A 72,089-nucleotide genomic window follows, 5' to 3' on the forward strand; every position below is an offset into this window, starting at 1 on the left:
CCCCTGTTGACAGTGAGGACGAAAAGATCATTGCCAACGGCTCTGCAATTTCATCTCTTGCTTCCCATAGAATCCTTGGATATATCCCGTCAGGCCCGGCGGACTTGTCTATCCTCAAGTTTTTCAAAATGCCCAACACATCTTCCTTCCTGACAAGTATTTCCTCGAGCTTACCAATCTGTTTCACACTGTCCTCTCCAACAATATCGCCCCTCTCATTTGTAAATACAGAAGAAAAATACTCATTCAAGACCTCTCCTATCTCTTCAGACTCAATACACAATGTCCCGCTACCGTCCTTGATCGGACCTACCCTCGCTCTAGTCATTCTCATATTTCTCACATATGTGTAAAAGGCCTTGGGGTTTTCCTTGATCCTACCCGCCAAAGATTGTTCATGCCCTCTCTTAGCTCTCCTAATCCCTTTCTTCAGTTCCCTCCTGGCTATCTTGTATCCCTCCAATGCCCTGTCTGAACCTTGTTTCCTCAGCCTTACATAAGTCACCTTTTTCCTCTCAACAAGACATCCAACCTCTCTTGTCAACCATGGTTCCCTCACTCGACCATCTCTTCCCTGCCTGACAGGGACATACATATCAAGGACACGTAGCACTTGTTCCTTGAACAAGTTCCACATTTCACTTGTGTCCTTCCCTGCCAGCCTATGTTCCCAATATATGCACTTCAATTCTTGTCTGACAACATCGTATTTACCCTTCCCCCAATTGTAAACCTTGCCCTGTTGCACGTACCTATCCCTCTCCATTACTAAAGCGAAAGTCACAGAATTGTGGTCACTATCTCCAAAATGCTCCCCCACTAACAAATCTATCACTTGCCCTGGTTCATTACCAAGTACTAAATCCAATATTGCCCCTCCTCTGGTCGGACAATCTACATACTGTGTTAGAAAAGCTTCCTGGACACACTGCACAAACACCACCCCATCCAAACTCTTTGATCTAAAGAGTTTCCACTCAATATTTGGGAAGTTAAAGTCGCCCATGACTACTACCCTATGACTTCTGCACCTTTCCAAAATCTGTTTCCCAATCTGTTCCTCCACATCTCTGTTACTATTGGGGGGCCTATAGAAAACTCCTAACAAGGTGACTGCTCCTTTCCTATTTCTGACTTCAACCCATACTACCTCAATAGGGTGATACTCCTCGAACTGCCTTTCTGCAGCTGTTATACTATCTCTAATTAATAATGCCACCCCCCACCTCTTTTACCACCCTCCCTCATCTTATTGAAACATCTATAACCAGGGACCTCCAACAACCATTTCTGCCCCTCTTCTATCCAAGTTTCCGTGATGGCCACCACATCATAGTCCCAAGTACCGATCCATGCCTTAAGTTCACCCACCTTATTCCTGATGCTTCTTGCGTTGAAGTATACACACTTCAACCCATCTCCGTGCCTGCAAATACTCTCCTTTGTCAGTGTTCCCTTCCCCACTGCCTCATTACATGCTTTGGCGTCCTGAATATCGGCTACCTTAGTTGCTGGACTACAAATCCGGTTCCCATTCCCCTGTCAAATTAGTTTAAAATTTGGTGAGAGATTTGGTGAGTCGACTCGCTCCATGACAGCTGAGTCATGTGACATAGGCCTCTGGTTTGTGAAGTGCCTTGCTGAACATCAAAGTCTCAGTCTGACTTTTTTACCATCGGCCCAGCAGCGTCACAGACCAGTAGCCCTGGTTCTATCTACAATGCTTCCGCTAGAAATTCTGTACCAGCGCCTACAAGGCTGATTCATCTCTGGCTGCCTATCTCATCAGAAAAATGAAATATTCAACACTGGTTTTCAACTCACCGACCTCCATGAAGGAATATCTCATTTGACTTTGATTCTGGGCTCTGGAAATGATGTAAAATGATATTTATATTATCTCTGGTCACTACACTGTAAATCTTTTTTGCCGCTAGCCCTCTTTTACTGTATGAAAGGAAAGGAGGCCATGTTGCAAACCACCCCTCCCATTTGTTGTGATGATGAATGGGAGGCGGGATTCTCAGAACCCCCGCCAGGTCGGAGAATCCCCGGGGGGGGCGGCGTGAATCCCGCCCCGCTGCCCCGACGCCGGCTGCCGTATTCTCAGGCGCCGGTTTTCGGGCGGGGGTGGGGATTCATGCCACGCCGGTCGGGGGCCGTTGGCAGTGGCCCCCCGGCAATTCTCCGGGCCCCGATGGGCCGAGCGGCCATCTGTTTTGGGCTTGTCCCGCCGGCGGGGGTTATGCATGGTCCCACACAGCGGGGCCTGGCATGTAAGTCGGCTGGGGCAGTGCTCAGGGGGGCGCGGGGATATCCGACCCCGGGGGGCCCCCACGGTGGCTTGGCCTGCAATCGGGGCCCACCGATCTGCGGGCGGGCCAGTGCCATGAGGGCACTCCATCTCTCTGCACCGGCCCCTGTAGGGCTCCGCCATGGCCGGCGCGGAGAAGAAAACCCCCGTACATACGCCAGAACACACCGACGGTTCCACGCATGCGCAAGATCACGCCAACCCTTTGGTGCATGCGCGGACTTGCGCAGTCCCTTCGGCGCCAGCTGGAGCGGCGCCAACCCCTCCGCCGTCCACCTAGCCCCTTAGAAAGATGAGAATTCCTCACCTTGGGGGCCCGTTGACGCCGGAGTGGTTGGCGCCAGTCTTCCCGCCGGCGTGGGGACTTAGTCCACGGAAAGGAGAATCCCGCCTAGGGTGTCTCATTAGCAGTGAGGGGTGGAAGTCCAACCGGCAGGCAGTCTAGCCCACCCGCAGGGGGGGTGGGGGGGTCGCTGTCATGGAGCGAGTCGACTTCCACCCGAATTCGCTTCTGGGGGGGAAGGGCAAACCGCCTGGCCCCGTTCAATATGCAGCCCCATGTGTGTAATTGAGAAATCGAGCAAAGCCATAGTACTGCATGTACAACAAATGGCATAAAGTAGGAAGAAAGACAGAGCTTGGAATCGTAGAGCGGTACAGCACAGAAATAGGCCATTTGGTCCAACAAGCCTGTCCCGGTCATTTCGAAAAACAATCCCGTTACACTCCAACTCTTTTCCCGCAAAGCTGCAATCTTTTTCTCCAAAACCCTTTCGAGAAGCTGCTACTGAATATGTACTTACCACACAATCAGGCAGTGCAGTGCACATTCCAACCACTTATGTTAAGAAAAGGTTTTCCCCATGTTGCCTCTGTCTCTGATTCTGTTGCCAGTAACCTTTAACCTGCGCTCATGGTTATCGACCATGCTGCCATTGGAAACAGTTTTCCTCTATTTACTCTATCTGAACACTTCATGATTCTAAACACTTTTTAAATATCTCCTCCTCACCTTTCCTGCTCTACCTTTGTAGCACTACAGTCGTATGCTTCACTCTGTGTCTGTGTATTTACATTGTGTATTTATCGGCTGTCCTATGTTTTTTCCTGGATGGAATGGTCTGCCTGGACTGTACGCAGAACAATACCTTTCACTGTACCTCGGTACATTGACAGTAAATCTAAATCTAAAACCTAATTCCTAAGGAGAACAATCCCAACTTCTCCAGTCCATCCATGTAACTGCAATCCCTCATCCCTGGAACATTACTCGTGAATCTCTTCTGTCCCCTCACAAAACTGTAGAACCATATAAAAGCACAGAAGCTGGCCATTGGGCCCACCTTGTTCATGCCAGCCCGAGGGCACCTAGTCCACCTTCTTTCACCTGGCCCCTAGCCCTGCAGCTGACTGCACTTAAGCAGATTCAGGTACTTTTTAAAAGAGTTTAGGGTCTCCGCCTCTACCATCCACCCCGGCAGCGAATTCCAGACTCCCACTACCCTCCTAATAAAACACATCTGCCTCATGTCCCCTCTACACTTTCTGCCACTTATCTTGAATCTATGCCGTCCGGTCCTAGAATTCTCTACCAAGGGAAACACTTTTATCCTGTCCACTCCATCACTTCCCCTCATCATCCTTCCCATCTTTTTTTACCTTCATTGCCCAGCATTGGACATGATTTTCCATCAAACTAGAAAATTGGAATGGATTGTAAGGCTGTTGGAATGAACTGAAAAGTTAAGAATAATAAACAAACTGACAGGGATTCAGCTGCACTGAGGACTTGTGACTTGAAGGCAGGATGAAACAGGTACTTTGATAAGCAAAGTGGAGACGGGCAGTCTGAGGACATGCCCTCGATCATATCCATGCCTAGATGCAAAGTAGGGCTCTCTCAGAGCTGTGGTGCACATAAGGAAGCAGAAGTCTGTCTGTGTCAGACCCCGTAAGTTCCACTCTAAACAAGAAGACCGGTTCCCAAAAGAAAATTACAGGTCCTCTGTGATAATTATCTGCTGGATTTGGGTCATAATGTTAAAACCTATGGGATGTTATTGTGGGGATGGAGTTTAGGAAAGTAGATGAACTTAGATTGGTGAGGGGGGGTAATTTAAGCATACTGTCTGGGTAACCATTATTGTAGGTAATTGTAAATGCTGTTCTTTACTGTTGCCTTGCATGTTTAATAGTTTAATAAACATTTTGTTGTTTGAATAATTTACAAGACTAATCTCTTTTTTCACTTGATTTCATCTTTTTTCTCACATTTTTACAAAAACACAAGAATAGATCATTAAGAAGCGGCATTTCAAGTTTTCCTTCTGAGATTTGGGATGTTCTCGCATTGAACATCTGCAGGGTTCATAACAACATTTCTACAGTGCCTCTCATGGCCTCAGGATGGCCTGGAGCACTTTCCCACCAATCCCCCTACAACGAAACCAGCACCTGTAGCAGCTCCAATGCCTATTATTTTAAAACAGTATACGCATATAGTTACATTTATACCTATCAGCTGTATGTATCTTTGCATATTTGAGAATAAGAAATATGCTGCGGCAGTAAAATATAAATAAAGAACAATGCAGGTATACCAGAATCAAATTCCAAGAGATACATGTCGACCAAAGAGCAGAAAAAAGTCATTCGCCTTTACCTTGACGATCCTTTTGAATAACTTGAGTTCTCACCAGGCAGAACATTACATGGGTGAAGCTGGCTCGCTGCCATCCCCCCGTACCCTCCTGTATCCCCCACATAATAAGAAGACATGCCCAGTCGATCTCAGAACCAGGTAAGTCCAAGGTTTCGGACTCCTGCTGGGCAGGAGGGGAGAGAAGTGCTGGTTCTCTATTTAATGGAGCAGGTAGGTCGGAAGAAAAGGGGGCTTCTATCTTAGGTGGGCCTCCCATTCCTAATCTGCAAAGGGCAGGCCCTGAAAATAGTACCCTCCCGGCCCTTTGAAAGTTTATTTTTTAAATAGGCTATACACTCCCACCCGACTGCCCACACTATCCATTTTATTTATCCGTGGCATGGGCAGTTTAATATTGAGGCCAATTGGCCTGCTAACAAACCCAATTAGCCCTTGATTTCATTTTTAAATATGGCCTGCACCCCCCCTCCACCCCCTACAATGGCAGAGAACTCGAGGGTGGGTGGGCCGGTGTCCTACCTTTTGTGCCTCTCCCATTGAAAAGACAGCTAGTGGGCGTGTATAAAATCCAGCCCACAATTACATCTCCATTCTGCCATTCAAATTCTCATTCTCACAGGTTCCTCCCACCTAACCAGAAACTGTGTTCTGCTATAGTAGGCAGCTACAATACTTCAAGTCAAACTGTAAACAGTCAAAACTACTGAGGTGCTTAAGTACAAGCTTTAACCCACAAACACTTACAGATGAATGATGTATCTGCTGGGTGAACATGATATAGAAGAGTATGTGGAGCATTTGGCCTGATGAAATGGTGCAGAATGAATGCCAATAGTAAGGGTGCTATTCATCGATTGGCTGTGGTTGTTCAAAGCGGTCTGCCACCTTATCTTGCCGCCCGCACTTGATGTGCAGTGATGCCTCTTCAAGCTATATTCCCATTTATCTCTCTCTGACAGAAATGCCGCTGATGCTCTGTCGACCAAAGTTAATACCCGGGTGGCGGGCAGCACGGTGGCGCGTGGGTTAGCCCTGCTGCCTCACGGTGCTGAGGTCCCAGGTTTGATTCTGGCTCTGGGTCACTGTCCGTGTGGAGTTTGCAAATTCTCCCCGTGTTTGTGTGTGTCTCGCCCCTACAACCCAAAGATGTGCAGGCTAGATGGATTGGCCACTCTAAATTGCCCCTTAATTGGAAAAAATTAATTGGGTACTCTAATTTTTAAAAATAAATAAATAACCAGGTGGCACGGCAGCACAGTGGTTAGCACTGTTGCTTCACAGCATCAGGGTCCCAGGTTCGATTCCCGGCTTGGGTCACTGTCTGTGCAGAGTCTGCACGTTCTCTGCATGTCTGCGTGGGTTTCCTCCAGGTGCTCCGCTTTCCTCCCACAAATCCCGAAAGACGTGCTTGTCAGGTGAATTGGACATTCTAAATTCTCCCTCCGTGTACCCGAACAGGTGCTGGAATGTGGCGACTAGGGGATTTTCACAGTAACTTCATTGCAATGTTAATGTCAGCCTACTTGCGACAATAAAGATTATTTTAAAAAACCTTACCTACCTTTGGTACAATGTTACAAAGGAATAGATTGTCTTGGTTGCCGAGTCTGTCTCGTTTTTAAGGGGCTGGATTCTCGGGTCCTCCCGCCGCGTGTTTCTCGGTGGCACGCCGTTCGCTGGCTGTGGGATTCTATACTCCCGCCGCTTGAAAGTGGGATTTTCCATTGAAGCCACCCCACGCTGCCGGGAAACCCACAGGCGGGCGGGGTGCGCCATCGGCAGGAAAAGTGAATCGCAATTGCTGGGGAATTGCGGCTAAGGCTTGTGAATTATTTCCCTATGTTTATTCAGCTGTAAACAACCTTCCTTGTCAGATATCCAATACATAAGCTACCGCACAACATCAAATTGCTTATTATCTTTATGCAAGAGATTGTCATCTTTTCATCAGAAATACTGCGCAGAAGTCACTTGTCTCGTATCTAGTTTATCTAATGCACTGGGAGGAATCAGTAAATAGTTCCCGCAGTAACTCCCAAGAGAAATAAATCACGCTGAACTCCCTTCACTTGGTGGATAAGCAGAATTAACAATCTGAATACAACATTCTGGTGATTCTCTGGTTAATCAAGACAGTCATGCAATTGTTAAAGAAAAACCAATATTATAGTAGCTGTTATATATATTATGCAGTTGTTTACCTGGGCCTCACTCATTGATTCCTTTCCCTAATGCACCACTCAGAATTTAATTTCAAACTCTCTATAGTGCACTATAGATTTCTATTTTAGCACATTTTGAAAATGAGGCACCAGACTGCACTTTACTCTAAATCTGTCATCATGTCTTTACAAGAAGCATCAGCAGTTCTTCGCTCTCAGGTAATCAGAATGCCAATATGCCACAATATTTTGAGAGGTTAATCCAAACAATGGACATTATAAGCTTGCTAGAATCAAACTTAACTAGGCAGCCAAGTAATTAATATAGCCCTGCTGAGCATTCAGATATGACAGAGCATTGGGCAATTACATTATGTTACTTTATTTAAACTCTCTTGCCCCATATTTTAACTCGCATCCGAATCATGTTTGCTCACCAGCTTTGTGCTCTGTTTTCTACATGGGTTTCTAGTCAGGCAACACCTCCATTTTAAAATTCTCATTCTTGTCTGCAAATCCTTTCAAGGCTTTGCCCTGCATATCTGACATTCTGACAGATCTTTGCATTCCTCCAATTCCCGCCTCGAGTACAACTCTGATGTTAATCACTCCGGCTCTGGTGACCATGTCTTTGGTTGCCGGAACCTTGTGCTCTGGAATTTCCTCCCGAAACGTTACCACCTCACCTTCCTCACCTCCTTTAAGGGTAGGGGGCTGGATACTCTGTTTTTGGGACCATGTCCCCACGCCTTCGTAAAAACGGTGGAGTTTCACGCCAAAACAAATCACGTGAAAAGGCCCCATATTCAAGGCCCTGCAGGGGGCCAGCAGGGACCCAGCATGTTTCTAGCAGCTTTTGCTGCAGATGTGGACCCCCCGCACTTCAGGATCTGAGGCTGCACAAGCGCACGGTGGCGGCCTCCAGCGGACTCAGACCGCGGAGCTGGACCCTAAAACTAAAGCCCCCAAACGGCCACACGACCGACCCTGTCCGCCCGCACAAATATGTCCCGGCCACCTATGAGGCCCCCCCCGCCCTCCGATCCGCCCGCCCCCGACCAGGGCGGCCGCGGACTGAGTCCACAGCTGCCACAAGAGTATCCCGATCGGCTGGACCACATTAGATCCACGCCGTCGGGACTTTGGATGGTTGGGGGCTTTGATTGGCAGAGCGGGCCTCTGGCAATGGCTCCAGGTATTGGGGAACGTGCGCCGGTTCTCATTTCGTGCGCCGAAACGGGTTCTCCGCCCCGGCGCTGGCCGCGATTTCGGCGTTGGGGTGCAGAGAATCCAGCCCAGGTTCATTAAAGCCTACCTCTTTGACCAAACTTGTGGTGACTTGTGAAAATGTATTATTTATGTAACTTGGTGTCAAATTTCATTCCGATAGTGCTTCTGTTGATTGCTTTGGGATAACATCATTACATTAAAAATGCAGTAAAAATACAAGTTATTGCTGCTATCGAAACAACCCTTCAATTTCTGGACTTTTAAGCACCGGGCTTCTGCACTATTTAATCTGCAACATTTTGGAGAGGCTAACAGTGTGGGAAATCATACCTGATATTAACAAAATGTCCCACCTTAAGTATTGCTTTACCTGTGGGTGGCAATGCACCTTTGAGGGTGAGATGGCAGTCACTGGGCTAGTAATCCAGATGCCCAGGCTCGTGCTCTGGGGATGGATATAAATCCCACCATGGCAGCTGATGCAATTTAAATTAAATAATAAAATCTGGAAATGAAAGCCGCCTCGGTAACGGTGACCGTGAAACTGTCAGCAATTGTAAAATCCCCATCTAGTTCACAAGCGTCGCTTAGAGAAGAAGGCAATCTGCCAGGATTATCTGGTCTGGCCCACATGTGACTCCAGGCCCACAGCAATGTGGCTGACTCTTAACTGCCCTCCAAAAAGGCCGAGCAAGCCACTCAGTTCAAGGGTAATTATGGACGGGCAACAAATGCTGGCCTTGCCAGTGACACACGCACTCCATTAAGTAGGACTTTGATGTGCAGAAAGTGGCTCAGGTATTCTCTCCAATAGTGACAATGGGCTGAATCTCACCGCCCGGTTGCAGTGGTGAGACGGGCTGGGCAGTTTGGAAACATCCCACTGGCAGGAGGGGTCGGAGCATACCACCCAACACTTCAAAAGCAAACAATTGGCCTGAAACTCTTTGGGACACCCTGGGGGCACAAAAGGCCCCATATGTATGTGCGGAGGAGGCAGCACGAGTGGAGTGTACCATACTGTTTGAGTCTGGAATCCTTTGCTACTTACTGCACAATTCATTCCCATAGAGATGTAATGCAGCTTAATGTAGAACAGAGTCCATAATTGAGAACTTCATCACTGTACCTCTTCTCCACCTTCGAGCAATCCCTCAATATTGATTCCTTTTTGACTTCCCACATACTTAACATCCAAGTGAATCGAAGATTACCACTTGGTCGGGAGTGAGTCAGTAACTGTAAAGGCATGGGTTTATCATATGCAAACGGAGAACAGGAACATGTTTGGGGCGATTGTTTTCTCCCTGCTCAAACACTCCCAATCCTATTTTCCAGCGAAACAGCCAGAGGGGAGGAGTACACAGAGAATTGTTGTGATCTGGAATGCGCAGGCGTTGGAATCAGATTCAACTACAATTTCCAAAAGGGAATTGAAAAGAAAAAAATTGCGGGTCTATGCGGAAAGAGGAGGGGGCGGTAAGGCTAATTAGGAAGCTCATTAAGGCCTCGGCGCAGGGAGGGGAGCCAAAATGCCTCCTCCTGCACTGCGTGATTTAATTTGAATGCAAGGAATTATCACATGGAATGCACCTCTGTCAGGCAACGTTGAAAGCAGCAGCCAACAGAGTATTTTGTAAAGGGCAGTGAATAAATACTTGGCAGAAGAAATGATGGGGAAGGTCAGGGTAATAGGACAAAATGGATCGCTCTTTTCGAGAGGCTGTCACAATAACCTGAATGACTTCCTCCAATGTTGCAAGATTCTCACTTGATGGGCGTTAAACTGAAAGATGGGCGGATTATCTATTGTGTTTGGTTCCACAGGCTGGAGAGTGTCCATTCCCCCTTCTCCTCAGAATAACCCCTCACCACTGAGACTGTGGCTTCAGGTGTGACTCCAGAGGTTTCAGGAGACTTGGGGGAGACACAAATAAGCCTGTGTTTTGATTCAGTGACTGGCACGAAACACCGGACAGGAGGAAATTCGACCAGGGCATGAGGAGAGTCCTCCTGCTTTTCTCTAAAACACTGCCATGGAACGGAAATTTCCGGTCCTGCTGTGGCCTGTTCCCTGCAGAAGAGTCGGATCTCCACTGGCTTGCGGCAGGATTTTCTGTCCCGCCAACGTTTCCAGTGCTTTGCGTGGCCCCGCTGTCCCGCCACTAGGAAACCCGCTATAGGGGGGGTCACCTTCAGTGGGTGACCTTCAGTGGCAGAGTGGTAATGTCACTGGGCTAGTAATCTAGAAGCCCAGGCTAATTCCCTGGTGTCCAAATCTCACCACACCAGCTGTTAGAATTTAAACTCAATGAATAAAATCTGGAAATGAACGCTGGTCTCTCTATCAATGATTGTTCTGAAAACCCATCTGGTTACTGATACCCCTTAAGGAAAGAAATACCATGTCCTTATCCTGCCTGGCCTCCATTTGGTCCCAGACCCACAACAATGTGGTTGACTCTTAACTTCCATCTGAAATGGCCAAGCAAGCCAGTCAGCTCAAGGGCAATAGGAGAAGGGGCAGCAAAAATTGGGGCATCCACCTCCCACGAAGGGATAAAGAAGGAAACAGCAGAAAGTTTTCATCTGACAGCTCTGTACTGAGGGAGCGCTCTGCGGGATTCTCTGTCGGCGGGATCCTCCCCACGCCCCACGCCCGTGCGTTTCCCAATGGGAAACACCATTGGCCGGCTGCGGGAAGGGAGAATCCCTCCACCGGCGACGGCGTTCCACTTCCGGTCCTGCTGAAGGTGGCGCCCCCTCGCCGTGGCGGGGAGGGCGAGCCACGCAAAACATCGTAAATATCGGCACGGCCGGAAGGTTCTGCCTCCGCCGGCGGAAAGCACGTCACAGGAGGACTGGAAAATTGCGCTCTATGGCACTGTTTTAGAGAAAGGCGAGGGAACTCTCCATCGGTCCTGATCGAGTTTCTCCTGTCCAATGTTTCAGGCCAAACTTTGAACCAAAACACAGATTTTTCTGTGTCAATGAGCTGTCAGCAAGGAAAGAAGAGTCTGTACTAAACATTGCAATGGATAACCGCAAGGGATGACCATTTAAGAAGTTGATTTCTAATTTATTGCTCTCTCACACCTACCGTAGCATTGTATCCCGATACACATTGAAAATTCATAAAAGGAATCAATCTCTAACTGATCGATCATGCAGTAACACATGGAATCGGATATTTCAAGAAATCAATGCCTCTACTTTTAACAACATAGGAACAGAAGGACGCCACTCTGTCCCTCATACCCGTTCCACCATTAAATTAGATCACAGCTGATTTATATGTTCACTACATACTTACCTAACTTATCTCCATATACCCTAATACCCTTCCCTAACACTCTTCCCTGATACCTTTCCCGAATGTCCTTCAATAACAACAATCTACCAATCTCAGTTTGGAAATTTTAAACTGAATCTAAGCTTCAATGGCTCTTTGGCAGAGAGAATTTCAGATTCCCATTCCCCTTTGTGTGAAGAAGTCCCTCCTGCCGTAAGCAAGTGGCCCCGCTCTAATTTTAAATTTTGTTCCCTTGCTCTGGACAACTGTTCAGTAAACAAAAAACTTCCAGCAATTTAGAAGCTTTGTATAGGTGGAAGGCACCCATTTTGTCCTTTGTGATCGTTTAACTCAACAAATGAGTTGTCAGAATTAACACAATTTAAGAAAAACTCACCATATATGAAATCCTACTGCAGCTGTACTGAATGCATGCGTTATCTAAATTCGATTTTAGATTTCAATTTGATTCCTATCCTTCTGCAAATGGCATGGGTTGCAAGTTTCCTGGATCCATCCCTTTTTGTGCAACAACAACTTGAATTAATGTAGCCTCTTTAATGTTTTTTTTAAATTTAGAGTAACCAAGTCTTTTTTTCCAATTAAGGGGCAATTTAGCGTGGTCAGTCCACCGACCCTGCACATCGTTGGGTTGTGGGGGCGAAACCCACACAAACACGGGGAGAATGTGCAAACTCCACATGGACAGTGACCCAGAGCCGGGATCGAACCTGCGTCCTCGGCGCTGTGAGACAGCAGTGCTAACCACTACGCCATCGTGCTGCCCTTCGCTCCTTTAATGTTCTAAAACATTTAAAGGTGTGTTGCCAGGAATGTAATGTTAAAAATGGCAGTGAGCCCACGTAAGGAGATATTATGGCAGCTGGCCATAAAACCTGGATAAAGGATGTTTAAAGGGGGAAGGAGACGGAGCCAGACAGAGAGGAGATTCCAGAGCTTAGGACTCAAGGCAGCTGAAGGCATTGTCAATTAAAATTGGAGATGTTCAAGAGGCTAGAATTGTAGAGGTGCTGTGAATTCAGAGGACTGTGGGGCTGGAGGAGATTACAGAGATAGGGAAGAGTGTAACCATGGAGGGATTTGAAAACAAAGATGAGAATTTTTAAATTGAGGTGCTGCTTAGCTGGAAACCAACATGGGTCAACAAGCATGGTGTGATGGGAAATTAGGACTTTGTGTGAGTAATAACATGGGCATCAGAGTTTTGGGTGACCCCACATTGACCTGCCAGCTCCATGTTACTCCAAGTCTGATGCCAACCTTGGTTGAACACTTTGACCTCTAAAGATCCCTCGGGCAGCACGGTAGCATAGTGGTTAGCATAATTGCTTCACAGCTCCAGGGTCCCAGGTTCAATTCCCGGCTTGGGTCACTGTCTGTGCAGAGTCTGCATGCTCTCCCCGTGTGTGCGTGGGTTCCCTCCGGGTGCTCCGGTTTCCTCCCACATTCCAAAGATATGCAGGTTAGGTGGATTGGCCATGCTAAATTGCCCTTAGTGTCCAAAATTGCCCTTAGTGTTGGGTGGGGTTACTGGGTTATGGGGATAGGGCGGAGGTGTGGGCTTGTGTAGGATGCTCTTTCCAAGAGCTGGTGCAGACTCGATGGGCCGAATGGCCTCCTTCTGCACTGTAAATTCCATGATTCTAAGATTGTGAATTGACTTCCAAACCAGGGACCATGCACAAAATCTGAGAGTTTGCGGCACTGTCACATTCCGGGTGAGATATTTAAACTCAAGTGGATGTTAAAGATCCCAGGGCATGCTATTCAAGGACATCAAAGGTGTCCTTGACAACATTTAGTCCTTAATCAAATAAACTCCAATGAAAAAGAATTATCTGGTCATTGTCACTTTGCTGTTAATGCAGGTTTGCACATTGCATAATGTTCCAATTAACCTTTGTTTCAACAGGACTGTAAAAAAACATCAAGCAGGAATGCAGTGCCACTATAAAGGTGTTCAGTCAGCTCCACCAACTATTCTGTTCTACCTTCAAACCTATCTGTCTATCTATCTAACACTCATTCTTTCAAAACTAGATTTGTGCTGCACTCCCTCGGGAATTTCAAACCTTCCCCTCGTCACTATCAACTGGAAAAGAGCAGCTTTATATTCAATGCATTAATCTATATTTCTCATCAGCGTGGATTAAATATGCTGGCCAGGTCATTGGCTAGCTGCCCAGAGTAAATCTCAGTGTCAATAACGCAAACAAGCCCAATCATCATTACAAGGAATTCATTGCCCAGCCTACTGGTCTTCACATCTATTTTAGAGCTTTCTCGAATGGCCAATGATGAGATGTGTCCCTCTGCCTCCCTCTCCAAGTTCACAAGTCGTTCCTGTTGGAAAAACTTTGAGATACAAGGCAGGAGCAGGATTTTTCACGAGCAGCTTCTGCGGGCTGTTTAGCACAGGGCTAAATCGCTGGCTTTGAAAGCAGACCAAGGCAGGCCAGCAGCACCGTTCAATTCCCGTACCAGCCTCCCCGAACAGGCACCGGAATGTGGCGACTTGGGGCTTTTCACAGTAACTTAATTTGAAGCCTACTTGTGACAATAAGCAATTTTCATTTCATTTCAGTAAATAGCAGCAATAGTGTTCAATGGAGACACAAGCAGCCTCATCTTTTGACTGTCTCGGGGCCACTCTGCACCAAAACATATCAGGAAGCGATAGAACAATTTTTGGTTCTGGTCATAAGCCACATCAGCAATGCTTCACGGTGTAAAATGCAACTTATTGAGATAGTAGAAGCTGGTATTCCAGCCTGCCATTATCTGCTACACTTGACTGACAGTGTGAACAGGCAGACCGAGATTGCAGACAACACACTTCTCACAGGAAAGAAAATCAGAGTTCCAAATCTATCAGTGATGCTCTTAAACCAACCTCTCAGAGATGTTGTATAAGAGCAGCCTGGAATAGGGTGGTGAGGCAGTTATCTTAGCTACTTTCACTGTTCGTCGATATTATATAACTAGAAACCACGGAAACCAAACTGAGAACAAAAAAAAACACATTTACAAAACAGGAATAAAATATTCTCTGCTTCTACAATTCCGTTTGGTACATATTATTTTCACAGACTGTGAAAATGAGTAAAAAGGTATGGTTTCTAAATCTAAAAAAGGTATTCTCTGAGTCGAATGTCATTATTGCACTGCATTACAACAGTGATTACAATTGAAAAGTCCGTCATTAGCTGTGAAGCACTTTGCAACATACTGGGGTGGTGAAAAACTCTATATAAATTCAAGTCTTCCTTATTCTGATCTTTTGTATATAAAATTCGCAATTGAAGGATTTCTGAATATTGAAGTACCCCCACATTACGTATGATTACAAGGCAACATCCAAGGAGACTCACAGTGTTTATGTGAGGTCTGAAAAATGTACATGGGGTTTCATTTTGGCCACAGACACCCAAAGATTAATGAGGTCGAGGTCAGGCTTTGATAATAATGCACAATTGAGTTCTTCAGTTATCACGTGAGGAATGACCAACCCCATGTAAAAGTGAACACTGATGTCAATAGCTAAAAACAGATGATTCTACCGTCAGCACATTGCTGATTGCGGTACCGAGTTGTGCACTATTTAACTGCTGCATGCCCTAAATTACAAATGACTACACTTCAAAATTACTCCATCAGCTGTAAAAAAAACTTTAGGACATCCTAAGACGTTGAAAGGCACTATAGAAATGCAAGTCCTTTCTTTCAGGCATTTACAGTTTAAATAGGTTTATCTGACTTAATGATATATCTGATTTATAATGTCAGTACCAGGACTATTTTAATAATTGATCAAATACCTGATATGAACTCTGGTTACTTTCAATAGTAAACTGTTTATGTTTGGACACACTGTAGAATATTTAGGGCAGTGACTCTCTTTACAAAACCTCCCACATACCAAAAAATGTTACGTTTTGTACCAACAAATAACTACCAGTGCGTGCATATGACTGAGGTTCTGCAGTTAATTGCAAACAATAATACCCATTGGGAATATCACTCTGAATATTCAATTGGAATTTTTAACTGCTGAAAACTGTTAATTAGTGCATCCAATAAATATCTTATTCTAATGTACTGAATTGTTAAATACTTTTTTAAATTTTGACTATTGTCGCAAAACTGACCTAAATAAAATGGACATCACTTGTCTTGTTTTGTTCATTCAGAGGATGTGGGCATCATTGGCAAGGCCATCTAATTTTTTTTTACAATTGTTTTTTTAAGTTTAGAGTATCCAATTATATTTTTTCTAATTAAGGGGCAATTTAGCGTGGCCAATCCAGCTAACCTGCACATCTTTAGGTTGTGGGGTGAAACTCACGCAGACATGAGCAGAATATGCAAACACCACAGGGACAGTGACCCAGGGCCGTGATTCAAACCCGGGTCCTCAACGCCGCAGGCAGCACTGCTTACCCCTGTGCCATGTGCTGCCTGGCAAGGCCATCACAAACGGCCCTTCCAAACGTGGTGGTGAACTGCCTTATAACAATAATCTTTTTTATTGTCACACGTAGGCTTACTTTAACACTGCAATGAAGTTACTGTGAAAATCACCTGGTAGCCACATTCAGGCGCATGTTCGGGTACACTGAGAGAGAATTCAGAATGTCCAATTCACCTAACTTGTGGGACTTGTGGGAGGAAACCGGAGCACCCAGAGGAAACCCATGCAGATACAGGGAGAACGTGCACACTCCGCACAGACAGTGACCCAAGCGGGAATCGAACCTGGGACCCTGATGCCATGAAGCAACAGTGCTAACCACTGAGCTACTGTGCCTTCTTTAATAGAGCTGAGCAGCTTGCTAGGCCACTTCAGGAGGAAGTTAAGGGCTAGCCACATTTCTGTCGATCTGGAGTTACATACAGGCCAGACCAGGTAAGACAGCAGATTTGCTCCCCTAAAGGACTGTATTGAACCAGATGGGTTTTTGGACAATAAACTGGTACTTTCAAAGTCAATGGTACTGAAGCGAACCTTTTAATTTCCTGACTTAATTAACTAATTGAGTAGATATAAGAGCAGCACATGCAGGTCAGGCAGCATGCGGGGAGAGAAACAGAGTGAACATTTCAAGTCAATGACCTTATAGCAGTGCAAAGGAGAGATTGTGCAAGGGAAAAGATTGTGGAGAGGGGAGGAGGAACAAAAGGAAATGTCTGTAACAGGGTGGAGGGCAGGGGAAAAAAAATAATAAAAAGTTTTATGATTAAAAAAGAAAGGAAAGGTATTGGGTGAAGTATAGGAACAAAAGATGTGTCCAGATGAGGCGTGAATGGCAGGATAGCAGCTGGCAGAATGCAAAGTGAAGGAATAGAGGAACATCAGGGGGAAAAAAAAAGTGAAACAAAATGGAGGCAGATTCCATGTGTGAAAATTATTGGACTCAATGTGGAGTGCAGAAATTTGGAGAGTACTGATCCTCGAGCTTGTGTTGAACTTCTTTGGAATATTACAGCAGCAGGCCAAGGACAGAAAGGTCGGAGTTGAAGCATGTTAGAGAATTAAAATGAGAGGCGACAGAACGCTCAGAGTCAGGCTTGGGGTTCGGTTTTGCTGCTTTCTTTATCCCTCATCTTTCTTTATTCCTTCACTTTGCATTTGGTTGGCTGCAATCCCGCCATTCACACCTCATCTGGACATATCTCTACTTCACCTATCACCATGGCTTCTGTCCTTTTTTTAAACCACAAAACCATTTGCCATCCAATTTCTCCTGCGCTTCACCCTATTGCAGACCTTCCCTTTCGACCACAAGAATTAGGAGCCATTCGGCCCTTCCAACCTGCTCGGCCATTCAGTCAGATCATGGGTGGTCTGACTAATTGTATTGTTCCTCCTCCTCCCCTCTCTGCCCTTTCATTCGCCCAAAACCTATGGCACCTCTATCTTTCCTCAGCTCTGATGGAAGATCATTGGCCTGAAACGTTAACTATTGTTTCTCAGTTGCTGCTTGACCTTCAATTCCCAATTCTCCAGCGGTCTGGTCAGGTTTGAACACACGTGTCCAGATCATGACTCCAGTCGCATGCACGACCCACAATTAGCTCAGGGTCAAGGAACCCAGAACTAATAGCTTTACACCCAATAGCTTAAGGAAAAGTGAATAGAAACTTACCTGGAAGTTGAATCATTGTTGAAGTTAGTTTTATGATTCAGTCCCACTAGCAAATCTATACCAAGGCATGGGTTTTGTGTCTCCCACTCTGGTGAGATATCAGGCTCTTCCTGCGCCCAGCTGGTAACTAAAAGGACTACAGAGCGTTATGCTGAGTACAAGCAGTTGTATTTGATGGAATTTAAAACACTTCACGCCTCGAGGTGGCTGTGGGATTGCAACATCGCAGTAACTGCATCGACAGGATGTTTCCTCAGGGCTGACAGTCAGCATTCAACAGGGGGATTGGCAATTAATAATGGGGGGGGGGGGGGGGGGGGAGGGGGGTGGCTGGCGTATTAACAAAATAAAAATGGCACTTGTCATGTACACTCCAGTACACACAACTCTAAATTACACGTGTTGGATTTTAATATGATACAGATACAGCCACTTGAAAAAGGTCCAACTCCCACATTACCACGCCGATGGATGGCCGGCGATTAGAAACGCTGCTAAATCTCACAGTGCAAAAAGCACCTCCTAAAACTTCCCCCCCCCCCCCCAAAAAAAAAATGTCCAGCGACCAGTGTTGGCGTTAACGTCCTCCGCCTCAAAAAAAGAGAAAGATCTTCCCTGCTATATACTGGACATATATAGCTCGATCGGAGACAAAATATAATCAGCAGGTCTTTGGAAATTTAAACCACGGAACTTATACATTATAAACAAATTGCTAACATCACTAATAAGCTGAAAGTAAAACAGGAGATGCTGTATTTGTGTTTCGAGGTGGGTAATTGTTGAAGCAACATAGCTGAGTGCCATGTCCAATAATTATACATGAGGATCTTCAGCAGACAAATCAATAGGATATTGGGCAATCCCTGTAGGTTCAGTTTGAGTCAGGTTACACATTGTAGAATAAGTCCTATTCGAATAAACCATCCTGTAATCTGTTTAGTGGTTAAGATCCAGTTTTTTTTGTGTGTAATTCTACAGCTGGCTGATGACAGTCTGTTTGTCCAACACTTCGAGGTAGTCTGGCTCTGTCTGAAACTTGCCTGGCAGGGAGGGGGTCTCGCTTCTGGGCTGCTTCCTCGGCGTGCCGTACAAAGCGGTCTTGTTGAGCCTGTCCTGCTCCCTGAGCTTGGCCTGCTGCGACGGGGCAAAGTGGCGCTTGGGCAAAGTGCAGAAAGTGTAATGGGCGTTGATGGCGCCGGGCAGCGCCTTGGGCCGCTCGGCTAGGTTCTGGTAGAGCAGCTCGGCGTGGCGGCTGGGCAGGGGCGGGTGTTGTTCGAGCAGCTCCACCGTGCTGATGGAGTAGGTGCGGGTGGACAGCCCACTCGCCTTCTTCCCCTCCAGCCCGCCGCTGTAACCCGCATCGTGCAAGCCCCGGTAGAAAGCCACCTGCTCGCCCTCCCTCTGCACGTAGATGGGGTTCTTGCACATCTGGCCCACCGGGTGGGCGATGTAGTTGTAGACGTGAGCCTCCGCCTTCTCTGCCGGCTCGCTGCTGTAGGAACCGTACTGCAACTGGTAAGAGTTCAGGTCCAGGTTATTGGGGGCTCCCCCGCCGCCGTTCCCTCCGCTGGGGCCACTTTGGCCAGCCTTGCGCCTCTTCAGGACGAAAACGAAAAGGCCCGCTCCGAAACACACGCTGAGGATGAAGACCACCAACAGCCCCAGGATCAGCACCGAGAGGGGGACAGCGCTCGCCTGGGCTAACTCTGCACCGGCAGTGCCGCCCTCCACTAAATTGGAGTTGTGGGTGCTGGCCAGGGGGGTGGTGGCCACCAGGTCAGAGTATCCGGGGCACATCTCCCGCTTTGGGAGGGACCTCAGAGTCCTCCCCGCGAAGCTGGCCGGCGATTCACAAGCCACCTCGTTGATGAGCACCCCAGCCCGGGACTGCTCGATCCAGCTCTTGAGAGGCACAATGCTGCAGCCGCAATCCCAGGGATTCTCCTGAAGATCGATCTGCACCGAGGCGGGGAGCTGGTCCAACACACCCCTCACTGGCAAGCGAGAGAAGTGATTGTTCCTCAGGTTGAGCCTGGTCAGGTTGGTACCCTCAAACACATTGTTGGGCAGGGCAGTGAGCAGGTTATTGTTGAGGTACAGGAGACTGAGCCTGCCCAGGGACTGGAAGGTGTACTGCAGAATCTCCTTAATCACGTTGGACTCCAGGTACAGGTACTGCAATCTCTGCAACCCCACAAAGAGAGCTGGTGACAACCTCTCAATGTGATTGCCATTGAGATAAAGGCGGCGCAGGTGACTGAGGTTGCGAAAAGCCCCTTCCTGAATGACAGAAATCCGATTATTCCCCAAGTGCAGCAGTTCTAAGCCCCTGTAGTCCCTCAGGTCCTCCACCTGCACAATGTGCAGCAGATTGCCCGTAAGGTAGAGTTTCTTTGGGTTGGAGGGTCTGGGGTGCAGCTCCGTAATGTTCCTGATCCTTCTCTCGTGACAGTGCACATTGAGGGCATTGTCCGAGTTCTGCACACTGCAGGAGCAGACGTTGGGGCAGAAAGCCTGCAGTGGGGACCTGGTCTGATAGACCATGATGGGGCCGAAGATCTGCCGAGGGTTGGGGGCAGGGGTGGGTCGGGTGCGGTTCCTGGAGTGGCGGCCAGCTTTGCTGCCTCTGGAGGTGGGGTTGGCCGGAGGCAGGGACGCGCTCTCGGTGGAGGCCACCTTGGATGGCCGCACGTCCCTCAGGTTCGAGTCGCCGGCGCTTTTCCGGGGGCACATGTCTTGTTTGTTCAGCTGGGTGACATCCTTGCCGTGCAGGCGGAAGGGGGTCTCACACACCATGTCACTGACTATGTAGGAGATGGTATCGAGCCAGCCTTTCAGGGCAACCAGGTCACAGGTACAATTCCAAGGGTTCTCCTCCAGTTGAATCTCCATGATGCCCCCGATGTGCTCCAGGACCCCGGAGAAGGGCAGCTTCTTCAGCCGGTTGCCCCTCAGGTCCAGGTGGGTGAGCAGCACGAAGCGGAAGACGTTGTTGGGGAGACTGGGCAGCAGGTTGTCGTTCAGGATCAGAACCTTTAACTTGTGCAGCTTGCTGAAGGTGCCCGCCTCGATGCTGGCGATGTAGTTGTAATCCGCTTGCAGATACTCCAAGCTCTCCAGCCCCAGGAAGGTGTCCTCCCTCAACACTTCCAGCTTGTTGTTGTTCAGGTGGAGACTCTTCAGCGCAGCCAGGCCGTGGAAAGCGCCGTTGCGGATGTCTTGCAGCCCGTTGCTCCCCAGGTGCAGGGTGACCGTGTTGGTAAAGTTACTGAAGCCATTGGGGGGCAACTTGCTGAGGGAGTTGCCGTTGAGGAACAGCTGGTAGAGGCGGCTGTGCGGCGGCTGCAGCCAGCTAACCTTGGTGAAGCCTTTGTTCTGGCAATCAATATTCAGCACATTTTCCTTCTCCTCGCAAGCACACCGATTCCTGCAGATGTCTTTGGCGGTTTTCCGGCTTTCCGGGGGGCTCTTGGAGCAGCGGGCAGCCAGGGCGAACACACTCACTACTAGGGCGCACTTCAGCATCTTCACATCGGCCAGACCCCCCCACCCCCCCGACACTAAGTGTTGGGGTAAAGTTCCATCAGCTCAGATTGAAAGGGGAGCTTGTCAGGGGCAGCAGGCGAGGCAAATCCTTGCAGCTGACGCTGAATTAACTGGAGCTAGCAAAATAAAAGTAGCCACATCCTTCCCTTGATCGGGGCGAGAGGAGAAACGATGTGAAAGTCGGCAGTGCTGGCAGTCTGGCTGCAGAAGAACTCTGTCTCTGTCTCTCTCCCCTCCCCGAGGAGGCAAATGCTTCGCAGCCGGCTTGTCAGAAGTGAATTAAACAGCAGGGCAGACTGCATAAGATGGTCTTACTCACTCAGAGAGAGAGAGAGAGAGAGAGGCTTATCCGCTGGCAACATTCCGACACACCGGCTGCACTGTGACATTCCCACTCCGCCTGACACTGGAATGGGAGAGAGCTCCCGGTGAATGTGCCTGGAACCCTGGCACTTGGAGCAGTTTGCCTGCAGAATGAGGCGAGATAGACTGGGGGGTGGGGGGGAGGGGGTGCTGGGACTGATCTCTCTCTCTCTCTGTCTCTGTGTCGGTGGAGAGTTTGGGTCGAAATCTCCTCCTTCAATGAGCTGCCAGTGGCCACGTCAGCGCCGCTTGTGGAGCTGAGTGCGATGGGACGCGCTCCGCACTGGAGGCTATCTGCATGTTGCATTGGGAGAGGCGAAAACATCCCAGAACACACACGCACCCACTCGGCCCGGCACCCTGCAAACCCGCATTGCATCCTCTCGCCCCGGTGCACCTTCTCATGGCTATTCTGCCCCCCGCCCCCGGCTGCGGACGCTTCAAATGGAGGAATGTTTGGACAGAGAGAGCTGAAATGGACAGAAATGTATCACTGGTCAACTTGCCCTCAGAGGCAGCGCGTTTGGACGGATTCCTGTGAAAGGGGGACAGGGGGAGAGCAGTCAAACCCAAATTGGCCAGGGGACTGATGGGTTCTCTGTCTCCCTCCTGCCCTCACTCCCTCCTTCCCCCCTTCCCTCCCTCCCTCCGCCGCGCACACACCCCATTCGCCCCCCACTCGTCCCCGCAGCAACTCCCGCTCAGCAATGCCAATTGAACGAATTTCTTCCAGCCGTTTAGCTCGGCGATTAAACCAAAAGAAGGAACGGGACCTGGCGGAGAGGCTGAAATTACTCCTGGGTGGCAGCGTGCAGCTGGGGTGCACGGTTCCTGCTCAGGTTGGCAAGTCTGCACACCTCCCCCCCCCCCCCCCCCCCCACACACACACTCTCTCCTCCCTCTCTCACATCCTCCCTTGGACGGAGGCACATCTTTGTCCAACTTGCTGGTGGACAGGCCGCCAGGGATTTGGGAACCGGGTTAAAATTCCGCCCCCCCCCCCCCCACCGGGGGATCTATGGGGGCTGCAACTTGGAGCTGGAAGTTGACGGTGGGCACAGGCGGCGGTTATGCCCTGCTGGGGCAGAGCGCTGAGCAACCTCCCTGTAACCAGAACAATGCAGGGGATTGTAACGTTAACCATCTTGTAATGGTTCTTATTTCAGGTTGTGTGTGTGTGGGGTGGTGGGGGGGTGGTGGAGGCCAGTCCTCATAAACACTCAAAGATGACACTCGTCCCCAAACGTGGGCAAGTTGGGCGCAGCCACAAGAGACTCCACCGAATGCGAGCTGAGCAGTTCTGAGTCTCACTCAGCTGACATGTTCCAATATGTCAGCTTGTCATTCTATCATTGCCCTCAAGGCCAACACCAGGCTCTGCGTGTGAGTTTGATGTTGAGTTCTGCACTCCTCCTGAAACACCTCGGAATAGAATCATAGCATCCCGACAGTGCAGAAGGAGGCCATTCGGCCCGTCGAGTCACCACTGACCCTCTGAAAGAGCATCCTATCTGAAAGAGCGCCCACCCATCCCTGTAACCCCACCTCGGAGCAATTTATCATGGCCAATCCACCTAACCCACACATCTTTGAACTGTGAGAGGAAACCGGGGCGCCCGGAGGAAACCCACGCAGACACGGGGAGGACATAGAACATAGAACATAGAAAATACAGCACAGAACAGGTCCTTCGGCCTGTTCATACAAACATACAAACTCCACACAGACAGTCACCCGAGGTCAGATTCGAACCGGGTCTCTGGCGCTGTGAGACTCTGGAGAAAATCTCCCCATTGCCAACATAATAATGGAAACAATTCATCACTTGCAAAACTCAATGCACAGCGATTCATCTCTATCAGTCAGATTGACTGAAGGAATGCTTTCCAAATGAATAATTAACGCATTAGTGCTGTCTCTAATGTATGTCTCCAGACACATGGGCCAATATGTATCCTTCAGCCAACATGGCTGAAATGGATTGGTCAACATCACATTGTGGTATGGACCTTATTGAGCACAAATTAACTGTTGTTAGACTACACTATAGACTACTTCTCAATTCACTATCCACTGATGCTTTGGAATTTCCTGAGGTTATGAAATATGTTTGTTATGACCTGGTTAAGGACCAGCAACTTTGTGTTTAAAATAGATGAAGTTTCAAATCGCAAGAGCTTACTAAGAGAATAAAATCACAAAGATTCAACAGCTTTTAACAAGCAAAATAAATGTTATTGCACAAAGTCACCTATCTTATACTCTTAAAATTCAGAATTCACATGAGAGATATATGAATTGACACGTAAAGTGTGGTCAAGCATCGTACTACATATTAATAGCAGAATCCACCCAGAGAGATCCTGCAAATTTCTAAGCAACCCACCCAGACATCAGTCACGACTGTAAGTCACAAAATCTAATTAAAATGTTGTCTCCCTCACAAGAGATTTCAACATCCCTCATTTTCAAAACTTCTGAATTCCCTCAAAGTTAATTTTGACTTGGACTGCGTCAATGACTGCTCACTTCTGTTATGGGCCAGGGTTTAGAGAACCCAGGGTTTGGTTCCTCAAATGCTGGAATGGGTATTAAGGGTGCTGGTTTTATCACTGCTTGAGGTTTCCCTGTCACTTGTCATGTGTGACATGATTGACAAAATTTAACTACATCTTTCTGTAGCCCAGGCCAATAAAAATGTTTTTGTATTTTAGCTTGAGTTTTCCTGATTCCCAAACGACCCCCCACTGGTACCTCATGTGCAACTTGCAACACTTCCTTTCTATACCCTACCGGCAATACTATTTGATGAACTTCTGCCCACTTTTCATCCGCCTGCATATGTAAAGGTCTCCATTTTCTCATCAACACATCACTTTTACGGTAATAACACTCTGGTATACACTCAGATTCCTCTTCCATGTATGCTTTCTGATACATCCGGTTTATTTCTACATCTTTCTGTTGTAACTCCGCTAATTTTCCTGAACTGAAAGTGTCCGCCTCATCCTACACCTGTTCTCATTCTTTTTCAACCATCTGATCAAAAATCGTTTCTAATAATTGCACTTAAACTTTATCTTCACTCTTTGATTTCTCCTCTTGTCTTAACCTGTGACTTTGCGACCTTATTACTACAGAATCCGGACAAATCCTAGGATATTCATCCTTCAACACTTCAGTTGTCTGATTTTCCACTGGCTTATCAGCCACAGTAGGCATCACTCCCAACTGCGATCCAGCTATATCATTACCCAAGATAAACTGTATTCCTGGACAAGATAGTTTCACTATTACCCCTACTACCACTTCACCACTCTTCACTGGACTTTCAAACTTTGCCTTATATAATGGAACACTTGTCCCCTCACCCTGAATTCCACATATTACCACCTTTTCTGGCATTATTCTTCCCAAACTACACAACTCCTCATTCCTTACGATTGACTAGCTCCCGCATCTCTTAAAATTGTGACTTCTTTACCTGCTCCTCCTGATACACATGAGTAAACTTTACCCAGACAAGTAAATTCTTTAAAGAGATCTGGCACCTTCTTATCAATCACCTCTTGATCAGGCTGTACAATCTTTTGCACCTCTTCGCTTCACGTGGGCTTTCCTTTACCACTTTAACAAACCCCACTTTCTTATCCTGTTTTACCACATCAGCCTTCCCAGTGCTTTTCTTCAACCACCAACACTGTGACTTAACATGGCCTAGTTTATTACAGTGAAAACATTTGAAATTTTTCATTTCTTTTCCACCGTCCTCGATTTTATTTTTAGTCTGAGGTACACTCTCCTTATTATCTCCTATCAGATCGCCTTTATCTTTACCACTTGAGTATTTCTCATGTCCCCAGTTTCTATCCCTCACAGGCTGTAACTGATGTCGGAAACCAAGTTTTTATTTATGAACTAATTCATAATCATCTGCCATTTCTGCTGCTAATCTCGCAGTTTTAACCCTCTGCTCTTCCACATGGGTTCTCACTACATCAGGAATTTAATTTTTAAACTCCTCCAAAAGTATAATTGCTCTGAGAGCTTCATACGTTTGGTCTATTTTCAAAGCCCTTATCCACCTTTCAGAATTACTGTTTGATCCTTTAAAATTCCATGTATGTTTGACCAGGTTCTTTTCTTAAATTTCTAAACCTTTGTATGAAAGCTTCAGGCACTGGTTCATATGCACCTAAGATGGATTTTTTCACCTCCTCAAGTGATGCAAACACTTCACTAGCCCTACCTACCAGCTTTGTTTGAATTAGTAACACCCACATGTCCTTTGGCCATTTCATTTGATTAGCCACCTTCTCAAATGAAATGAAAAAGTCTTCTACCTCCTTCTCGTCAAACCTTGGCAATGCTTGGACATATTTAAATAGATTTCCACCAAGCCTTTGACTTAGACGCGCTTGCTCACTATCCTCATTACTATCCTCAAACTGTACCCTTTACGTCTGCCAATTTTAACTGACTGTTATATTTCATGGCCATTTTCCGAAGTTCAAACTCTCTCTCTTTATCTTTTCCCCTGATCTGTATCTCCCTATCTCTTTTTCTTTGTTCTGCTAGGGCTATTCTTTCTTTTCTCCTCTCTTCTCCCTCCTTTTCTTTGTCCTCTCTATCTCGCTCTCTTTCTTTTTCCTCTCTCTCTCACTCTCTCTTTCTTTTTCCTCTCTCGCTCTTTCGTATTCCATCTGCTTCAATTCTGTCTCATGTTCCATTTGTTTAATTTGTAACTGAATTGTTGCCATTTCGAATGAGTCAAGCTGTATCTCAGGCAACTTTAAATGCTTAGCCACTGCCATAATTACCTCACCTTTTCGCATTTTGTCAGGTAATGTTAACTGCAATGTTTTTGCCAAATCTAACAGCCTGCTTTTAGTCTCTGTCCGTAAGGTACTGCGTGTGAATGTCTCCACCCCCAAAAACTTCAGAGCCTCTGAAAGAGCCTTTGTCCACAACATACTCCCTACTTAAACTAAAATACCACACCTAAAAAGCAACCACAATATGCTCAACCCTCACTGTCTTTAAGTTCACTAAGCCAATCCAATAGGTTGATTTTTATCCCCCTTGAGCCCCCAATTTGTTATGGGCCAGGGTTTAGAGAACCCCAAAGTGTATCATGGAGTTCACCTGACCCACAACGTTTAATAGATTGTGGTATGGGGAGCACATGGCCCACTCTACAGGTGTGGTACAGCAGAAATGGAAAAGTAATTTTTAAAGCAAAACAATGTTTATTCTATGAACTGTAGTTAACCTTTTTAAAAGATACAGTGAACACCTTAGCAGCCATCAATTCAAATACAACCCCCAAAGAATACAACACTAAGTAATCCTTAATAAATTCCCAAACAACATTCAGAAGACAAAAAACCCTTTAACACAAGATTCAGGTTTAAATTCACTATTGAGAACATTTACCACGTTGAAATCAGCAAATGGACATTCATAAGCTTGCAGAGATTCACACACATCCGGCTGTGATTTCAGCTTCTGCAAAACTAAAATGAAACCAAACCCACCCTGCAGCAAAAAGCCTGATGCGAAAGTAAAAAGCCGACAGACAGCCCAGCTCCACCCACTCTCTGACGTCACGGAAGTAATAAACATCCATTTCTTAAAGGTACTTCACATGACACTTCCCTAATGGTTCAATCTCTTCTTGTGAGCCATCATTCCACAGATTTCACAAAGCCGTGCCTCTGGCTCTAATTACCAGCACAATTCCAACCTTTCCACAAATGGCTGCTTCACGAAGCTGGCACTGCCCCAGGATTTCTGCAAACTCCAGTCTCTCAGCTGCATCAATCTATAAATGACTCCCAAGGCTTCTCTGAGCCCGTAGCGGCCACCAGTACAGAACCAGTAACCATCTGCCACCTTCCTACCTCCCCAGGACGTATTCTGAGGACTAACTGTACCAAACAGCTCTCAAGACTGTGAGCTGCAAACCACATGAGGTCCAACCATCAACTATCAGCTGCACCAAATATCTCCCATGGGTTTTCAGAGCCTTAACTTCCGGCAGCCTCCTAATAGAAGCACCATATTAGTATTGAGCCTCATTCCCTGCTAAAGAATACTCAGATAAACTGAAATCAGAGAACTTTCTTAAACTCCATTCACCCCTTCATGGTTCACTCAAAGTGTTTAAACTAATTTAGCTCTAACTCCAGGGCTGAAAATAACTTACATTTCTGACAACAACTGTCGTGTGGGAACCCCCACCTCCACCCCCCCCCCCCCCCCCCCCACCCTCCCCCCCACGTGCAATCTAAGACACTTAATTTCAGGAATACTTCTCAAATAAAACTTTAATATTGGAATAAAAGCTTGAACTAACATTATAGAAACTACCACATTGACCCATATAGTTGATCTCGCTGCTCCCCCTGTTTGGGTGCCACGGCAGCACAATGGTTAACACTGTTCGATTCCCGGCTTTGGTCACTGTCTGTGTAGAGTCTGCATGTTCTCTCCGTGTCTGCGTGGGTTTCCTCCGGGTGCTCCGGTTTCCTCCCACAAGTCCCAATAGACGTGCTGTTAGATGAATTGGACATTCTGAATTCTCCCTCAGTGTACCCGAACAGGCTCCAGAGTGTGGCCACTAGGCACTTTTCACAGTAACTTCATTAAAGTGTTAATGCAATAATAATAATCTTTATTGTCACAAGTAGGCTTACATTAACACTGCAATGCAGTTACTGTTAAAAGCCCCCAGCCACCACATTCCAGCGCCTGTTCAGGTACACAGGGGGAGAATTCAGAATGTCCAATTCACCTAACAGCACATCTTTCAATTAAAATTCTGGAATTAAAAGTCTAAAGATCACCATGAAACCATTAGCGATTGTTGTAAAAATCCATCTGGTTCACTAATGTTCTTTAGGGAAGGAAATCTGCTGTCTTTACCTGGTCTGGCCTACAAGCGACTCCAGATTCACAGCAATGTAGGTGACTCTTGGATGGCCTCAGGGATGGGCAGTAAATGCTGGCACAGCCAGCGACGCCCACATCCCAAAAAACAAATAAAGAGGGAAAAAAAATCCCACAACACTCCAGCATCTCTGTACAACTGTTCAGGCCTCTTGCACACTCCGATTCCATTGCTCAAACTGGCCATGCTTCCAGTTACCTAGGCCCTAATGTCTGGACTTTCCCTCCACACCACCACCTACCCCTCCTCCCACAACTCCCACCAACTAGCATGGTAGCACAGTGGTTAGCACAAATGCTTTACAGCTCCAGTGTCCCAGGTTCAATTCCCGGCTGGGTCACTGTCTGTGTGGAGTCTGCATGTTAACCCCGTGTCTGTGTGGGTTTCCTCCGGGTGCACCGGTTTCCTCCCACAGTCCAAAGATGTGCAGGTTAGGTGGATTGGCCATGATAAATTGACCTTAGTGTCCAAAATTGCCCTTAGTGTTGGTTGAATGGGGTTACTGGGTTATGGGGATAGGGTGGTGTGGGCTTGGGTAGGGTGCTCTTGGGTAGGGTGTTCTTTCCAGGAGCCGGTGCAGACTCGATGGGCCGAATGGCCTCCTTCTGCACTGTAAATTCTGTGAAAACCTTTCCTTCATTAACACACTCAATAAAAACTGCCTCTTTGACCAAACCGTTGATCATCCCATCTGAATAACTCCGGCATGGCTTGCTGTCAAATTCCATTTCACAAAAATTAGGTGGGTAAGTAATCAATAATCGAGTAATTAATACAGAGAATGCAAAGAGGCTGTGGAGGGATATAAATAGGTTGGGTGAGTGGGCAAGAACATGGGAGATGGAATATATTGAGGCAAAGCGCAAAGGGATTTTGTTGAAAATAAAAAAAGACTATATTTTGTCAGTGAGACTGGGAAATGTTTACATTCAGAGTGACCTGGGTGCCGTGGTACATGAATCACAGAAAAATTAACACACAAAAACAGCAAAACATTTAGAAAGGCCAATGGTGTGTTAGCTTTGTTACAAAGCAACTGGAAGTGAATAATAACACAACTGTACAGGGCATTGCTGAGGCCACACTTGAAGTATTCAGTGTAGTTTTGACTTCCTCACCTAAAGACGGGCACATCTATTCAATGGGAATGCAATGACGGTTCACGAGACTGGTTCTTGGGATGAGGATATGAGAAAATGAATGGAATTGGTTTGTATTCCCGAAAGTTTAGAAGAATGAGAATGGAGTTAATCGGTGGGGTTAATATGGAAAAGTGGATTGAGAATGAAGATCAGTCATAATGTTGTTTCGGGGCAGAACTGGTTCGACAGGCTGAATAACCTACTCCTGTTCCCAATTCCTACATTCTTATAGTGCTCCTGTGAAGCACCTTGGGATGTTTTATGATTTTAAAGGCATTGGGTGGGATTCTCCGACCCGCCGCACCCGTTTTCTGGTGCGACTCGCCCCCGGCGGCAGTGGGATTCTCTGACACGGCATTACCCATTGTGGGTAACCCCACGTGTCAGAAAATCCACAGGCTTGAGTGTGTTGCCGACGAAACTGAGTATCTCACTGATGGAGAATCCAGCAGATTACCTGAACGCTGTTGCAAGAGAGCTTACTTTTGAAGTATGTACCCCTTGACAACATGTGAATATTGTGTTGCTTAGAAGAGCATGAAGCACCTCACAAATTCAATTATTGCCTGTTGGAAATTGGTTAGATTCTGCTTAAAATGACACAGAAGCCACAGTGCTGAGTTATAGAACATAGAACATACAGCACAGTACAGGTCCTTCGGCCCACGATTTTGTGCCGACCACTTCTCCTCATCTAAGATCAACCTAACCGACACCCCTTGAATATACTGCTGTCCATGTGCCTGTCCAAGAGTCCATTAAATGTCCCTAATGACTCTGACTCCACCAACTCCACTGGCAGTGCATTCCACGCACCCACCACTCTCTGTGTAAAGAACCGACCTCTGACATCTCCCCTATACGTTCCTCCAATCACCTTAAAATTATGTTCCCTCGTGACAGCCATTTCCACCCTGGGGAAAAGTCTCTGGCTATCCACTCTATCCATGTCTCTCATCACCTTGTACAGCTCTATCAAGTCACCTCTCTTCCTTCTTCGAAACAGTCAGAAAAGCCCTAGCTCCCTCAACCTTTCTTCATAAGTCATGCCCTCCAGTCCAGGCAGCATCCTGGTAAATCTCCTCTGCACCCTCTCCAAAGCATCCACATCCTTGCTATAATGAGGCGACCAGAACTGGACGCAATATTCCAAGTGTGGTCTAACCAGGACTTTATAAAGCTGCAGCAAAACTTTGCTGCTCTTAAACTAAATCCCCCTGTTAATGAAAGCCAACACACCATTCGCCTTCTTAACAACACTATCAACCTGGGTGGCAACTTTGACGGATCTATGTACGTGGACCCCGAGATCCCTTTGTTCCTCCACACTGCCAAGAATCCTGCCTTCAACCCTGTATTCAGCATTCAAATTGGACCTTCCAAAATGAATCACTTCACATTTATCTAGGTTGAACTCTATCTGCCACTCCTCAGCCCAGCTCTGCATCCTGCCAATGTCCTGCTGTAACCTGCAACAGCCCTCAACGCTATCCACAACTCCACCAACCTTCATGTCATCGGCAAACTTACTAACCCACCCTTCCACTTCCTCAGTCAAGTCATTTATAAAAACCACAAAGAGCAGAGGTCGCAGAACACGGTAGCATTGTGGCAGCACGGTAGCATTGTGGATAGCACAATTGCTTCACAGCTCCAGGGTCCCAGGTTCGATTCCGGCTTGGGTCACTGTCTGTGCGGAGTCTGCACATCCTCCCCGTGTGTGCGTGGGTTTCCTCCGGGTGCTCCGGTTTCCTCCCACAGTCCAAAGATGTGTGGGTTAGGTGGATTGGCCATGATAAATTGCCCTTAGTGTCCAAAATTGCCCTTAGTGTTGGGTGGGGTTACTGGGTTATGGGGATAGGGTGGAGGTGTTGACCTTGGGTAGGGTGCTCTTTCCAAGAGCCGGTGTAGACTCGATGGGCCGAATGGCCTCCTTCTGCACTGTAAATTCTATGATAATCTATGAAACAGATCCCTGCAGGACACCACTGGCCACCGACCTCCAGACGGAATACTTTCCATCCACTACCACTCGTAGCTTTCTTTTGGCCAGCCAATTCTGCACCCAGACAGCCACATTTCCCTGTATCCCATGCCCCCTGACTTTCTGAATGAGCCTACCATGGGGAACCTTATCAGATGCCTTACTGAAATCCATATACACCAGATTCACTGCCCGACCTTCATCAATGTGTCTCGTCACATCCTCAAAGAATTCAATGAGGCTTGTGAGGCAAGTCCTGCCCCTCACAAAGCCATGCTGACTATCTCAAATCAAACTATGTTTTTCTAAATAATCATACATTTTATCTCTCAGAATTCTTTCCAGTATTTTGCTCACCACAGACGTAAGACTGACTGAACAAAGAAGAACAAAGAAAATTACAGCACAGGAACAGGCCCTTCGGCCCTCCCAGCCTGCACCGATCCATGTCCTTTATCTAAACCTGTCACCTATTTTCCAAGGATCTACTTTCCTCTGTTCCCCGCCCGTTCATATATGTGCCTAGATGCATCTTAAATGATGCTATCGTGCCCGCCTCTACCACCTCCGCTGGCAAAGCGTTCCATGCACCCACCACCCTCTGCGTAAAAAACTTTCCACGCACATCTCCCTTAAACTTTCCCCCTCTCACCTTGAAATCATGACCCCTTGTAATTGACACCCCCACTCTTGGAAAAAGCTTGTTGCTATCCACCCTGTCCATACCTCTCATAATTTTGTAGACCTCAATCAGGTCCCCCCTCAACCTCCGTCTTTCCAACGAAAACAATCCTAATCTACTCAACCTTTCTTCATAGCTATCACCCTTCACAGAACATAGAACATAGAATGATACAGCGCAGTACAGGCCCTTCGGCCCACGATGTTGCACCGACATGGGAAGTCAAAAAACAAAAGCCATCTAACCTACACTATGCCATTATCATCCATATGCTTATCCAATAAACTTTTAAATGCCCTCAATGTTGGCGAGTTCACTACTGTTGCAGGTAGGGCATTCCACGGCCTCACCACTCTTTGCGTAATGAACCTACCTCTGACCTCTGTCCTATATCTATTACCCCTCAGTTAAAGGCTATGTCCCCTCGTGCTAGCCATTTCCATCCGCGGGAGAAGGCTCTCACTGTCCACCCTACCTAACCCCCTGATCATTTTGTATGCCTCTATTAAGTCTCCTCTTAACCTTCTTCTCTCTAACGAAAACAACCTCAAGTCCATCAGCCTTTCCTCATAAGATTTTCCCTCCATACCAGGCAACATCCTGGTAAATCTCCTCTGCACCCGCTCCAAAGCTTCCACGTCCTTCCTATAATGCGGTGATCAGAACTGTACGCAATACTCCAAATGCGGCCGTACCAGAGTTTTGTACAGCTGCACCATGACCTCATGACTCCGGAACTCAATCCCTCTACCAATAAAGGCCAACACTCCATAGGCCTTCTTCACAACCCTATCAATCTGGGTGGCAACTTTCAGGGATCTATGTACATGGACACCTAGATCCCTCTGCTCATCCACACTTCCAAGAACTTTACCATTAGCCAAATATTCCGCATTCCTGTTATTCCTTCCAAAGTGAATCACCTCACACTTCTCTACATTAAACACCATTTGCCACCTCTCAGCCCAGCTCTGCAGCTTATCTATGTCCCTCTGTAACCTGTAACATCCTTCCGCACTGTCGACAACACCACCGATTTTAGTGTCGTCTGCAAATTTACTCACCCACCCTTCTGCGCCCTCCTCTAGGTCATTGATAAAAATGACAAACTGCAACGGCCCCAGAACAGATCCTTGTGGTACGCCACTTGTAACTGAACTCCATTCTGAACATTTCGCATCAACCACCACCCTCTGTCTTCTTTCAGCTAGCCAATTTCTGATCCACATCTCTAAATCACCCATACCAGGCAACATCCTGGTGAACCTCCTCTGCACCCTCTCTAAAGCATTCACATCCTTCTGGTAATGTGGCGACCAGAACTGCATGCAGTATTCCAAATGTGGCCTAACCAATGTCCTTTACAACTGTAACATGACCTGCCGACTCTTGTACTCAATACCCCGTCCGATGAAGGCAAGCATGCTGTATGCCTTCTTGACCACTCTATTGACCTGCGTTGCCACCTTCAGGGTACAATGGACCTGAACTCCCAGATCTCTCTGAACATCAATTTTCCCCAGGACTCTTCCATTGACCGTATAGTCTGCTTTTGAATTAGATCTTCCAAAATGCATCACCTCGCATTTGCCTGGATTGAACGCCATCTGCCATTTCTCTGCCCAACTCTCCAATCTATCTATATTTTGCTGTATTCACTGACAGTCCCCCTCGCTATCTGCAACTCCACCAATCTTAGTGTCATCTGCAAACTTGCTAATCAGACCACCTATACCTTCGTTCAGATCATTTATGTATATCACAAACAACAGTGGACCGAGCACGGATCCCTGTGGAACACCACTAGTCACCTTTCTCCATTTTGAGACACTCCCTTCCACCACTACTCTCTGCCTCCTGTTGCCCAGCCAGTTCTTTATCCATCTAGCTAGTACACCCTGAACCCCATGCGACTTCACTTTTTCGATCAACCTGCCATGGGAAACTTTATCAAACGCCTTACTGAAGTCCATGTACATGACATCTACAGCCCTTCCCTCATCAATTAACTTTGTCACTTCCTCAAAGAATTCGATTAGGTTTGTAAGACATGACCTTCCCTGCACAAAACCATGCTGCCTATCACTGATAAGTCTATTTTCGTCCAAATGTGAATAGATCCTATCCCTCAGTATCTTCTCCAACAGTTTGCCTACCACTGACATCAAGCTCACAGGTTTATAATTCCCTGGATTATCCATGCCACCCTTCTTAAGCAAAGGGACAGCATTAGCAATTTTCCAGTCCTCCGGGACCTCACCCGTGCTCAACGATGCTGCAAAGATATCTGTTAAGGACCCAGTTATTTCGTCCCTCGCTTCCCTCAGTAACCTGGGATAGATCCCATCTGGACCTGGGGACTTGTCCACCTTAATGCCTCTTAGAATACGCAAAACCTCCCCCTTCCTTATGCCAACTTGACCTAGAGTATTTAAACTTCCATCCCTCGCCTCAACATCTGTCATGTCCCTCTCCTTGGTGAATACCGATGCAATACTCATTAAGAATCTCACCCATTTCCTCTGACTCCACGCATAAATTCCCTCTTTTGTCTTTGAGTGGGCCAATTCTTTCTCTAGTTATCCTCTTGCTCCTTATATATGAATAAAAGGCTTTGGGATTTTCCTTAACCCTGTTAGCCAAAGATATTTCATGACCTCTTTTAGCCCTCTTTATTGCGCGTTTGAGATTTGTCCTACTTTCCCGATATTCCTCCAAAGCTTCATTAATTTTAAGTCGCCTAGATCTTATGTATGCTTCCTTTTTCATCTTAGCTAGTCTCACAATTCCACCCATCATCCATGGTTCCCTAATCTTGCCATTTCTATCCCTCATTTTCACAGGGACCTGTCTGTCCTGCACTCTAATCAACCTTTCCTTAAAAGACTCCCACATTTCAAATGTGGATTTACCCTTAAACAGCTGCTCCCAATCCACATTCCCTAGCTCCTGCCGAATTTTGTTATACTTGGCCTTTCCCCAATTTAGCACTCTTCCATTAGAACCACTCTCGTCTTTGTCCATGGGTATTCTAAAACTTACGGAATTGTGATCGCTATTCCCAAAGTAATCACCGACTGAAACTTCAACCACCTGGCCGGGATCATTCCCCAATACCAGGTCCAGTATGGCCCCTTCCCGAGTTGGACTATTTACATACTGCTCTAAAAAACTCTCCTGGATGCTCCTTACAAATTCTGCTCCATCTACACCTCCAACACTACATGAGTCCCATTCAATGTTGGGGAAGTTAAAATCTCCCATCACGACCACCCTATTGCTCTTACATTTTTCTGTAATCTGTCTACATATTTGTACCTCTACTTCACACTCGCTTTTGGGAGACCTGTAGTAAAGTCCCAACAATGTTACTGCACCCTTCCTATTTCTTACCTCCACCCATATTGCCTCAGTGCTCGAATCCTCCATAGTGCCCTCCTTAATCACAGCTGTGCTATCATCTCTGACCAGTAATGCAACTCCTCCACCCCTTTTACCTCCCTCTCTATCCCTCCTGAAGCATCTATACCCTGGGATATTTAGTTGTCAATCTTGCCCTTCCCTCAACCAAGTCTCAGTAATACCAATAACATCATATTCCCAGGTACTGGTCTGTAATTCGCAGAGATTTCCCTATTCCCTTTCTTGAACAGAGGAACAACATTTGCCTCCCTCCAATCATTCGGTACTACTCTAATGGAGAGTGAGGTACTGACGCAGCAATAGCCTCCCTTGCTTCCCGTAGCAACCTTGGGTATATCCCGTCTGGTCCTGGGACCTTATCCATCCTGATACTTTTCAAAATTTCCAGCACATCATCCTTCTTAATATCAACCTGTTCGAGCCTATTAACCTGGTTCACACTGTTCCCATGAGCAACAAGGTCCCTCTCTCTCGTGAATACTGAAGCAGAATATTCATTTCGGGCCTCCCCAACCTCCTCAGACACTAGGCACAAGTTCCCTCCACTATCCCTGATCGGCCCTACTCTCAACTCTGCCCAATTCTTTGGTCAGGCTGAGTGCTGGTTCCTGTGTCTGCATGGGTTTCCTCCGGGTGCTCCGGTTTCTTCCCACAGTCCCGAAAAATGTAGGGTTAGGTGAATTGGACCTGAATTCTCCCTCAGAAAACGCGAACAGGCGCCGGAGTGTGGCGACTAGGGGCTGTTCACAGTAACATCATTGCAGTGTTAATGTAAGCCTCCTTGTGGCAATAAAGATTATTATTATTATGTTGTTTTTACAATTTTGATTGGGATGTGCACATTGCTGGCAAAACATTAAATTTTAGAACAAAGAAGAAAGAAAATTACAGCACAGGAACAGGCCCTCCCAGCCTGCGCCGATTCATTTTGCTTTGTATAAGCATCATATGCAACAAATATTTGTGAGAAATAGCTGATTCATTGAGCTTAGTCAGGTACATGGACTGGCAATTCCATCATTGTGCAGTAATTTGGTACCATTTGTTTAATTCCATGTGGAAAATTGGACTTTTCTGTTGACGAGGTCAGAAGGAATAAAGTCTACACTGTAATTGAAACTGCAAGCAACAACATTACTGCAGGCAAAAGTTTCCAATTACTGCGTTTCCCTTGATTTGAAAGGCCTTCAGTTGTGCAGGATTTCACTGTGGGGATAAATTTTTGTTGTGCAAAATTCCAAAATGGCATGATTGGATTTGGCGACCACATAGAATCTACCGCACAGAAGCAGGTCCTCGAACCTCAGCTGGTCTATCTCTGCCTCAACTCCACGTAAGCATCCTCCCACTCTCATTGCCTCTTCCCACTTTGTTTCCCCCACTTTTCTCGCTCTAATACTCTCCTCTCTCAATTCTGTCTACAGTATCAGCTTTGGTTTACTTGGTAGCATGTTTGCTTCTTTGAAAAACATATTATCTTTCTCCAGGTTTAGAACCATAGAACCATAAAACGGCAGAAGGAGGCCATTTGGCCTATTGAGTCTACACTGAGCCTCTGAACAAGCAGCCCACCAAGGCCTACTCCCCCACCCTATCCCTGTAACCCCATAATTCCACATGCACTGTAAATTCTATTCTATAATTCACCTAACCATCTGGAACCAACAGGAAATTTATCATGGCCAATCCGCCTAACCTGCGCATCTTTGGACTGTAGGAGAAAACTGGAGCACCCAGAGGAAACCCACGCAGACAAGGGGAGAATGTACCAAACTCCACACAGACAGTCACCCGAGGTTGGAATAGAACCCAGGTCCCTGGCGTTGTGAGGCAGCATTGCTAACCACTGTGCCACCGTGCCATTTAAAGGGAATGTATGTTGTTGCTCAGAAATCAGGGGGCACTTTATGTGAGAAAGAGCTTTTGAGTTTAGCGTTAAGATGGTCCCAGGAGAACCTGGACAGGACCAGGGAGCTATAGAAAACAGACTTCCCAAAAGAACAAAAGAAGGACCAGAAAGGGAGTTGGGACGAAAACATGCTTCACAAAAGAACAATGAACAAGACGTTGATTGAGGTTTTATTTGGGAGAATTCAAGTAAAGAGCAGAAAAGGTGCTTTGAGTTAAAGAGACAACATTCAAAGTAAATCAAAAGTTTGGTCATTCCTTAATACAACTTTTGAAGCAGCACTGTTCTATTGGCATGGCTGGGTACCTGAGAGATTGTACGGAAGCTTGAATGCATGTGAAATTCAATACAAAGTCTTACAACACCAGGTTAAAGTCCAACAGGTTTGTTTCGATGTCACTAGCTTTCAGAGCGCTGCTCCTTCCTCAGGTGAATGAAGAGGTCTTCATTCACCTGAGGAAGGAGCAGCGCTCCGAAAGCTAGTGACATCGAAACAAACCTGCTGGACTTTAACCTGGTGTTGTAAGACTTCGTACTGTGCTCACCCCAGTCCAACGCCGGCATCTCCACATCATGTGAAATTCAAGGCAGAGGAATACTGAAAGGAGGGATTGAAATCTTGGAAGTGGATCCTTGGTGAAGACACCGAGATAAATTATTATTTGGGAGACGATTCCAAGGTTTGTTTGAGAGCGCCGGTTGAAAACTCTCGAGTAGAAGCCAGAGTTCCAGATGAGTGGGCTCACAGTGTGACAAGCATCTGGGGGAATTTAATGGGAAATGCACCAATGTTGTATTGAGTGGCATCTGTCACTTGGTTTCAGAGTGTGGTGAGTCTGACCACATTTCACGTATTGGTTAACATGAACTGTGTGCTTACTGAGAACATTGAAGTAAAAGATCTATTTTGGTAACTTGTATAATCCTCCTAAATCTGTGTACCTCTATGAAGATATAGGTGGAGTGAAAGAGTAAGTGTACTATAGTTAATCTTTTCTTATTTAATAAATGCTTTATTCTTTTGTTAAAAGTTAATTAGCCATCTTGTGACTCTGTTCATCCATGTCTCTCAACCAAAACATGATTGTTATGACCTATCGTGCCAGTGCTCCATTCTGGGACCTGACTGCCCAGTAGCAGTATCAGCTGGGATCACAACACAATCAGTAAGCTTTCTCTTCTCATGCAGTATCAATCGTTGTTTCATTTCAATTGGTATTCTTGTGAATCTGTTCTGATGAGTGCAAGATGAAAAGCTCCGTCAGCATGTTTCCTTTTCATACTCAAAGGTTGTACACATCTTTGATTGTTAATTAGATCAGGCACAATATTGCTTTCATTCTCAACTAAACCCATTTTCCGATACACATGGCGTGCATTTCCATCTCAATGGTCATGGTTTCCCACTTTCTCCTGAGACAATTGTCTCGTTGACACACCAATGGGATTCCCCGTACACGTTTGGGCACACTGCGTACTTCCTGTCGTGGAAATACTGGTGGGAAGGGTGAAAATCAGCTTCAGTGGGGTTACCAAACAAGCAGCAGTGCAGTGAGCACCCACTGTGCACCCCAACCAATGTGTATCACCACTGAAATCACCTTAGCACCAAAGTTGAATTTTCTTCAATAACTCAGGACTTAAACTTTAAGAGAAATTAGTTAATTAATGTTCGATTGCACTTTCAAAGCTGATAACTAATATGACTGAACAAAAATAACCACTGTTGCAATGTCCAGATCAGGAAAGTCAGTGAAAACTCTGGGTCGGAGGCAGTACCACTGTCGTGGCGTCATTTTTTTGGGAAGGATGGGAAGAAAAGGAAAGACTTGCATTCAAATATAGCGCCTTCACAACCTCAGAGCACCCCAAAGAACTTCATGGCGGAACAAGTAATTCTGAGGTGTCGTCAGGAGAAGTGTAATGCAGGAAATGCGACAGTCGATTGACCACTGATGTGAACATTTTCAGGTACTCTGTTTTTTCCTATGTTAGTGAGGGATGAATTTTGGCCAGGAGACCAGGTATCCCCAATTCTTCTTGAAAATAGTTCCGTGAGAATTGGGATGGATTCTCCGATTTTGGGACTATGTCCCCACACTGTTGTGAAAACTGTGGTCTTTTACACCAGGAAAACTGGCGTTAAAAGGCTACAGATTCACAGCCCTGCAGGGGGCTAGTGGGCAGTTCATGGCGTGGAGTTCGCAGCTCCAGCTGCCGATACGGCCACCCGTATTTCTGGGTCAGAGGCTGTGCATGCGCACGGCAGTGGCCTGCAGTGGCCGCGCTATGCTCCATGGCAGACTCAGCCCTTGGACCTGGACCGCCGGAATAGTGCCCCCGATCGGCTGCTCGCCCGACCCAGACCGCACCCACACAAAGTCCTCAGTCCCGAATGAGGCCCCCTCTGCCCCCCCCCCCCCCCCCCCCCCCGACTGCGGCCGCCTCGCGAGTTTCCCGAACAACAGGACCGCATTAGAAATACGCCATCGGGAATTCAGTCAGTCCGGGACGGAGAATAGCGGGGGTGGGCCTCAAGCAATGGCCTCAGGTGGTGGATACCTGGCATGGCGTACTCCCCGAGTACGCCACTTTTCGGGGGTGGGGGGGGGGGAAGAATCGCAGAACGAGCGCCAGTCCGGATTTCATGTATGGAAACGGATTCTCTACCCCGTCGCCAAATGTGATTTCAGTGTCGGGGTGCGGAGAATCCAGCCCCTTGAATCTACTCGAGAGGAGGGCAATCTTTCAGAAATCTTATCCAAAAGACTCTGACAAGCCACAATCATTTTCATGGTAACTTGTCTGTCTTATTATTTAGCGAGGAAATTGGTTAAAATTGTTCAGTTTCTGACAGGCTCGTGACTGTGCTGGAGTGCAGCTGGACCACAATTTTCTGTAATTGAATTCACGCAAAGAGTATTATCAAGAGGAAAGTGTTGTACCCCTAAATCATATGAGGGTGATGTAGCGGAGCTCAGTTTAAAATTAATGGGTGAATGAAAATTAACATAACACACATTTTACACTGAAAGAAAAGCAGAACACTGGATGCTGGGAATCTGCAATAAAAAACTGAAAATGCTCGACAACTCAGCAGGTCTGGCAGTGCCTGTGGAAAGAGAAACAGTTTTTGACAAATTTTTCCAATTAAGGGTCAATTTAGCGTGGTCAATCCACGTACTCTGCACATATTGGGTTGTGGGGGTGAGACCCACGCAGACACAGGTAGAATGTGCAAACTCCACACAGATAGTGAGCCGGGGCCGGGATCGAACCCGGGTCCTCGGTGCCGTGCTACCACTGCGCCACCGTGCTGCCCCAAGAGAAACAGAGTTAACTTTTTGAGTCCAATATGATTCTTTGTGAGAACCCATACTGTCACAGCCCAGCCTTGGGTGAGGATCCCTCGGTCCGACAGTGGGCGAAACATTTTATAGAGATTGATGATGGCAAAGCTCACAATGACACCTTCATGCAAAGTTGTTCATTTGTGCTCCAAGTCCCAGTGCAAACAAAAATTTACAACACCCCACAAAAGACGTTTCGAAGGACCGAAATAACAAACAATTAATCAAACACAAAGGAAGCTCTTCAACAGTGCAGCTTTCCAGGTATGAGCCGCAGTTTCAGTTACAACTGTGAAATAAACGCAGTCCTTTCCGACCAATTGCTTCAACTTCCATCCTTCCGGGGCTCCATTGCAGGACTCCTGGCTTTTCAAACGCTCGGAATCCATTCCTCAGAGCCATCACTGAATTCCAAAATGAAACACTGAACACAGGTAGGAGACCAGAGCGGGGCATCCGGAAACAGCGTTCACTTTCAGCTCTCGCCGCCTTTCTTCATTAATGCAGCCGCTTTTCCAATCCAATTCGAAAGTCTCCCATTCCCCGCCCCGCATCAACCTCCGAATGATTTCCCAAAGTTATTCCAAGTCGTGGAAGCTCTTGTCCACCGAGGGTAGCCGCCCAACTCCAATCTCTCCATCTCTCCCCCAGCTGTTTCTATATGCCGTCCGTCTCTCGCGTGCCTGACCGTTCACAGACCAAAAATGTCTGACGAGGGCAGGCATCTTTAAAGGCTGGCGACGGGGCTTTCAGACGCACATATATTCTCCAAACATTGCCAAGCTGTGCACTACCAGACAAAATTAATACCATAAACATTTGATGTGATCTGAGATCAAAAGGTCCAAAGCATATATTAACAAACACACAGACACAGTGCGGGGCAGGCAGATAAAACAACACTTTACAATAACTCTGCGTAGAGCAGAGGAACGCTTTGAGGTTTAATCAGGGACAGCGATAATAGCAGTTCGAAACAAGATGGAAAAAGAACCTCATGAAAAATAAAAGGCATTTCCTTCAAAACATGAGAAATCAAATGAACAATAGAGAAAGACAAATGCAAAATACTGCGAATGCTGAAAATCTGAAATTAAAAACTGACAATACCATAAATATCCATCAGGTCTGGCAGTGTCTGTGAATAGAGGAAGTGCGTTCATGCAGAACCGTTCTGATGAGTGGGTACCGGCCTGAAATGTTTCCAGCCCTGTGCTGGCAGGAATGTGAATTGGGAATTTGCCAGGAAAACAGTGGGACCTACATCGGGATGACTCCCCGGCTCATTCGCACTGCCCAGGAGCCGGCTGGGGACATTGCTCCTTTGTTGCATAGTGGCAGTCAAGCAATTTAAATAGTCACGGCCCAAAACAGGGACAATTATATGGCGCTGGCCGCAGAACATCCCCCACTACCATGTTGCCACATGGAGGTGACCTCGACGAGGCAGTCCAGGGGGCCATCAATGCCACAGTCTCCATCCCCCCAGTCAAGGAGACACTGGAAGGAAAGGCAGTCCCTGATGCTGTGATTGTCCATCCTGATCCCTTCTGAACTGAGAGACTTGCTCCGTCTGTTCATTTATTTTTCCTCCTCCATTCTGAGGCACCACCTTGTTCATCAAGCTGCCTCTGCAGTGTCACCTCACTCACTGGGGCTGCCGTTAGCAGAATGATTCATTTTTGAAGTGTACAAGTGCTACAATGTAGGAAACCCAATGGTCAATTTGCACAGAGCAAGATTCCACAAGGAGCAATTGGATAGGGAGCATATAATTGTTTTAGTGATGTTGTTTGAGGCTAATTATTATCCTGGACATCAAATCACTGATTTTTTCTGACTAGTGCAATGGGATCTTTTGGTCTAGCTGAGCGCCTCGGTTCAATATATCATCTGAATGGCAGCTCCCTGATGGTGCAACCTCCTCTCCGGTACTGAAGTGTTAGACCAGGTCCTGTACTCAGGCTCCTGGAGTGGGGCTTGAACTGGCAGTATACTGACTGTGAAAATATATACTGCCCCCTGAGCCACTGCTGACACGATACACTTCACATACGCCCTGTGATTTGGATCGCTATTAAGAGGTAGTTAGGTTTCAGTTTGATCACCTGGTATTATTTAGTCTCACAAGTGTAGCGTTGTGTTTCAGATGAATATTCTGTAAATGTAAACTTCTACTTCCAACATTGCTGCCGTGGAGTCTCACCTGTTGGGAGTATCGGGTGGAAAATCACCCGGTGCAAAGACGTTGGGCGGTATTCACCGTTGGCTGACGCCGGAAACGCGAAACGCGATTGGGCGGTGAATCAGTCCTGACGCCAAAATCGTGGCGGGCACCGGGCACATGCCATGCTCCGGTGCCTCAATAGTGGCATCAATGGATTCTACTCCGCAGATACAGTAAACGCCATCCGCTTACCATTAGCGGGCCTGACCCGCTATTCTCTGGGGCCTCCGCGATTTTCCGCCTCTGCCGGGGAGAATTACCAACGGCGAGTTTCTCTTGTGGTTTTAAAAATTGGAAACAGCTGCCGAGGCTGCTGAGAGAGAGATAGGCGGTATGACAATGCAGTGACGCGGCCGTGGGCTGCCGGTCCTGACACTGACTGGGTTGGCTGGGGTGGGACGGTGGGGGGTGGGGTGAGCATCTGCCAGGCCCAGGCGTGCAGCGGGGAGGTGATGGGGGGTTGACCAGGGGATGGACCGTGGGGACCCAATGGGGCCGGGTTGTCCAGGCACAGACTGCCATTGCTGCGGCCTGCAAGGCAGCCATCTTGCTGCGCACCACACTGACCGCCCAACGTGACTCCTGGTTGTGAAGAGTGACACCGGCTGTATGGATGCCCATTTCTCCGCACTCCATCCCCCACCCCACTACCACCTCACCCCATCCCCCACCCTCCACCCCATCACCGTGCACTTCATCCCCTCCCTCCACCCCATCACCTCCATACTTTAACCCCCACCCTCCATGAACTACCCGGCACTCCATCCCCACCCTCCACCCCACCACCCCCATACTCTACCCCCCACCCTCCGCCTACCACTCCCGCACTCCATCCATACCCTACGGGCCACCACCCCGCCTTCCACCCCACCACACAGCCTTAACCCCACAATCTCTTCCTCCCAAACACCCCTCCCCCATTCGCCTACGGGGCAGCACACAGCCGACCCAAGGGCAATGTCCACAACAGCCCCTGCGTAGAGTGTCAGACGGGGTCTGCAGAGCGTACCGCTGGCATGGGCAGCACCAGTCGCCGGTACCCCTCGCAGCAGAGACGGGTGCTCGGGCCCGAGGCCGCTGAAGTGCTGGGCACCGACAGGACCAGGGGTGCGAAAGGCAGAGTGTCAGGGGTGGGTTTGGGGCTGGTGACAGCAGAGTGGGGGGTGGGGGTCATGATGTGGCAAGGTCTGCAGACTGGGGCTACCGTGTAGCCCGTTGGACGTGATTGGACAGGGGGGTACGCGCCATGCTAACATGGTCTACCTTTCACCCCCTGCAGATAATGGACTTGGGAATTCAACCAGGAATGGTGGCCTTCATCCTCATCGCCACAACCCTGGGGAATGCAGTGAGGCTGTACACGCTGGAGCTCGGGGGATCCTGCAGCAGCGGAGCCTGCCCCAGAGAAACAGGAGCCAGCCAGATGGAGAGCCGGCCGCCCAACAGGCCGAGGAGGAGGTGGGAAAGAGGCGCCTCATGAGGCCTCATGTGTACCGGCAGCGCCTGTCAGTCGAGGACCAGCGGGGCGGGCCCCGTCATCGAAGACTCCGGCTAAGCAGGGAGACAGATATCTGCCAGGTCATGGCGCACCTGGCACCGTGGGGATATGGGGAAGGGCAGTCGCTCCCGGTGGCCATCAAGCTGACGGTCACACTGAACCTTTAACCCATTGGGTCCAGCCAGGAGCCACACGGTAATCTATCCGGAATCTCACAGACCTCAGTGCAGAGGAGCAGCCACCTCGACACAGAGGTCCGATATGCCCGATCAGCACAATACATCCATTTCAATGTGGACCAAGCCCACCGGGATGCCCGGGTTCGCTGTCATCACCCAGATGCCCCGGTTCCGGGGGTGATCGACGGGAAGCTTGTCACCCTACAAGCACCAGCCCATGACAATGACAGGCCAGTCTTCAAACCAAAATGTGTTCCACTCAATGAACGTGCTGCATTGTGGTCACCGTAACTTGAAGGTGTACCTATGCAAGAGACCCTAGCTGTTAAAATGAAGGCAAGCATCCAGCAGAGGGCAGTAAATCGGGGCTGCTGATTGGTTGTTGAGGGGGAAATTTGCATACGTGCATTGTGGTCACCGCAACTTGAAGGTGTACCTGTGCAAGAGACCCTAGCTGTTCAAGTGAAGGCAAGCATCCAGCAGAGGGCAGTAGAGCGGAGCTGCTGATTGGCTGTTGCGGGGGAAATTTGCAGACGTGCATTGTGGTCACCGTAAGACCATAAGACCATAAGACATGGGAGCAGAAGTAAGGCCATTCGGCCCATCGAGTCCACTCCACCATTCAATCATGGCTGATTTCAACTCCAGTTACCCGCTCTCTCTCCATAGCTCTTAATTCCTCGAGAAATCAAGAATTTATCAACTTCTGTCTTAAAGACGCTCAACGTCCCGGCCTCCACCGCCCTCTGTGGCAATGAATTCCACAGAACCACCACTCTCTGGCTGAAGACATTTCTCCTAATCTCTGTTCTAAAGTGACTCCCTTGTATTCTAAGGCTGTGCCCCCGGGTCCTAGTCTCCCCTGCTAATGGAAACAACTTCCCTACGCCCACCCTATCTAAGCCATTCATTATCTTGTAAGTTTCTATTAGATCTCCCCTCAACTTCCTAAACTCCAATGAATATAATCCCAGGATCCTCAGACTTTCATCGTATGTTAGGCCTACCATTCCTGGGATCATCCGTGTGAATCTCCGCTGGACCCGCTCCAGTGCCAGTATGTCCTTCTTGAGGTGTGGGCCCAAAATTGCTCACAGTATTCTAAATGGGGCCTAACTAATGCTTTATAAAGCTTCAGAAGTACATCCATGCTTTTATAGTCCAAGCCTCTTGAGATAAATGACAACATTGCATTTGCTTTCTTAATTACGGACTCAACCTGCAAGTTTACCTTTAGAGAATCCTGGACTAGGACTCCCAAGTCCCTTTGCACTTCAGCATTATGAATTCTGTCACCGTTTAGAAAATAGTCCATGCCTCTATTCTTTTTTCCAAAGTGCAAGACCTCGCACTTGCCCACGTTAAATTTCATCAGCCATTTCTTGGACCACTCTCCTAAACTGTCTAAATCTTTCTGCAGCCTCCCCACCTCCTCCACATTACCTGCCCCTCCACCTATCTTTGTATCATCGGCAAACGTAGCCAGAATGCCCCCAGTCCCGTCATCTAGATTGTTAATAGAAAAGAGAACAGCTGTGGCCCCAACACTGAACCCTGTGGGACACCACTCGTCACCGGTTGCCATTCCAAAAAAGAACCTTTTATCCCAACTCTCTGCCTTCTGCCTGACAGCCAATTGTCAATCAATGTTAGTACCTTGCCTCGAATACCGTGGGCCCTTATTTTACTCAGCAGTCTCCCGTGAGGCACCTTATCAAAGGCCTTTTGGAAGTCAAGATAGATAACATCCATTGGCTCTCCTTGGTCTAACCTATTTGTTATCTCTTCAAAGAACTCTAACAGGTTTGTCAGGCACAACCTTCCCTTACTAAATCCATGCTGACTTGTCCTAATCCAACCCTGCACTTCCAAGAATTTTGAAATCTTATCCTTAACAATGGATTCTAGAATCTTGCCAACAACCGAGGTTAGGCTAATTGGCCTATAATTTTCCATCTTTTTCCTTGTTCCCTTCTTGAACAGGGGGATTACAACAGCGATTTTCCAATCCTCTGGGACTTTCCCTGACTCCAGTGACTTTTGAAAGATCATAACTAACGCCTCCACTATTTCTTCAGCTATCTCCTTTAGAACTCCTGGATGTAGCCCATCTGGGCCTGGAGATTTATTTTAGACCTCCTAGTTTCTCTAGCACTTTCTCCTTTGTGATGGCTACCATATTCAACTCTACCCCCTGACTCTCCTGAATTGTTGGGATACTAGTCATGTCTTCTACTGTGAAGACTGACGCAAAGTACTTATTTAGTTCCTCAGCTATTTCCTTGTCTCCCATCACAAAATTACCAGCGTCATTTTGGAGCGGCCCAATGTCAACTTTTGCCTCCCATTTGTTTTTAATGTATTTAAAGAAACTTTTACTATCATTCCTAATGTTACTGGCTAGCCTACCTACATATTTGATCCTCTCTTTCCTTATTACTCTCTTTGTTATCCTCTGTTTGTTTTTGTAGCCTTCCCAATGTTCTGACTTCCCACTACTCTTTGCCACATTATAGGCTTTCTCTTTTGCTTTGATGCATTCCCTAACTTCCTTTGTCAGCCATGGCTGGCTAATCCCCCCTCTGATAACCTTTCTTTTCTTTGGGATGAACCTCTGTACTGTGTCCTCAATTACTACCAGAAACTCCTGCCATTGCTGTTCTACTATCTTTCCCACTAGGCTCTGCTCCCAGTCGATTTTCGTCAGTTCCTCCCTCATGCCGCTGTAGTTACCTTTATTTAACTGTAACACCTTTACATCTGATTCTACCTTCTTTCAAAGAACAAAGCACAAAGAACAAAGAAATGTACAGCACAGGAACAGGCCCTTCGGCCCTCCAAGCCCATGCCGACCATGCTGCCTGACTAAACTACAATCTTCTACACTTCCTGGGTCCGTATCCCTCTATTCCCATCCTATTCATGTATTTGTCAAGATGCCCCTTAAATGTCACTATCGTCCCTGCTTCCACCACCTCCTCCGGTAGCGAGTTCCAGGCACCCACTACCCTCTGCGTAAAAAACTTGCCTCGCACATCTACTCTAAACCTTGCCCCTCGCACCTTAAACCTATGCCTCCTAATAATTGACCCCTCTACCCTGGGGAAAAGCCTCTGACTATCCACTCTGTCTATGCCCCTCATAATTTTGTAGACCTCTATCAGGTCTCCCCTCAACCTCCTTTGTTCCAGTGAGAACAAACCGAGTTTATTCAACCGCTCCTCATAGCTAATGCCCTCCATACCAGGCAACATTCTGGTAAATCTCTTCTGCACCCTCTCTAAAGCCTCCACATCCTTCTGGTAGTGTGGCGACCAGAATTGAACACTATACTCCAAGTGTGGCCTAACTAAGGTTCTATACAGCTGCAACATGACTTGCCAATTCTTATACTCAATGCCCCGGCCAATGAAGGCAAGTATGCCGTATGCCTTCTTGACTACCTTCTCCACTTGTGTTGCCCCTTTCAATGACCTGTGGACCTGTACTCCTAGATCTCTTTGACTTTCAATACTCTTGAGGGTTCTACCATTCACTGTATATTCCCTACCTGCATTAGACCTTCCAAAATGCATTACCTCACATTTGTCCGGATTAAACTCCATCTGCCATCTCTCCGCCCAAGTCTCCAAACAATCTAAATCCTGCTGTATCCTCTGACAGTCCTCATTGCTATCCGCAATTCCACCAACCTTTGTGTCGTCTGCAAACTTACTAATCAGACCAGTTACATTTTCCTCCAAATCATTTATATATACTACAAAGAGCAAAGGTCCCAGCACTGATCCCTGTGGAACACCACTGGTCACAGCCCTCCAATTAGAAAAGCATCCTTCCATTGCTACTCTCTGCCTTCTATGACCTAGCCAGTTCTGTATCCACCTTGCCAGCTCACCCCTGATCCCGTGTGACTTCACCTTTTGTACTAGTCTACCATGAGGGACCTTGTCAAAGGCCTTACTGAAGTCCATATAGACAACATCCACTGCCCTACCTGCATCAATCATCTTAGTGACCTCCTCGAAAAACTCCATCAAGTCAGTGAGACACGACCTCCCCTTCACAAAACCATGCTGCCTCTCACTAATACGTCCATTTGCTTCCAAATGGGAGTAGATCCTGTCTCGAAGAATTCTCTCCAGCAATTTCCCTACCACTGAAGTAAGGCTCACCGGCCTGTAGTTCTCTGGATTATCCTTGCTACCCTTCTTAAACAGAGGAACAACATTGTCTATTCTCCAGTCCTCCGGGACATCCCCTGAAGACAGTGAGGATCCAAAGGTTTCTGTCAAGGCCTCAGCAATTTCCTCTCCAGCCTCCTTCAGTATTCTGGGGTAGATCCCATCAGGCCCTGGGGACTTATCTACCTTAATATTTTTTAAGACACCCAACACCTCGTCTTTTTGGATCAAATTGGAGATTGAATTCTACCATATTATGATCACTGCCTCCTCAGTAACTTGAAGGTGGTTTGTGGAGGAGTTGTTGTCAAGTGACGCTTGCTGAGAAGGGGAATAAATTTTAAAAATCTTACTGCAGAGAGTTTCCAGCTGGATCCAGTCGGAGTGACTGCAGAGTGATTGCTGGGTAAGTAGTAAAGATTTAAATTGTTTGCACAGGCCCATAACAGCTGATTGCTATTTTCATGTGGGGCGCAGTGGTTGGTGGTTAAGTGTTTTATTTTTACCTGTATTTAAGTTGGGCAGTTTCTAAATCCTAGACACGACACTTGTGTTGTCCCCCACCCTTCCACCTCCTTTAACCTAAAGGGTAGAGTGAATAACAGTTAAGCTCTTTCTTTCTTTTTCTTTTTTTTTATCTAGAGGGGATGGCAGGGAAGGTAGTGCAATGTCCCTCCTGCAGAATGTTTGAGGTGAGGGATGCCGTCAGTGTCCCTGCTGATTTCATCTGTGGGAAGTGCACCCATCTCCAGCTCCTCAGAAACCGCGTTAGGGAACTGGAGCTGGAGCTGGATGAACTTCGGATCATTTGGGAGGCAGAGGTGGTTATCGATAAAAGCTTCAGGGATGTAGTTACTCCAAAGAATAAAGATAGATGGGTCATGGTGAGAGGGGCTGGGAGGAAGCAGTCAGTACAGGGATCCCCTGTGGTCGTTCCCCTTAGTACCAAGTGTCATAATACACACCAGCATATCATGGTGCAGACACACACTGATGGACACAGAGTGGGACCAATCAACATACACAACACCGCAGCCAATCACCAGTGAGAGCACACGCACTATACAGACAGGGGGCATCAGAGTTCCCGTTCATTCGAGTAGTAGCTGGTTAAGAGCACAGAGCTCACAGCCTGCAACCCAGATATTCACCATGTGCTGAGTGCATCAACTGGTTAGGACAAGGCAAAGGTCTTTAGTTAAAGCTAGTATCGTATTTACCCACAGTTCAAGTATGTTTAAATAGTTAACATTTTAATAAAATAGTGTTGCACTACTTCAAGTGTTGGTGACCTGTATGTGATCCAGAACACCCAACACATCAACAAGTATACCGCTTTGGATACTGTTGGGGGGGGGGGGAATTACCAGGGGTAAGCCATGGGGTACAGGTCTCTGGCACAAAGTCTGTCCCTGTTGCTCAGAAGGGAAAGGGGGAGAGGAGTAGAGCATTAGTCATTGGAGACTCCATAGTTAGGGGGATAGATATGATATTCTCTCGGAACGAGAGAGACTCGCGGTTGGTGTGTTGCCTCTCAGGTGCCAGTGTCCGTGATTTCTCGGATCGTGTTTTCGGGATCCTGAAGGGGGAGGGGGAGCAGCCCCAAGTCGTGGTCCACATTGGTACCAATGACATAGGTAGGAAAAGGGATAGGGATTTAAGGCAGGAATTCAGGGAGCTAGGGTGGAAACTTAGATCTAGGACAAACAGAGTTATTATCTCTGGGTTGTTACCCGTGCCACGTGCTAGCGAGACAAGGAATAGGGAGAGAGGACAGTTGAACACATGGCTACAGGGATGGTGCAGGAGGGAGCGATTCAGATACCTAGATAATTGGGGCTCATTCTGGGGTCGGTGGGACCTCTACAAACGGGATGGTCTACACCTTGACCAGAGGGGTACCAATAACCTGGGGGGGGAATTTGCTAATGCTCTTCGTGAGGGTTTAAACTACTTCAGCAGGGGATTGGGAACCTGAATTGTAGCTCCAGTATACAGGAGGTTGAGAGTAGTGAGGTTATGAGTAAGGTTTCAAGGTCGCAGGAGTGTACCGGCAGGCAGGATGGTGGTTTAAAGTGTGTCTTCTTCAATGCCAGGAGCATCCGGAATAAGGTGGGTGAACTTGCGGCATGGGTTGGTACCTGGGACTTCGATGTTGTGGCCATTTCGGAGACATGGATAGAGCAGGGACAGGAATGGTTGTTGCAGGGTCCGGGGTTTAGCTATATCAGTAAGCTCAGGGAAGGTGGTAAAAGAGGGGTAGGGGTGGCATTGTAGTCAAGGACAGTATTACGGTGGCAGAAAGGACGTTTGATGAGGACATGCCTACTGAGGTAGTATGGGCTGAGGTTAGAAACAGGAAAGGAGAGGCCACCCTGTTAGGGGTTTTCTATTGGCCTCCGAAAAGTTCCAGAGATGTAGAGGAAAGGATTGCAAAGATGATTCTGGATAGGAGCAAAAGCAACAGGGTAGTTGTTATGGGGGACTTTAACTTTCCAAATATTGACTGGAAATGCTATGGTTCGAGTACTTTAGATGGGTCCGTTTTTGTCCAATGTGTGCAGGAGGGTTTCCCGACACAGTATGTAAATAGGCCAACGAGAGGCGAGGCTATTTTGGATTTTGTACTGGGTAATGAACCAGGACAGGTGTTAGATTTTGAGGTAGGTAAGCACTTTGGTGATAGTGAGCACAATTCGATTACGTTTACTTTAGTGATGGAAAGGGATAGGTATATACTGCAGGGCAAGAGTTATATCTGGGGGAAAGGCAGTTATGATGCGATGAGGCAAGACTTAGGATGCATCGGATGGAGAGGAAAGCTGCAGGCGATGGGCACAATGGAAATATGGAGCTTGTTCAAGGAACAGCTACTGCGTGTCCTTGATAAGTATGTACCTGTCAGGCAGGGAGGAAGTGGTCGAGCGATTGAACCGTGGTTTACTAAAGCAGTCGAAACACTTGTCAAGAGGAAGAAGGAGGCTTATGTAAAGATGAGACGTGAAGGTTCAGTTAGGGCACTCGAGAGTTACATGTTAGCTAGGAAGGACCTAAAGAGAGTGCAAAGAAGAGCCAGGAGGGGACATGAGAAGTCTTTGGCAGGTAGGATCAAGGATAACCCTAAAGCTTTCTATAGATATGTCAGGAATAAAAGAATGACTAGGGTAAGAGTAGGGCCAGTCAAGGACAGTAGTGGGAAGGTGAGCGTGGAGTCCAAGGAGATAGGAGAGGTGCTAAATGAATATTTTTAGGCAGCATTCACACAGGAAAAATACAATGTTGTCGAGGAGAATACTGAGATTCAGGCTACTAGACTAGAAGGACTTGAGGTTCATAAGGAGGAGGTGTTAGCAATTCTGGAAAGTGTGAAAATAGATAGGCCCCCTGGGCCGGATGGGATTTATCCTAGGATTCTCCGGGAAGCTAGGGAGGAGATTGCTGAGCCTTTGGCTTTGATCTTTAAGTCATCTTTGTCTACAGGAATAGTGCCAGAAGACTGGAGGATAGCAAATGTTGTCCCCTTGTTCAAGAAGGGGAGTAGAGACAACCCCGGTAACTATAGGCCAGTGAGCCCTACTTCTGTTGTGGGCAAAGTCTTGGAAAGGTTAAGAGATTAGATGTATAATCATCTGGAAAGGAATAAATTGATTAGAGATAGTCAACACAGTTTTGTGAAGGGTAGGTCGAGCCTCACAAACCTCATTGAGTTCTTTGAGAAGGTGACCAAACAGGTGGATGAGAGTAAAGCAGTTGATGTGGTGTTTATGGATTTCAGTAAAGCATTTGATAAGTTTCCCCATGGTAGGCTACTGCAGAAAATACAGAGGCATGGGATTCAGGGTGATTTAGCAGTTTGGATCAGAAATTGGCTAGCTGGAAGAAGACAAAGGGTGGTGGTTGATGGGAAATGTTCCACCTGGAGTCCAGTTACTAGTGGTGTACCACAAGGATCTGTTTTGGGGCCACTGCTGTTTGTCATTTTTATAAATGACCTGGAGGAGGGTGTAGAAGGATGGGTGAGTAAATTTGCAGGTGACACTAAAGTCGGTGGAGTTGTGGACAGTGCGGAAGGATGTTACAAGTTACAGAGGGACATAGATAAGCTGCAGCGCTGGGCTGAGAGGTGGCAAATGGAGTTTAATGCAGAAAAGGGTGAGGTGATTCATTTTGGAAGGAATAACAGGAAGACAGAGTACTGGGCTAATGGTAAGGTTCTTGGTAGTGGGGATGAGCAGAGAGATCTCGGTGTCCATGTACATAGATCACTGAAAGTTGCCACCCAGGTTGAGAGGGTTGTTAAGAAGGCGTACGGTGTGTTAGCTCTAATTGGTAGAGGGATTGAGTTTCGGAGCGATGAGGTTATGTTGCTGCTGTACAAAACTCTGGTGCGGCCGCATTTGGAGTATTGCGTGCAATTCTGGTCGCCGCATTATAGGAAGGATGTGGAAGCATTGGAAAGGGTGCAGAGGAGATTTACCAGAATATTGCCTGGTATGGAATGAAGATCTTATGAGGGAAGGCTGAGGGACTTGATGCTGTTTTCGTTAGAGAGAAGAAGGTTAAGAGGTGACTTAATTGAGGCATACAAGATGATCAGAGGATTAGATAGGGTGGACAGTGAGAGCCTTTTTCCTCAGATGGTGATGTCTAGCACAAGGGGACATAGCTATAAATTGAGGGAGATAGATATAGGACAGATGTCAGAGGTAGGTTCTTTACGCTGAGAGTAGTAAGGGCGTGGAATGCCCTGCCTGCAACAGTATGGACCCGCCAACACTAAGGGCATTGGTCATTGGATAGACATATGGGGCGTCATTCTCCGCCGGCGGGAGTCTCCGTTCTGCCGGCGCCCGGGGGTTTCCCGACGGCGTGGGGCTGCCCCACAATGGGAAACCCCATTGACCGGCCGGCGTTACGGAGACTCCCGCCGGCCGGTCAGCGCAGAAATGTGGCGGGGCGGGTAGGAGAATTTCGCCCATGGACGATAAGGGAATGGTGTAGATGGGCTTTAGAGTGGTTTCACAGGTCAGAGCAACATCGAGGGCCGAATGGCCTGTACTGCGCTGTAATGTTCTATGTTGTGTACCCATGAGATGCACATCATACATGTTGCGCCCGATATCCGGGCAGTGTGCATGGCATCTTAATCCTGGCACATTCGATGGTTCCCGGTCTCTTTGAGATGCATCCCCGACTGGGGGGTTGGCTCCTGGACAACTGGGATTATGCACAGCAGTCGTGGCTGATGATGCCTATCTAGAGAACCGCTACAATGACGCACATGCAGCGACCACGACCATGATCGAGCGGTGTTTCGACATCCTGACCCATGGCCGAAACCTTCTCCCCCAAGACCTCAACCACGGACGCCACCCGTGCGGTGTTGACCTGGGTGGCATGCATGGTTGGCACCATCTCCTGCTCCTGGAGGCGGTTCGACTCCTCCAACTGCACCTGTAGGCGCTGGATGGTCGGCGACATCCCCTCATGCCGTCCCTTGTTCTGCGACTGCATCTCCACTATCGATGGCACCATCCATTCCAGAAACCTGAAACCTGTCCGGACGACAGCTAGTCCCTGGAGTCGAGCTGCCCTCCGACCGTCCGGCCTATCGGGGGTTGGTACCTCCATCTACTGTACGGCTGCACGTGTGTGGTATGCACCAGATAGTTCCCCAGGAGTCTCTGGGGCACTACCTCGAGTGCACAACCGAGGTGAGTGTCTCTGGAATGATGGAGGGTATTGGACAGAGCTGTGATGGAAAATCAGTTTCATCCCCGGACAGGTGCTAGAACATAGAACATAGAACAATACAGCGCAGTACAGGCCCTTCGGCCCACGATGTTGCACCGAAACAAAAGCCATCTAACCTACACTATGCCATTATCATCCATATGTTTATCCAATAAACTTTTAAATGCCCTCAATGTTGGCGAGTTCACTACTGTAGCAGGTAGGGCATTCCACGGCCTCACTACTCTTTGCGTAAAGAACCTACCTCTGACCTCTGTCCTATATCTATTACCCCTCAGTTTAAAGTTATGTCCCCTCGTGCCAGCCATATCCATCCGCGGGAGAAGGCTCTCACTGTCCACCCTATCCAACCCCCTGATCATTTTGTATGCCTCTATTAAGTCTCCTCTTAACCTTCTTCTCTCCAACGAAAACAACCTCAAGTCCGTCAGCCTTTCCTCATAAGATTTTCCCTCCATACCAGGCAACATCCTGGTAAATCTCCTCTGCACCCGCTCCAAAGCCTCCACGTCCTTCCTATAATGCGGTGACCAGAAGTGTACGCAATACTCCAAATGCGGCCGGACCAGAGTTCTGTACAGCTGCAACATGACCTCCCGACTCCGGAACTCAATCCCTCTACCAATAAAGGCCAACACTCCATAGGCCTTCTTCACAACCCTATCAACCTGGGTGGCAACTTTCAGGGATCTATGTACATGGACACCTAGATCCCTCTGCTCAGCCACACTTTCAAGAACTTTACCATTAGCCAAATATTCCGCATTCCTGTTATTCCTTCCAAAGTGAATCACCTCACACTTCTCTACATTAAACTCCATTTGCCACCTCTCAGCCCAGCTCTGCAGCTTATCTATATCCCTCTGTAACCTGCTACATCCTTCCACACTATCGACAACACCACCGACTTTAGTATCGTCTGCAAATTTACTCACCCACCCTTCTGCGCCTTCCTCTAGGTCATTGATAAAAATGACAAACAGCAACGGCCCCAGAACAGATCCTTGTGGTACTCCACTTGTGACTGTACTCCATTCTGAACATTTCCCATCAACCACCACCCTCTGTCTTCTTTCAGCTAGCCAATTTCTGATCCACATCTCTAAATCACCCTCAATCCCCAGCCTCCGTATTTTTTGCAATAGCCTACCGTGGGGAACCTTATCAAACGCTTTGCTGAAATCCATATACACCACATCAACTGCTCTACCCTCATCTACCTGTTCAGTCACCTTCTCAAAGAACTCAATAAGGTTTGTGAGGCATGACCTACCCTTCACAAAGCCATGCTGACTATCCCTGATCATATTATTCCTATCTAGATGATTATAAATCTTGTCCCTTATAATCCCCTCCAAGACTTTACCCACTACAGACGTGAGGCTCACCGGTCTATAGTTGCCGGGGTTGTCTCTGCTCCCCTTTTTGAACAAAGGGACAACATTTGCTGTCCTCCAGTCCTCTGGCACTATTCCTGTAGCCAATGATGACATAAAAATCAAAGCCAAAGGTCCAGCAATCTCTTCCCTGGCCTCCCATAGAATCCTAGGATAAATCCCATCATGTCCCGGGGACTTATCTATTTTCAGCCTGTCCAGAATTGCCAACACCTCTTCCCTACGTACCTCAATGCCATCTATTCTATTAGCCTGGGGCTCAGCATTCTCCTCCACAACATTATCTTTTTCCTGAGTGAATACTGACGAAAAATATTCATTTAGTATCTCGCCTATCTCTTCAGACTCCACACACAATTTCCCATCCCTGTCCTTGACTGGTCCTACTCTTTCCCTAGTCATTCGCTTATTCCTGACATACCTATAGAAAGCTTTTGGGTTTTCTTTGATCCTTCCTGCCAAATACTTCTCATGTCCCCTCCTTGCTCGTCTTAGCTCTCTCTTTAGATCCTTCCTCGCTACCTTGTAACTATCCATCGCCCCAACCGAAACTTCACACTTCATCTTCACATAGGCCTTCTTCTTCCTCTTAACAAGAGATTCCACTTCCTTGGTAAACCACGGTTCCCTCGCTCGACACCTTCCTCCCTGTCTGACCGGTACATACTTATCAAGAACACGCAGTAGCTGATCCTTGAACAAGCCCCACTTATCCAGTGTGCCCAACACTTGCAGCCTACTTCTCCACCTTATCCCCCCCAAGTCACGTCTAATGGCATCATAATTGCCCTTCCCCCAGCTATAACTCTTGCCCTGCGGTGTATACTTATCCCTTTCCATCATTAACGTAAACGTCACCGAATTGTGGTCACTGTCCCCAAAGTGCTCTCCTACCTCCAAATCCAACACCTGGCCTGGTTCATTACCCAAAACCAAATCCAACGTGGCCTCGCCTCTTGTTGGCCTGTCAACATATTGTTTCAGGAAACCCTCCTGCACACACTGTACAAAAAACGACCCATCTATTGTACTCGAACTATATATTTTCCAGTCAATATTTGGAAAGTTAAAGTCTCCCATAATAACTACCCTGTTACTTTCGCTCATATCCAGAATCATCTTCGCCATCCTTTCCTCTACATCCCTAGAACTATTAGGAGGCCTATAAAAAACTCCCAACAGGGTGACCTCTCCTTTCCTGTTTCTAACTTCAGCCAATACTACCTCGGAAGAAGAGTCCCCATCTAGCATCCTCTCCGCCACCGTAATACTGCTCTTGACTAGCAGCGCCACACCTCCCCCTCTTTTGCCTCCTTCTCTGAGCTTACTAAAACACCTAAACCCCGGAACCTGCAACATCCATTCCTGTCCCTGCTCTATCCATGTCTCCGAAATGGCCACAACATCGAAGTCCCAGGTACCAACCCACGCTGCCAGTTCCCCTACCTTGTTTCGTATACTCCTGGCATTGAAGTAGACACACTTCAAACCACCTACCTGAACGCTGGCCCCCTCCTGCGACGTCAAATCTGTGCTCCTGACCTCTATACTCTCATTCTCTCTTACCCTAAAACTACAGGAGGTTGAGGGGCGACCTGATAGAGGTATACAAAATTATGAGGGGCATAGACAGAGTGGATAGTCAGAGGCTTTTCCCCAGGGTAGAGGGGTCAATTACTAGGGGGCATAGGTTTAAGGTGAGAGGGGCAAAGTTTAGAGTAGATGTACGAGGCAAGTTTTTTACGCAGAGGGTAGTGGGTGCCTGGAACTCACTACCGGAGGAGGTAGTGGAGGCAGGGACGATAGGGACATTTAAGGGGCATCTTGACAAATATATGAATAGGATGGGAATAGAAGGATACGGACCCAGGAAGTGTAGAAGATTGTAGTTTAGTCGGGCAGTATGGTCGGCACGGGCTTGGAGGGCCGAAGGGCCTGTTCCTGTGCTGTACATTTCTTTGTTCTTTGTTCTTTGTACAATCCAGGTTCCCATGCCCCTGCTGCATTAGTTTAAACCCCCCCAAAGAGCACTAACAAATCTCCCCCCCAGGATATTTGTGCCCCTCAGGTTCAGATGTAGACCATCCTGTCTGTAGAGGTCCCACCTTCCCCAGAAAGAGCCCCAGTTATCCAAAAATCTGAAACCCTCCCGCCTGCACCATCCCTGTAGCCACGTGTTTAAATGCTCCCTCTCCCTATTCCTCATCTCACTATCACGTGGCACGGGCAACAACCCAGAGATAACAACTCTGTTTGTTCTAGTTCTGAGCTTCCATCCTAGCTCCCTGAAAGCCTGCCTGACATCCTTGTCCCCTTTCCTACCTATGTCGTTGGTGCCAATGTGGACCACGACTTGGGGCTGCTCCCCCTCCCCCCTAAGGACCCGGAAAACACGATCCGAGACATCACGTACCCTTGCACCTGGGAGGCAACATACCAAACGTGAGTCTCTCACGCTCCCACAAAATCTCCTATCTGTGCCCCTGACTATAGAGTCCCCAATTACTAATGCTCTGCTCCTCTCCCCCTTCCCTTCTGAGCAACAGGGACAGACTCCGTGCCAGAGGCCCGTACCCCATGGCTTACCCCTGGTAAGTCGTCCCCCCCACAAGTATCCAAAGCGGTATACTTGTTTCTCAGGGGAACGACCGCAGGGGATCCCTGCACTGACTGTTTTTTCCCAGTCCCTCTTACAGTTACCCACCTATCTCCAATCTTTGGTGTAACTAATTCCCTGAAGCTGCTATCTATGACCCCTTCTGCCTCCCGAATGATCCGAAGTTCTTCCAACTCCAGCTCCAGTTCCCTAACTCGGTCTTGGAGGAGCTGGAGATGGCAGCACTTCCTGCAGGTAAAATCAGCAGGGACACTAACTGCATCCCTCACCTCAAACATCCTGCAGGAGGAACATTGCACTCCCTTCCCTGCCATTCCTCTAACTTTCTACCAAGATCTGGCTAACAACTAAATTAAATTTTTATAAAAAATAATAATAATATAATAAAAATATGGTACTTACCTCAGACCAATGGGTTTTATTATTAGGTTAGAGGAGGAGGGCGGGTGGGAGACACTACACGTGTAGTGTCTCGGGTTTCCTCTCCACCAGAATTTATTGGTGAGGGTCTTCCCAGACGTCCGCGGGTCGACTTCCTGTTCCCGCCTAAAAAACTAATTTAAAAAAAAAAGAAAAATTCTCAGCTCCTGCTGAAATTGACTAACCAGCCAGCTCCACTCCCGCCGAAATCGACTGGCCTGCCCCTGCAAAGAGAAGTGCTTTTAAAGGTTGACTTACCTCCCAGCAACCTCCTTCCGCAATGCTCCCGCTGAAACTGACTAACCAGCTGCTCTCACGCCGCCGAAATCGACTGGGGGAATCTCGGGCTGCGGGTCGAGGGTTTGCATTGGTGGCTGTTTCCTCCTCCTCACTGCTCTCCACTGGGGTTGGGGGCGGGGGCGGGGTCACCAGAAAGGCAACATCGGCAGGTGATCCTGCAAGATACAAGACAAGATGCATGATTGGACTGTGGGTTGTGGTGGCAGGTGGTGGTGGTGGAGGGGGCAGTGTTGGGGGGGGGGGGGGGGGGTGCGTGTGTGTGGGGGTGGTGACACACGTGCTAACGGGAACCGCAACTCAGTGAGGTCTCACTTGCTTGCCCGATGCCGACCTCCGTCTCGGTGGCCGTCCTCCCCTTGGGCCCACCGATCAGGTTCTGTGCCCGCTGCTCTGCTGCAGTGAGGTGCCACAGGTTTGGCAGTTCCCCTCTGTTCTTTCCCCTCTCCCAGCGGTTGTAGACTGTCTTCTCCTGCGGGGGAAAGAGACAGAACCAGCACAGTGTTAGACAGTGTTACCCATGCAGCACAGGTCGTGGGTAGCTGATGGCCTTCATGAGCTGAGGAGGTCGAGCAGTTTCTTGCAGCCCTGCTGGCTGGTCCTGGCGGTGTTGCACACAGCGCTCACGGCTTCTCCCTCCTAGGCCCAGGTGCGGTGCATGGCCACGGGTGGCAACATCCTCTCCACCCTAGGGAACAGGATGGCCAGCCTCTCCTCCACTGCGTCCAGTAGGGTCTCTGTGAACCGCGCTGCCACTATCCTTGTTGCCATCTTGTTGGCTGGGGTGGAGTGTGTGTGGGGAGTGGAGAGCTTGTATGCGTTTGCAGCTTGTCAGCCTCCCGAGTGTCAATCCTGACTCTGGTGAATCGGACCACATTTTTTGTTGGAATCGGTCGTGTTCCACGTGGCACCGGTGCTAGCCCATTAATGGTTGATGAATTGTTCTGGGAACGGCAGCAACTTCCCTGACGTAGAACACCACCGATTCAGTCCCGGCATCAACGCTTAAGTCTCTGAAACGGAGAAACCCGCCGAATGAGTTTCCACCTCTTCAGTTCTGATTATGAGCATTGCCCTCTGTCATTAGGTAGAGACATTTACTGCTCGTTATCAAGCTGCACAATAGTATACCCCGGATGTGACAATGAGATGTACCTTTGTTGGGTGCACACTAACCTCTGGAGCATCACCCACACATATTTCTTCTGCCTGGCAGGCAGGTTGATAAGTATACACACAAGGCCAGGCCAATAGTAGACAGACAAACTGGTTTACCTTATTTGAAATACATGAATGAGCAGAATCCCTGAATTGAGACAAGCACACAATTGGGAAATTCACACTTTTGTCACTCATTGCCAGGGTAAAGCCGTTCCAGGTAAAATAAGATCTGTGTCTCACCGGCAAGACCAGTATCTATTGCCCATCCTTAGTTTGCTTTGAGAAGGAGCTGCTGGACATTCTTCTCAAACCATTGGAGCTGGTATGAGGAAGGCGCTCCCACAGTGCGTTCGGCAGGGGAACCATAATTTTGAATCAGAGACAAGGCAGGAACAGCTTTCATACATCCAAGCCAGGATAGTGAGTGATGATTGTATTATGTGGCGACTAGGGGCCTTTCACAGTAACTTCATTGCAGTGTTAATGTAAGCCTCCTTGTGACAATAAGGATTATTATTATTATTATTATTGCGGCCTTGCATTTGGAATTTGGATCTCTCACTTTGTCATCTGGATTTTTAAGATTGACCGTTCTTTCTGATGCAGAGGAGATTGCTGAGACAAAATCAGCAGCTTCCAGAGGAACTGGATGCCACGGAAACTTTCCCGGGAGGCAAAGGAAATTGAAAAATTCCAGATGAGTTGATCAATAGCGTGACTGACAACCTGAAAATAAGACCTCTCCGTGTTACATTGTGCCCTAAACCACCAGGAAACTGAGTATTGTGGACAAGTGCCCATTGAGACCGTTTTTGTAAATTACCGTCTCGGAGGACCTGCCAGCACTGGAAACGTCAAACACGGAATAGTAACTCCTTAGATTACAACAAGAAATGAAAGTTCTGTGTCCTGTAAAATATCATTGAATCTGGAAGATTGAACTAAATGCAAATTTAAGCAAAAAATCATTGAAACAATGAACATAATTTCATTTGAATGAATATTGTCAATTTTGAAAAAGTCTCATAAAGCTTTGCCAGAAAGAGACACTTCCTCTACGTGCAAATTTCACCATCTCTAGATATCCTAACTTTGAAAATATTTATCTTTTTATAAAGGATTTTTCTTCTTTTTTTTTATTAGGGGGCAATTTAGCGTGGCCAGTCCACGTGTTTGGCCTGTGGGTGTGAGACCCTCGCAGGCACGGTGAGAATGGGACAACTCCACACGGACAGTATCCCAAAGTGCTTTATAGTCAATGCATTGGGAATGTGGTCACTGGTGTTATGTAGGAACACGGCAGCCAATTTGCACATAGAAATCTCCCACAAACGTCAATGTAATCATGAGCAGGTAATCTGCAATTTTTGCGAGGTTGATTGAGGGATAAGCATTGGCCAGGACATTGAGGATAACCTCCAAATGTTGGCCTCGTCAGTGACACTTACATCCCAAGGAAAACTACATTTTAAAAAAATCTGCAAGAGCAGTCAGATGGTTTAACAGTTCATCAAGGTAGCATTTCCAACGCTGAATCTCTCCCACGGCATCACACTGAAGTATCAGTCTTCTATTTTGTCTCAAATCCAGGTGTGGAAATTGAACCCAGAGATTGAGACACAAGGTTGGAGTGCTATCAGCTGAACCATGCCTGACACTTGCATGCACTGCTCAGACAGACACATTTACAATGGTGCGATCAGGGAACTGGCATCATTGTACCAATGATACCATCACCCAGCAATATTCTGAGGCTTGCTTAATTGAATGACACAGCCCCAATTGAAGAACTAGTACTACCACGCTTGATAGACCAGCCTCCTTCTGTGCTGTAATTTCTAAACCCATATGAAGTCTGATCACTCATCTGAAAAAATCTGCGCATACCGCACCTTAAAAGGGATTGATACACCCTCAGGATCGACACCACTTCAGTCGTCTTACCCCCTGTGAACATAGGTGTCAGACGTGGATTGTTGTTAAACCTTTTCAACATATAAGGTCACGATTCAAGTCCCACTCTGAGATACTGGAGCACAAAATCTAGGCCAACCCTGTTTGTCCTACACTAAGGGAGTCCGTCACTGCGAGGGGTGGTGTGTTTTAGATACAATATTAAACTGAGGCCCTATCTGTCATCTCTGGTAAAGGGTAAATGATTTGTCAGCATTATCTCAAAGAAGAGCAGGGTAATTATCCCTGGTGTCCTGGTCAATATTTGTCCTTCTGTCAACATTAATACAATCAACCAACATGATCTCATTGCTGATTGTGGGAGCTTGCTGTGCACAAATTGATTATCATATTTCCGACTTTACAGCAGTGACTGCACTTCAAAAGTTCCTTAATTGGTGTAAGATGTTCTTCCTCATGTTTGGTTGATCAATTATTTTCTGTCCAACCGCATTTTTAAATATTTATTCTTTTTACAGCCGAAAGTTACAATTTATATTACATTAGCGACTTAGGACTTGTTACTGTAGAATGCAAATGGGACTGACAAAACCAGAGTTATACACTGGACTGCACCTTGCACTCTGCCCATTCTTATGATGAAGACACCTGAGGCGCCGCTAACTGACGGCGAAATCGCATTCGCCGATCAGCCGGAGAATACCCGTTTCCGACTAAATCGGGGGAGGCCTCGCTTTTGCGATGCTCCGCCCCCTCCAAAGCGGCGTACTCTAGGAGTACGGCACACATCGTATCGACGGCCTCAGGACGTTGCCTGAGGCCCACCCCACCGATGATCCGCCCCCGACTGGCCGAGTTCCCGACAGCGTTGGTCGCGTGCGCTATCATCCGTCGGAAACTCGGCATGGCGGCTGCAGACTCAGTCCAACGTCGCCACAGTCAGGGGAGGGCCGATCTGTGGGCAGGGAAGGCTTTGTCAGGGGCTGGGAGCTCCATGGGGGGGGTGGTCCGGAGCACTCGAGCCGGCCTAAGGGGTGGCACTATTTTGCAGGCCAGGCCCATGCGCGGTCGGCGCCATGTTGCACGCACGGCATGGCCGTTGCAGGCCCCCGCCGTGCACACGCGCGGCCACGGACCCGGCAATTCTCCGGGCCCTATCGACAGCTAGAGCCGGGTGCTCTGCATTGCTCGGCTGCTAGCCCCCAGCCAAACGAAGGATCGGTGGCCGTTTTGCGCCAAATTATTGGTCGTAAAATGTCACCGTTCCCACGCCAGTGTCAGGACATAGCCTCAAAATCGGAGAATCCGGCCCCTGGTTCTTCATGCCGATTATTCCTGGAATTATAATTCAGTGTCCATCTTTTCATAACATTGAATCGGCTGAGGACTGCATTCATTATTTGTGTCAGGAAGTATTTCCTGACATCATGCTGAATAGTCAAGCTCTAAGTTTAAGGCTATGCCTCCTTGTTCTGGACTTACACCATCAGAGGAAATCTTATGTCTCCACCTGCCTCAATGCACCATTTGTCCAGAACAGCTCAATCATTGCACACCTCAATCTTCTACAATTAAGGGAATACAGGCCTCTTCTATGAACCTTTCTTCATTATGATGAAATTTATCATTGAGGCCATGCTTTAAAATCTCAGCAAATGCCATTTGTATACATTGTTCTTACATTAAGGAAGAACTTTATGCAGAATCATAACTACTGTTACCATTTAAACTGTAAATAGCTATATCCTTGCAATATTCTTACCCTGGTAGAAAATGTTCTGAGCCATTACTAATTCTGTTGAAGTTCCTGTTAATTGTTTTGATAATTAATTTGCTCAATTTACATTTTCTCGAGCTGTGCTGTGTGTGAAGGGATTGAGATTAATTAATGTCCTTTGGTAATAATAGCTTGAAATTCATTAGTAAACTTTCATCTCCTTCCTATCCCCCCCTCCTTCGAGAACCACTAGCCTCACTTCAACCTCTCTCAAATGAGGTGCTGGGATAGGTTGGACTACACTTTGGCCACGATTTTCATCAGCTTTGCTCACTGGATGACTGGCAAGCGTGAGACAGTTTTGCTTGCAAGTTTTTTTTTGAAATTGTCACTGAAATGAAGCACCCCACAGAGTGAGTGGATCCAAATGCTGTGGAACAGTTTGAATCTGCTCCCAAATATTGGAGCCGTGAGGTGAAGTGAGCGACAGCCTCCCGCAAGTGTTTCTTGTTCTTCATTCTCAGGTGACTGACAGGGCAGGCACAAATTGCACCATGCCCAGTAGACCTGACAAGCTGGTTTTGGGCCTCCTCTTTGAAGCATTGCAGCCTCTGAGGTGAAGCTGCTCAGCTGGGGTAGTCCAGGACTTTGCGCCATCCGTAGAGCGGCACGGTAGCGCAGTGGTTAGCACCATCGCTACACAGCTCCAGGGTCTCAATTTCGATTCCGGCTTGGGTCACTGTCTGTGCGGAGTCTGCACGTTCTCCCCGTGTCTGCGTGGGTTTCCTCCGGGTGCTCCAGTTTCCTCCCACAGTCCAAAGGTGAGCAGGGTAGGTGGATTGGCCGTGCTAAGTTGACCTTGGTGTCCGAAAAAGGTTAGGCGAGTGATAGAAATCAGCTTTTCTGGTTAGCTATAGATGAGATAGACACAAGGTTTAATTGAGAAATCATTAAGAGTAATTAACTAAATCATATTAACCATGAGAGTGAGGAAAGATGAATAGCTGGGAACTAATCAGATAAGACTCTAAATTTTCACATTTTGCAAGTTGCTTGAGACTTGCCAGAGGATCCAAGGCCAGTGACGTCAATTGGCCCAAAAGAATGCATTGTATTCAGCTGCCTTCCCAGGCCTGGACAGTTCTGTTTCCATGGTAACAGTCAGTCAGGGTCATAATGACTTTTCGAAAATTGTGTTAATCTAATCAATGTTAGAGATGTAATTAGCAAGCCAGGGTACAGGGTGTGGAAAATTACACCAAAACATTTATCTCTTAAATTGGCAGACAGTTTGGCTGAACTGAGAGAATTATAAATTAGTTAAAGCCAATCACAGATGTAAAGAAGGCAACACTTTAAGGTAATGATCTTCTTAATAACCACTTGTTGGGACGGAAGATTCCATTCCGGAACCAATCTACCACTTTCTGAAACCTATGTCTTTGCTGCTTGCTTTTGCTAAATCACCATTTTTCTTTCATCTAAATCAATCCATAATTTTGTACTGTGTATCATGATTTGAAGAACTACCATGATTTGTATTTTAAACTCAACCACTGTATTCGCTAAAAACAATCAATCTGGCCTAAGTTTGTATTGTAACCTGACAATAAAGTTCAACGAAACTTTGCCAAAAAGCACAGCCTGAATCTCTGTTATTTGGGAACTAAGAAGGGATAACACATATACAGGGTTCCGAATCAGACACAGAGATCCATCAGCGGGGCGACTGGGTTACGGGGATAGGCGTGGGCTTAAGTAGGGTGCTCTTTCCAAGGGCCATTGCAGACTTGATGGGCCGAATGGCCTCCTTCTGCACTGTAACTATGATATGATCAGAAGGAAATACAGTATAAATACAAATCAGGATGGGAAAATCTCAATGGATAATGTTCCTATGACAGAGGGTTACTGGTGCTGGACATTATTTTTTTCTTTATTCATTGCTGGGATGGGGGCATTGCTGGCAAAGCCAACATTTATTGCCCATCCCGAATTGCCCTCAAACCGCGTGCCTTGCTGTGGGCTTAAAGTCACGTTTAAGGCCAGACCAGGAAAAGGCAGCAGATTTCTTTCCCATAAAGGGCATTTGTGAAGCAGATGGGTTTTTAGAACAATTGATGATAACAATCGTGGTCACTATTAGATGAGCTTAAAAAAAAATTGAATTGCTGCCATAATAGGATTTGAAGCTCTTTTGTCCCTGGTCTCTGGACTACTTGCCCCGTGGCTTACCTCAACACCACTGCTGTTCCTCTAATTAGGTGGGGGGGGGGGGGGGGGGGGGGGGAGGTGGCTACTTTCAAAGCAAACTAGGCAAGTTGTTACCGTATTTTACTGGCTAAAGGTCTGGTAACCAAAGGACAGAACTTCAGATAGTTGATAAGAGCCACTGGAAGATGAAGAGAAATCTGTTAACGCTATGACCTGAAAATACATTGACTGAAAGGATTGATGGGAATAGATTCAATTGTAACTTTCAAAGGGGAATTGGATAAATAATTGAAGGGGGCACGTTTGCAGGGCTACAGGGCAAAAAGCAGAGGTGTGGGAATAATTAGCGGAACAGGAGTGTGATAGCTTAACTGGCCTCCCTTGTGCAAAACGATTCGAGGAAGTTAAAATTGGAAGACGAGGCAATGAGATTCAGGCAGAACCTAAGCGTCATTTGGATGTGCAAATCTCCCTGGCAACAAGGGAGGTGAAATTGCAAGCAGCTAATCTTGGTCCACTAGTTCAGAATTTACCCAGGAGAGGAGAATCTAGAAGGAATGGCTACGACCTCTACAGATAGAGGCTCATTATCACAGGATGATGACACTGTCCTCAATCAGTTCATTCACAAAAGCCTATAAGAGCTGGAAGCAAACATGCAGTTTTCAAGTGCTCAGTCATGTGTCTATCCATCGCTGTTTAGTTGTCAGCTACCGAAGGAATCTAATCCTAAATTAGTCTCAATGATTTATATTGATAGAGAGCATCAGTCACACTTTAACAATCAGAGAGCAGTTCTTACTGAATTATTATAGCATCACTGAACAGCCTGTGTAACCTTTTATTTTTTCATCGATTAACCGTAAGCAATTATTTGCATACTCAGTATTCAACAATAAACAATTATTAGTTTGTGAATGTCTTTTGTTGGTGATGGGTGAGCAAGGGTTACTTTTTCAGCAGCTTATGCTGATTCTTTTGGGATGTTGGCAGTGTAAATGCTAATATAATCCAAACTGATTTACTGATGCAAAAACAGCTTGGCGAGGCAAATCCGGGCATCATTAACTCGTAAGCATAGATTGAATGGTAAACCCAGACATTTCCTTGGCGAGGGATTAAAATAAAAGAGCTAAAGATATGCCTGCAGCATTGATGAATATTCTTTCCACTGTATTTTTTTTTACTCGTTCATGGGACTTGAGCATCACTTGTTGAGTTCTGAAACACTCCTTCCCGAGACCACGCGTTATCTACCGAATCATTGATGTACATCACCTCCTTCGCTCCACAGGGAGAGCACTGCAGAATTGTGCTCTCATTTATAAAGTTAATTAAGTAAACTCTGAAACACTTAGCAACCTCTCCGTCTTCTACTCACAGCCCATTCTACCCTTTAATTTACCATCAAATACTCCTAAATACTTCTTGATGTTTGGTTAGATTTCTTATTAATGGTATGCAAGTAGCTGATGTGGTGTTGCATATGGGTAGTCGGATCTGTTTGAATATCATTATGTTTAGCCATTAGAATTGAACTGCCACAGTCACAAAATTTAGCCCCCGTGAGGAAATGGTTTGAACAGCACATTGAAGGATTACTGGTAATTGTAACTGGTATTGGTAAGATAACCACCATCACCATGTCATGAGTCAGAAAGCCATGCATTCAAATATCACTTGTAAACACATTAATCTAGACTGATGTTCCAGTGCTGCACTTGGGAGTGCTGCCCTGGCGGAGATGCTGGGTGGAGTCAGCAGGAACGATGGCAGGCTGAGCACTTAATTTTCCAAAATGTTTTTATTGCCGTTTTTCAATTTTACAGAGTGATACCTTCAGCAGATGATGTGCCTGATATTTCCACGTTGGACAGTTTCTTATTTATATACATATTTCTTAATTTACCTTCTCCATGTCCCCCCTTACCCCCTCTCTGTCCCCTTCCCTGTCTGCTCGTGGGTAGCCCCGTCTTCCACCCTGGGTGTCCTACTGCTGAGCTCCTATCCTCTTTTCCACGGCTTTTGTTGTTACATTGTAGGATTGAAGGGGGTGGAGTGGCTCCCTACCATCCTCCCCTTTTCCCCCCCATGTTTCTCTCTGTGGCTGCCTTGGGTTTCCTCCTCACCTCTTCCCCTCTTCCCCCTTTGTACCTCCTCGTAATATGCGTTCTTGTCTGATCTCCCCCTTCCCCCCCCCCTCTTTCCCTAGTCGCTGTTGGCCTTGAACAGGTCTTGGAACAGGCCGATGAATGGCCTCCATGCTCTGTGGAAGCCCACTTCTGACCCTCGGAGAATCCTATTCGGCTGGCGATCAGCAGCACCACCCACAGCTGCAGGATGGCTGGCAGACCTGGCAGAGACCCTCCACCTGGAGAAGATTAAGTACACCGAGGACTTGGAACGTTCTCTTTTATTGTGAGAAATCTTGCCCCGCGTAAAGACAGAAGGACCGAAGGAGATGACACGGTGCCACAGTGGTTAGCGTTGCTGCCACACAATGCCAGGTACCCAGGTGTGATTCCAACCTTGGGTCACTGTCTGTGCGGAGTCTGCACGTTCTCCCCGAGTCTGCATGGGTTTCTGCCGGGTGCTCTGGCTGCTTCCCACAGTCCAAAGATGTACACGTTATGTGGGGTTATGGAGTTACAGGGAGAAGGCAGGAGAGTGGGCCTTAAATAGGGTGCTCTTTCAGAGGGTCAGTGTTGAATTGATGGGCCAAATGGCCTCCATCTGCACTGAAGGGATTCTATGGATTGATGGTAAACCCAATGGGGGGAAGGGCTATTCAGAAGCTTGCATGCCTATCGTATCATTTGAACCCTCCCTAGTATCTTACATGTCCCCACCCTATCCCCGTAACCCCACCTAACCTTTTGGACACTAAGCGGCAATTTAGCGCGGCCAATCACATAACCTGAACATCTTTGGACTGTGGGAGGAAACCGGAGCACCCGGAGGAAATCCCCGCAGACACGAGGAGAACGTGCAATTGAACCTGGGTCCCTGGCACTGTAAGGCAGTAAGTAGTATTACCCATTGTGCCTCCGTGTCGCCCTCTACACTTGGTGTCCAACTTTCTAATATTCCGTGTTCTAATACTCCACCTAGATGTGACCCCAGACAGGACATCAGACGTGGAGACAGCCTGCTGCGTATCTCACTCTCTGATCTTAGATACCTTTGGCGGCCATCATCGAGATGGACTGGATCTGGATGGGCCCGGCTGACCGTTGGGTGTCACAGGTGATGGCGTGCCACCCTGTTCTGCCCGCTGTCCATAAGATGTCTCAGTGACAGTTGGGGGGGGGATTCGGAAGCGCTGAGGTTTCCCAGCATCTCCCCAGTGGGCCCGATAACGTACTCCTCCCTCAGGGTGCTCGATGGACCCTGGGCTACTCCATGAGGCAAAGGTGAGGCCAAAGTGTGCTCCAGAGTCTCCACCATCACCAACAAATGCTCTTGATGCCCTTGGCCATGGCCTTTTGTGACTAGGCCAAGCTCTGGAGCACTGCAGCAATGTCCATGTGGGTCCAGTACATGGCTGCCGGTGACTGGGCTCCCCTGTCCACAGTCTCCGCCATTGACCACGCAGTGTGCCCCAGCCATGGACATCTTGACCCATGGATCTGACTTCTTGTCCAAAGGATTCCACTGCAGACGCCACCCATTCAGTGTTGGCCTGGGCGCCACGCATTATTGGAACAATCTGCTGCACCTGAAGGTGGTTGGGCTTGTCCAGCTGCACTTGCAGGCACTTGAGTGTCATTGGCCCCCTCTCCTGTAAATCCTGACTCTGTGGTGCACCACTGCCTGTGATGGGATTATACCTTACAGAAGTGCGACACTCTCCCGACTACACTTGTTTCCTGGGATCGAGCAGCCCTCCGACCACCCGCTCCCTCGGGAGTCACTCCCTCCACCTGATGTGCTGCAGCATGTGTGAAGTGCGCATCAGAAGGTGACCCAGGAGCTCCTTCGCAAAAATACCCACCGAGGTGATAGTCTCTGTGATGGTGGAAGGTGCAGGGGACAGCAATGATGGAAAGTCGGTGTCTTCCCCGGATTGGTCCACCAGGCTGTGCTGGGGATCTGGTTGTGGGGCTGCGACCCCAGACGGTCCAACCTCGTCTGATGGTGACCCTGCAAGAATGTTGACAAGACACATGGTGAGATCATAGGGAGGAGTGGTCTGTGGGAAGGCGGTGACTCACTTGCTTTAGGGACACTGGGCTGGATTTTCCGTTTCTGAGACTAAGTGTTGACGCCAATGGAGCATGTGTGGTCTTTTATGACCAAAATTTCTGCATGAAACCCTCACCAATTCTGGTACGGGTGAGGGACTAGTAGCAGCGCCGAGTGAAACTCACGGCTCCCGCAGCGAAAATGGCCGAAGAATGGCCAGGTCTCTGGCCACGCATGCACACAGCTGATGACCTGCGGTGGCCGCGCCGTACAACATGGCACCGGCCGTGCGTGGACCCTACCCGCCATCCGCAACCCCACAGCCCACCCGCTGGCCACCCCCGGGCCACACCCACCAGTCCCCCCAGCCCATACGGAAGCCCTTCCCTGCCAGCGGCACGGGTCCTAGCCACTGAGACCACACGTGTCCCGCACCGTCGGGAACTCAGCCCATCGGGGGCGGAGCATCGCGGGAGGTCCTGCCAATGACACGTGACGTGATTAAGCTATTTCGGAGGGGGCGGGGCATGGCTGACTGGTGTCAAACCGGCGCCAGTCCCGATTTGAGTGTCAGAGTCGATTCTCCGCCTGATCGCCGATTACGATATCCCGTCGGGCAACGGAGAATCCAGCCCATCATTTTGCATTGGGCCTTGTTGACAATGGTGGGCTTAAGTCACCTGCCCATACTGGGAAAGTGGATGTTTCCCACTCTCCTCCACCACGTCCAGCTTTCGATCGAGCTCTGTCTGAGTGAATCTCGGGCGGAGGTCTCTGTGGAGCCATCTTCTTTGCTGGAATGAGAGTGTTTGGGGAGTGGAGCGTTTATGAGCAGCTCCAGCTTGTCAGGCTCTCCAGCGCCAATACTGGCTCCACCAAATCAGGTTCCAGCAGAATGCGAATTGCAGCAGATTCCCGTGGGCAGAGTGCTGGCCTATTTGCACATCCTGACTCACTTTCCGAATATCACACAATTCAGTCCCGGCGGCAACGCTTTGTCACCCAAGCGGAGAATGATGCCCATCAACTCATGGTGCAATCTGCTCTCACTCGAGTGGGTCAAAAAGATACCCTAACATTATTTAGGAATAATAATAATCTTTTAATCTTGTCACAAGTAGGCTTACATTAACACTGCAATGATGTT

General features: G+C 47.6%; 1 protein-coding gene across 1 annotated transcript; it reads right to left on the reverse strand.

Moving 5' to 3' along the window:
• Positions 1 to 18,214: 18,214 nt before the first annotated feature.
• slitrk2 (SLIT and NTRK-like family, member 2) lies at positions 18,215 to 22,114 on the reverse strand. The gene has a single exon (XM_072505929.1). The coding sequence runs from the start codon at positions 21,353 to 21,355 to the stop codon at positions 18,803 to 18,805; it is 2,553 nt and encodes an 850-aa protein (XP_072362030.1). The 5' UTR covers positions 21,356 to 22,114; the 3' UTR covers positions 18,215 to 18,802.
• Between the last annotated feature and the right edge of the window lie 49,975 nt (positions 22,115 to 72,089).

The sequence above is a fragment of the Scyliorhinus torazame genome, chromosome 5, assembly GCF_047496885.1.
Source record: "Scyliorhinus torazame isolate Kashiwa2021f chromosome 5, sScyTor2.1, whole genome shotgun sequence".
NCBI lineage: Eukaryota > Metazoa > Chordata > Chondrichthyes > Carcharhiniformes > Scyliorhinidae > Scyliorhinus > Scyliorhinus torazame.

What these genes read in the sequence shown, in the direction of transcription:
- slitrk2 (XM_072505929.1), bottom strand. Translation starts at nt 21,355, where the DNA reads ATGCTGAAGTGCGCCCTAGTAGTGAGTGTGTTCGCCCTGGCTGCCCGC.